General features: G+C 36.6%; 1 protein-coding gene and 3 pseudogenes across 1 annotated transcript; 2 read left to right on the forward strand and 2 right to left on the reverse strand.

The window, feature by feature from the left end:
• Positions 1-655: 655 nt before the first annotated feature.
• Positions 656-10,956, forward strand: LOC143572536 (uncharacterized; annotated as a pseudogene).
• Positions 10,957-11,289: 333 nt separating this feature from the next.
• LOC143572525 (serine carboxypeptidase-like 50 pseudogene) lies at positions 11,290-21,984 on the reverse strand (annotated as a pseudogene).
• Positions 11,353-12,519, reverse strand: LOC143572531 (serine carboxypeptidase-like 50 pseudogene; annotated as a pseudogene).
• Positions 21,985-48,410: 26,426 nt separating the features above from the next.
• Positions 48,411-49,394, forward strand: LOC143572532 (uncharacterized). The gene is made up of 3 exons (XM_077057672.1): positions 48,411-48,621; positions 48,725-48,893; positions 49,052-49,394. The coding sequence occupies exons 1-3, from the start codon at positions 48,411-48,413 to the stop codon at positions 49,392-49,394; spliced, it is 723 nt and encodes a 240-aa protein (XP_076913787.1).
• The last annotated feature ends 22,695 nt before the right edge of the window (positions 49,395-72,089 follow it).

Below are 72,089 nucleotides of genomic sequence, written 5' to 3' on the forward strand. Positions count from 1 at the left end.
AGTGAACTTAATTTGTCAAATCTAAAATAGGCTAAAAGCTAAAACATTAAAATACCAATTAAAATGCGTAAATTTCAAAATTGAACAAAAGAAGTTGATAATCGGCATGTTTAGGATAGATTAACGGGTTTTGATCATGTTAAAAACATAGATTTTGGACAATTTGATGTTTGGATATGAGAAGTCATGCACAACTTATACGCCGGATAAGTTATTATGACTTATACTGTGTATATGACATATACACTACATAAGTCATAAAAACTTATACAGTGTATAAGTCATATCAGACTTATACGCTGATGATTCAATTTTAAACATATACGTTAAACATATCCGGATTAAATACATATCCGTTGGACTTATACATTCTTGATACTTATACGGACACAAACATATGCATTCAATAAGAAACTTATACGGGATACATATTTCAGCTATTTTTTCTAATACTGGATCTTTAATGTTGTGTTTTCAAATGGTGAAACATTCTAAGAATACTGACCGTAAGCACAATATTGTGGCATATCTCAATGAGGGTGACAAAAACGTGAAAGAATTCAAGGTGATGATGTCGTTCCTCAAAAGATCTAGAATGTTCAAAGCCATCATTGTACACTAGGATCCCTATGAGCAGATTATAGAAGAATTTTGGATGAATGCTAGGGATTGTGGGAGTGAGATCAAGTCTAAGGTGCAGGGGAAAGAGATTGTAATATTTAAATGGCTGATTAGACGGATACTGGAGTTTGGTGATTCAGAGTCAGGTGCGGTTGCATTGCACGACAAGATGGTTAAAGGATGTTTGATGAGGATGAGGTATCAAGAAGAGGTGAATACAATTTCTTCCAGGAATACGGGAACGTCGAGGCCCTACAAATTCTTGGTGCATGTTGTTGTACGTTGCTTGGGTCATCGGAAAGAAGGATATGATGAGATATTAGACTATCAGACGAGCACATTGGCAGCTATATGTTTGAATCTGAAGTTTAATTTTTCAAAGATGAAGCTGGACAACATGAAGAATAACTTTGGGAAAGATGGTGGTTGCAGTATCCGAGGTTTATCCAGATGTTTATTGAAGATCTATTTCCAGAGGTTAAGAAGGAGGGTGAAATCTTATTCCTGGATCACACGACATGAAATTTGTATAATAAACTTACATCATATCGAGGAAAGTCGGAGGCATAAATTCCAAAGTTTAGAGGTTTATTTGGTCATTTGAAGTGGAGAGATACGTAGCTCCAGTTGATAATAAAATGGAGGAATGATAGAAGTGATTCAGACAGGGAGAATGAGGAATATAAAATGACTGTGTTTAAACCAATTGGGGGCTGTAAAAGATTTATTACAATTGAAAGTAGAGATGAGGATGAAGACGATGCCGGCAAGCACGAGGACGAATAGTAGCTTTAGGGTTTATGATGAACTCTAGTTGTTTACGTTTTATGTTTAGGATGCTCTAACAAACACATTATGTTCTAATTTTATGTTATGAAAGGCCCCCAACCCGGGTGCCCTACTTTCATGCTGGTTGGATTTACTCATTCACATAATTCGTAAAATTAGAGTTAATTAAAACATTTCGCGGAAATAAAAGTCTACCATTCGTACATAACAAAAACATCTTGTCTTAAACAGAAATAACATAAGTCTTAAACATAAAACATAAATGGCACAGGTGTCTTCTTCATAGCGATGCTAGTCTCCCTCTTATTGCCACGTGTCATCATCAAGCAACTTGTCTCATTCTACTTTCCTGCATGCATACTAAAAGTTAGCTACGCTGAGTGAGTTCTAGTTAATTAACATACATTACGTTCACTTACTTACTAATACACGTCCGAAGATATGTATTAATACTTACCTGTTCATCTATTACTCAAACATACATACATACATTTATACTTCTTACTGACCACATACCTCGGATACTATAAAGATCCGGTTACCACATACCTTGGATATTATAAGGGTCCAGTCCCTACATACCTCGGAATTAATAAGGATCCGGCGTCCTACATACCTTGGATATCGTCACAGTCCAGTTCCTACTTACCTTGGATATTATGAGGGTCCAGTGCCCTACATACCTCGGTTATTTTTAGGGCCCAGTGCCCTCTATCATACCATATAACTCTACCTTCGTTACATTTTCTGTCGACTTCCTTCAATCGTAATTAATATAACAACTACGTGCATACCAGTTAATCAATCCATAACATTCACATTCATATGCAAACATATATCTAATATACACTTACCATTTAGGGTAAGTGTATTATTCTAACACATCATAGTATGCACACAGCCCCGAAAACATAACACATAAAAGAGGCTATAACTCACCTGGATCCTGTTGCGTTCACCGTTAATAGTAATTCCTTTCTTCAACTATGCACGACTAACTGTTAATAACATACACATATTAATCTCTATTTTTGTTTCTTTACTTATTTTATGAAGTTAACGAGTTAACAATTAAGTTAACTGATCTGAACATATAACCTCCTTAACTCGTTCGTATTAGTTTAACATACTCACCTATTTTATTAATGAGTCGACTTGTTAGTTTGCATTCTCACGGATCTTTTATTATTATTATTATATGCATATATATATTATTATACTTATTTCTTTATTAGTAATGCACATTCTTAATGCATTTAAGAGTCAACACTTCTTTAAGCGAGTTCAGGTTGGCGTCGGGTTTAGGTTCGGCTCTTTGCTTGGTTTAAGTTCTCATAACCATATATTATTTTCTTATACATACATACATACATACATACATACATACACATATATATATATATATACTTTGTAAGTTCACTCCTGTTAATGAGTTTCTTTTTTAGCGAGTTAGTTGCTCGGTTTACCTTCTAATCACATCCTTCTATTTGAGACGGGTTACGGGTTCTAAGCGGGTCGGGTCTCGGGATCGGGTTTCGTTTATTCTTATCGTTTCCTTTATCATAATTTTTATTGTTATTATTATTATTATTATTATTATTATTATTATTATTATTATATAAATACCCCCCCATCTTCTTCTTCTTCTTCTTCTTCTCATGTTCACGGCCACCACCGCCACTTCCAGTTCCAGCAACCAAGGCCATGCCTTATCCTAAAACGGCTGTCCACACGGAACGACGATTCGCACCCAAGATGCTTCGCATGGGGTGCGATTTGAATCTCAGGAACGATTGCACGGATGAAGTCGTATCGGATTCGCACGGGATGCGAATCAAACATTTCACATGATGACTCCGTTCGCTTGCCACTGATTCGCATGGGATGCGAATCAAAGAGTTCGCATGATGACTCTATTCGCATGGGATGCGAATATTTCCCGGCAACCCTTCGCTCGACGTTCCAATCGCATAGTATGTTAATCAGTCGCACGGGTTCTGGTTATGTCTGGGTTCAGGTCTGGATCGGATGCGAATTTGGATGTGGTTTCATAAGGGTTCGGATACGAGACTCATTGAGTTGTTTATGGTTCAGATCTAGGCTCGGGTCTGCTGGTTCAAGTTTCTGGTTACGGAACTCCGGGTTTCGGTGAACCCGTTCACACCAAAATGTTATTTCTTGAATTTTTGTTAAATTACAAATTGATGTTATTGTTATTATCTTCATTAGATTTGTTGGTAGCTTGCTCCCCCGGTTCGTTTTATGTCAGTTTGCTTCAGCTCGATGAGTTCATTTTGATAATTGATCTAAGATGGAAACGAGATGTGAAAAAGGAAACAAATATTAATTATAAACATACCTTAAATATTGATAGCCCGATCTTGGACAAATGGAATTGGATTTTGGAATGTTTGGTGCAGGAGATTTTTATTTTGTGCATGTGTGTGTGTACCAATGATTGGAATGGTGATGACGGAATGATAAGGATGGAAATCTCGGGTTTTAAGGTTTGAATAGGCAAAGCCCAAAGGCTTTTAGGCCCAAATCATTCTCAAGTCCATTAATCCTTCTTAACCTGTTAGTGCATTTTCTTCATGGCATTATATGTCTCTCTCTCTCTGATCAACATGGTGTAGAGCCCCCTCACCAATTCAAGGTGCCAAACTCTAATTCAAGGTTAGTACTACCTCCATGGAAGTCTTTTTCACCATTAAAACCTTTTATTGAACTCTAGAGATGTCATAAATATGTTAGGGTTTGAGTTTTGATTAAAACAGTTGCTGACAGATTCGTATTCGTTTATTGTTTGGTCCGTAACTCAATGAAAATTGATTATTTTTTATCGATTCTTGTTTCCATGATATTATACTTTGAGTCTAGTTTCCAGAAAGGTATAATTTGTAATTTTTGGACGACATTTGAATGGTTTTTAGGATTTTATAAAAACGTGTGTCGAAGCTGATGCGGGGAGTCGGATTCTGGTCTGGCTTCCCGACATCATAACTCTTTTTTGACAAGTCCAAATTAGTTGGTTCCACTTCTGGAACTTCATATTTCGAGTTAGGATTACAACCCAATTGTAATCGTTTAATTTGGTTTGTTAATGATTTCTAAACAAATAAAACCATTTTGTTGCGCACTGAAATAGCTGCACGTACCTTTCTATGTTGGGGGAATTTTTATGATTTTTGTGTGCATTGGAAAAACATAATAAAAATACTTTTAGATACCTAATACATTTATGAAACTCTGGTAAAACTTTCATAATTTATTCATATGATTTTCCTATGTAATAAAATATATCTTTGTATGCTAAAATCTGCTCCTTATACTCGTTATTGATCAATTCGTTCGTTTTAGGCTTAACCGGTGGCTGTCCAATCGAGTACCTTTCGGGGATGTTTTAAGTGAAGTGTTTGCTCCGTCATCTTCCTAGGTATGTCATATATGTCCGAACTTTTAAATAAAACGAATATTTTTATTTTATATTTAACTTTGGGCGCCTTTTCCCTGTTTTGGGAATTTTGATATTTATTATTCCGCTGTTTATTACTCTGGGCTGATTTTAATAAAATGAACTTGTTTCGTTTTAAATTTTTGAGAATTTTTGGATATGATTACCAACTGTAGGATTCCCGGGTTTCGGGGTCTTATAGTAAATACATTTTCCCTTAAAACATTTCATAGCTTTTATCTAGCCATTTAAACTCATAAGCCTCTGTTTCAAAAACACATTCTTATACTTTCAGTTTTTGAGAAATAATCGGTTTCCAAAAATGCCCTTTCGTTATCTTTTTAACAAAAAATCACTTTTCGTCACCTAACGAGCTAGGACCTGTTATAATAAATAAAAATAGGTTGTTTTGACATCTCGTAGGTTTAAAAAGATGCTCATGGCTGCATTTTTGCTAACGGGCCCGGTTTTCGCTCTTTCGAGTCTTAGTTCGGTTTTAACAACGATGATTCGTGTAAAACAGTTCCGGGTCAGGTTATAACTCATCATAAGATCATATTTAGGGCTGTAAAAAGATATTATAATATCACTTAGGTTTCCGGGTTAGGTTCACAATTAAACGGGTTGCAAAAGTGACGGTTTAAAAGGTTTTTAGTATCCGGTTTTAGTATTATCTCTTGGAGCTATTTTTTATTATGTTTAATTAGTTAAATAAGTGTGTTTAACTTCTAGAAATTAGTTTAAATATACAGAAGTAAATAGGTCACTTTTCGGGTTTGTTTTCAAGCTACTTTACACTTAAACGAGTTACCGATTAGTCATAAATCCAGCCACGGTTTTGGGGCTGCTCTTAATATGATTTTTTTTATAGTTTCAAAATATATATATTCATTTTATAAACAGGTCCGGGCTTAGGTCAGCCCATTTTTCTTAAACAATTCGATTCTTGGCAAAACTATCGCTTTTGCTTAAAACAATGTTTCCTATTTAACCCCACAAATCCCAAAATAGTTTATTGATCAAAAATCCATTATTCACTATAAAACAAGTTTGAATCTATTCGAATGCATGTAAATGACTTATCTATTGTTTCATATTGATATTAGGTGCTCGGAACTTAAACAATGGCTTCGGTTCGGTTGGGCCCGTTAGCACCTTTATGTTATATTTTTAACAAAACTCATTTTTGGTTATCAAACAAGTTCGGGTTAGATTATATGTTTAAAATATATATGTGGGACTTTAATATGATATCATAACAGTACTTAGACTATAGGGTTCAGTTCTTGATCAAACGGGCCACTTAAGTGTCGTTTCCGGGTTTTTTAAGGCGCGGTTTTTATAATACAATTATAGCTTCATCAAAATACTTTTATACAAACAAAATAGGATACCTAGTTGCTGGAAAATATGTGATAAATTTCAGAGGTTCAATAGTTGCAAATGAGGTTAGTTTTCAAACTAGGTAACATGTAAAATATTAACTATTTGGCCATGATAGTGGCCACGGTTTGAAGGGATGCTGTAATACAAGTTTGACGCATTAATACTCTGGACTGTGTCTGCATTAAGATTGTATACATCCCTATTAGTTTGCGGTTCCGTTAGGCTACAAGGATTTAACCGATTTTTTAAGCTTTATTTTATTAATTAGTTATTAAGTTATGGGTTTGGCTGCTAACACACGGGTTCAAGGCTTGGATTTGTTAGCATGTGATGAGTATAAACAACGAATTGATACCTTGGACGTGCAAGAACAGACAACAAAGAAAAAGATCAAACGAGAGAGCAAGTTATAGATACCTGTGTTACTCGATTTCCTTCAGCTTCTGCTGGGCCGTTTGGATTTAATTACAGCAGCAAAACAACACCAAATCAGCAGCAAACTAAGCATAGATTTCAAAGGATTGAAAGTGCAAACAAGGTGCAATTAGATCGGATTTTATAGGGTTAAGGAAGCAAGATTCATTGCCTCACATGTTTGCATGAAGGATATTGACCCAAGGCCACAACCATACAAGTTCTAATTACATCAGCCCCCGAGGCCTCATATTTATCAAAACCATCCTTAGTTAATTCTGGGGACAGAGGATTCCCAAACTACACCCGAAAGTTGTTAATTGTATCGAATACGCGCATTAACGAGTTATTTATGTACTTAGAAATCAACTCAGCCCCGTGTGGACTAAATTAAGTATAATTACAGCCAACAAGTCCACACGACACTACACGAGTTGAATGGGTCGGCAATTTCACTTGTGCAACGCACAAACAACCAAATAAACGCGAATTTGCGTTGTACCGACCCATTTGTTATGTGGCCTACCTTTTATTTGATAAAAAAATGCGCCTTGTTGTCCTCTGCATATTGAATAGAGGCATTCTTCCAAAAGTTATTTAGGGTTTGTGGATACATGCAGGGTTAATCGTCAGGATGTTAAAGTAACTGCTGCCGGTGATTGTCATGTTGATGTTATAAAACTCTGGGTAGGATAGACTACAGGTGAGGTATGGTAACAAGTTGTGAGGATACTTGAATTGCAGGTTTCTAGGGTTTTATGCCATGATTATAGAGTTTAAAAAGATGATGAAGATGAAAAGCAAGGAAAACGAGTAAGTTGTTTGAGAAGACGAAGTGTGATATAGGTGACAAGACCTTGGATAGGTGCCTTGATGATGTGTAGGATCGAGTGTAATACTATCTCCTCTTTAATTAATGTGCATAGTCCATTAAAGACGAAAGCACACAATAAATCACTTTCAAATCTTCATATATTATCAAAATAGTTAAATTACAATGAGAATCTAACAGTATCAATATTGTAGTACAATGGAATCAACTCCCTCTAATGCATAAGTCTATCTACCTATTTATAGACATCACAAGACACTTATGCGGCACATAAGCTTATCCGGAGCGTAACTTATACGCCGCATAAGACTTATGCGTTGCATACTTATGCACTGCATATACATGCAAAACACATTCTAACTACTTCTAATGCATACAAGACCCCAGTGGTAGACGTTTAAGCACCAGCAAACTCCCCTTCGGATATTGCTAGGTCTTGATTCTCAAATCTTCATTCCTTAGCTCCAATTGCACGTTCACGATATTCTCTTCTCATATCTTCAAATGATCTTTTCTTCGAGCCTTCTTGACTGGTAGGAATGGAAACACCACAAGGCTTATATTGAAACTTTGACAACGAATCCCGTTCCATCCTTTCCTTATGTTCAGCTTCCTTCTTTTGCTCTTCCTTATCTTGTTCATCTCCCAGTTGCCTCTATTTACTCTCCCACACTCTACCTGAATGTATCTTGTAAAGAAAACAAACTTAAATGACTTGTTGATACTGTAGAGCTTGGTCCACATGCTTCTCGTTGTAAATATGAACTCTTACTTATCTCTAATGAATTCTTTTGATTAACTTGTTCATTTTATATACTAATTGAAGTTGCAATTCAAATATGATTTCAATTAAAGTGATAAGTAATCCATTCAAAGGATTAGATCAATAGTTTACTGTTTCATTGGACTGAATTGTGTTCAATTAGCTTAGATTACGAATTCTATGATCCTAACAGAATTACCTTAGCATTTTGTGAATTCGCACTAAGTTAATCAAAGGATCCCATTTGCAAGGATGGAAATACCTCTACCTACCGTGAATCCTACAAGCATTCTTTGGTAAGGAAGGCGTTCCCTCCACCTTATAAATGTCTTGGATAACATAAAAACATGTGTTTATACCTACAATTAACAATTCTTAACTCGTAATAACTATAAATCTTGCTAAGGTGCATAATTACAACCCTAGTCTTAACAGCTTTTGACCCGATTTTGTTGCATTCATAACTTATTCACAATAAATCCAAATGAGTTAAACACTGATTTTATGGCATAGTTCTCCAAAAGACGTATAGAAAAGTATATAGAGCATAGCAAACACCTTCGTTTGGACCTTCAAATATCTATACAACAATGTGCATATAAATACACTTTTGAAAGATGGATACTTTTCTTATATTTCGAGGATCCAAATAAGAAACTTTTCTAAACAAAAGTTTTTCACAACACAATAATTTTGTAATCTGTAAATTTTCATAACTTTTCTTTGATGTTAGAAATTTTTAATGAGTCTGAACTTCTATGTCAGAATCTGTCCAAATCAGGAAACAACATTACCAACATCTTTTATATTCAAACTTTCACCTATTGACATCTCGTTAAACCCTAACATTCTTGTAACATTCACCCGACCCTAAACTGATATCTCTTTTAGTGAGTCACTGATCTTCCCCTCAGCTCAGTCTTTTTGGTTCTTGAGAATAGTCGTCACCTTTTCAAGGACCAGAATAATTATCCTTGTCCAATGGTTCTACATCCATCCCTAAATGTTTTCTAGTACTTTTAACTTTCCCACCATTCTTGTAACTATCACCTGTAATCCACGCATGTAATCCACGCAGGTGTGTCCACATCCCCTGAGTGGACGAGGAAAGAAAGGATTAATCACAGCAACCCCTTAGATTCCAAATCCAGGAGTCAACTTTCACGTTTGAGCATTCGATACATGTATCAGTCCGTGGAAGAGTAAAAGGGTCATCACTATTGAGGATCTCCCCCTAATCTTAGATAGGTCATGTCGAGGTTCATCACAGTTCATTGTTAGGCTTACATGCTAGGCTACCCTTTTTATAGAGGCTCTGTGGACCACCTACCACTAGTCTTTGGCCAAAGGGTTTTATTGCGCAAAACATTGGGACGTAGGCACCCGTTGAGGGAACCCCAACAAATTCAGATGCAAATCCATGCACCTCATTAAGATCATATTGGCATACTCTCCCAAAAAAGAAAGATCAGAAACACCCCCCCCCATTGAAGAAGAGAATGAGGTACAACAAGGCCATTTCTCTCCACTATCCTTCTCACGGAGCCGTGCGTAGATGTTACCCCTCAAACAGCTCACAACCAGCAAGCGGTTAGCCTCCCTCTACAAAGAATGGAAGTGTGGGTGAATCGACATCAAATAGAGCAATTCACATTTTCTTTGAGCAACAATGTGAGATGAGCATCCCTTTCACAAAAACTTACAGACCCCCTATCATGTTCAGCACCTTGTGATCATCTCAAGTATCATTACAAACCCTCTCCTACCATTTTTATTTTCAAAAAAAATTCATGGATTATCAAGACGAGTGTGAATCCGGTAATCCAAGACAAATTAATCCAGGAGCTTATGCTCTCCTCTAGGGAGGGGTTTTTCTTGAGAGAGATAAGTCGAGCGTAGCCACCAGCTAGACCGATTATCGGACTCGAAGGAAATTTATGTTAAAAGAAAATAAACTCATTTCTCTGCTTAGGTTCAACAAATTATAGTGCAAAACGCTACACTTCTTCCTATTTCAGCAACTATATTCAAATTATGGGCAAAACGACCAATATAAAACAAAGAGCTAACTAACATAGATGCGTCACGATTATTTATATACATAGTGCATGTGAATCACATCTTAAACATTGGCATTGAACCCATCAAATAAGAAAGTATACAAGAATTATAATAAAACAATGAAAATCATAAAGATCAACATGTGTGATAGTTTCTTGAACTAGCAATATGCAAGACTACCACAACAGTTTCGAAGATCATGAGATACTCTCCCAAAAAAGAAAGATCAGACACCCCCCCCCAATTGAAGAAGAGAATGAGGTATAAAAAGGCTATTCTCTCCACTATCCTTCTCATGGAGCCGTGCGTAGATGTTACCGCACATACAGCTCACAACCAACAAGCGGTTAGCCTCCCTCTACAAAGAATGGAAGTGTGGGTGAATCGACATCAAATAGAGCAATTCGCATTTTCTTTGAACAACAATGAGAGAAGAGCATCCCTTTCACAAAAACTTACAGACCCCCTATCCTGTTCAGCACCTTGTGATAATCTCAAGAATCATTACAAACCCTCTCCTACCATTTTTATTTTCAAAAAAAATTCATGGATTATCAAGACGAGTGTGAATCAGGTAATCCAAGACAAATTAATCCAGGAGCTTATGCTCTCCTCTAGGGAGGGGTTTTTCTTTAGAGAGATAAGTCGAGCGTAGCCACCATCTAGACCGATTATCGGACTCGAAGGAAATTTATGTTAAAAGAAAATAAACTCATTTCTCTGCTTAGGTTCAACAAATTATAGTACAAAACGCTACACTTCTTCCTATTTCAGCAACTATATTCAAATTATGGGCAAAACGACCAATATAAAACAAAGGGCTAACTAACATAGATGTGTCACGGTTATTTATATACATAGTGCATGTGAATCACATCTTAAACATTGGCATTGAACCCATCTAATAAGAAAGTATACAAGAATCATAATAAAACAATGAAAACCATAAAGATCAACATGTGTGATAGTTTCTTGAACTAGCAATATGCAAGACTACTACAACAATTTCAAAGATCATGAGATAGACTTTAATTAAACATTCTTACTACCAAACAATCCTCTATCAAGAACCCAATCCTCAATCATGGCTTGCGAGTTAACCGCCTGATCAGTTGGCACAAAATGGCCCGCACCCAACACCACCACATGGCTCAAATTATCCGACTTCTGCACATAACCAGCAAGCACATTATTCACACTCCAAACACTCCGTTCGGCTTCCAAAAACTTATCAAGCCCCTCCCACTTCATCTTCCTCACCCAAGACTGAACCGACATAACACCGTCTCTCAAATCACACTGACCTTGATACAACAGTAGCTTGGTATTCTTAACAATATATTCCACCATGTACCTAACACCCTTCATCACATCCGCATGCAATGCTGCCCGAACCACATCACTACATTCCTCAAAAGCCATCGATTCGTTAACTCCCAACGCCTTTTTAACCTCGGGGTCTTTCAAAAACTCTTCAACCCAATCAGAATGATAAGGAATCTGCCTCCTAAAATCATACAAAGTCGCTAAACCCGTCACCATTCCAAGAAAGTTCCAGACTTTGATTCTTGCATCTGTAGCTTCACTCCAATTACCATCATTAGTCAACTTTATAGCCTCAAGTTGAAGTTTTCCATTTGGGTTTTTTGGTTCTCATTTTTCCATTTGCCTACTTGAATAGCCTGACCGGTCAACCCGTTTCCAACAGCTAACCCAAAACAAATTTACCCGTTCTGACACGGGTAAACTCGGGTTTCTTTTAAGAATATAGTACCCGATTGCTGGAACATATTTTCCAGCGTAACTCTCACCCGTGATGTAAATAGGGCGAGAGTTAAACAACGGGTCTAAAGCGATAAACTTTCTTATCGTGATAAATAGATGTTTTGCTACAGTTTTTTGGTCCCGTGGAATCTCTTCGGGTGTGGAAGCAATACTAAAACCAGTTCCAATCGGGTTATCAAGAAACAACAAGCCGAATATCCTGTTCCGAGAGCCGGGATTGGGTTCAAGTGTTAAAGAAGCCATAACTCGCCACGGCCCGAGTTCGTAGAAGTTTCCGGTCATGGAGGAGCAGCCAGGGCCTTCTAGAAGCCAGATGACAAGTGGGGTGTTAGAGAGTGAAGTGTTGGTGGTGTTTTAGGCTTCATAAAAGGCGTAGAAGATGGTGGAACCGGGGTGAGGAGGCCCGTGTTGCATGTTTATGACCCGGCGGGTCAAATATATTACTTGGGGAAGACCCGGGGTGAGGAGGCCCTCCGTTCTATAAACCGTGGTCGGGTCAAATATATTACTTGGGGAAGACCCGGGGTGAGGAGGCTCGTATCACGTGTTTGGTATGTTAAACCGCGACCGAGTCAAATATATTACTTGGGGATGACCCAGGGTGAGGAGGCTCGTGTTGCATGATTTTGTTTTATTAAACTATGACCGAGTCAAATATATTACTTGGGGATGACCCGGGGTGAGGAGGCTCGTGTTGCATGATTTTAACGGTTTTGTTAAACCGTGACTAGGTCAAATATATTACTCGGGGAAGACCCGGGGTGAGGAGGCCCGTGCTGCGTGAAAAGATGTTTAATGTTTTATTTACTTATGATTTGGTTAAGAAAAGCTATTTATGATTTTATGGACTCATGATTTTCCCCTACATTCCATACTCATGGAATTTAAATTTTTAATGAATGTCGTTTATGAAAACTTGAACTCACTCAGCTCAAGCTGACTTTGTATGTATGTTAGATTGACTTTCAGGTTAAGAAGTGGATGCTACCGCTTGGACGTGCTGGATGCTACTCGGGAGGTTGAAGGCATTTCTAGTCGAGGATTTCAAATAAAAGTGATATTTTATTTATATTTGATTTTTGGACACTTGTACCCGTATTTGGGATTTTTAAATACTTACACTTTTTCCTTTGTTATTTACTCTGAACTTGTTTTGAATAAAACGAATCGTTTGGTTTTAAATTTTTGTGAATTTGTGGACGTGATTACCAACTGTAGGATTCCCGGGATTCGAGGTCTTACACACACCCTTACCTCTTGTAATATCTTCAAGAAATTATGTCCACAGGTTGTACTACCTATTTCTCAAAGAAATACTTCACAGTGGCAGCCACAAGCTTGCTTCATGGGAGTAGATAACAACACATCAAACCCTCCTTGGTTATTTGATAGCGAAGCATCCCATCATATTACCAATGACTTCAATGCTTTATCCATTCACACCCCATATAACGGTGCCGAGGAATTAGTCATCGGAGATGGTTCGTCTCTTACTATTACTCATGTTGGTTTGGTTACTCTTCATTTTTCTAATACTTCTTTTGTTCTAAATAATGTTCTTTGCATTCCCACCCTATCCCGTAACATTATTTCCATTTCTCGATTATGTATTGATAACAATATACTAATTCAATTCTTTTCTATGAATTTTGTTATCATGACTGCCAAACCACATTTCTCTCCTTCACGGAACAAGTAGCCATGGCATCTATAAACTCCGTCCCACCAAGCCACCTCATGTCTTCTCATTGCAATTCAATAAAGATTTCCTTTTGCATCACTGCTTAGGACATCATCAATTTAAAGTTTTAAAATATTTGTCATCTTTTGTTCCTTCAATTAAGACTTTTCATGATTCTTGTAATGTTTGTTGCATTAATAAAAGTCATAAACTTCCCTTTCATACCTCTTCTCTCACCTCTAATGCCCCTTTAGAATTGATATTTTCCGATGTGTGGTCTTCACCCGCCCATTCATATGACGGCCTTAAATATTACATAATATTTGTTGACCACTTCACCAAGTATATTTGGATTTATCCTTTAAAATACAAATCGGATTCTCTAACCACATTCACTCATTTCCAAAAACTCATGGAAAATTTTTTTAAAGAAAAATCAAACGGCTTTTTTCTGATAATGGAGGTGAGTACATCAAGCTATCACCTCACCTTGCTTCTTGTGACTTAACTCACCTTATTTCCCCACCTCACACACCCGAACACAACGGATATGCCGAATGCTGACATCGACAAATAGTCGAAAGGGTCTTGCTTTACTTTCCCAAGACAAAATTCCTTTAAAATTTTGGCCATTTGCTTTCACTACCGCCACCTACTTAATCAACCGATTACCCACTACTACACTTCAAAATGACTCTCCCTTCTTTCGCCTATTCCAATAGCTTCTAAACTATGAAAAACTTCGCAGTTTTGGTTGTCTATCATATCCATTGCAATGACCCTACACAGCCCACAAACTTCAACCATGATCAAAACCGAGCATTTTTGTGGGCTACTCATCCTCTCAAAGTGCATATCACCTCCTTGATCCGCTCACCAACAAAGTGTACATCTCCCAACATGTACATTTTTTTAACATCAATTTCCTTTTGAACAACTTACTCAAACCACTACTCCAAATTTATTTACACTAGAATCATGAATTCCTCTCACCATCACTCACATACAACCACCAAACCCACCAAATTCTACCAACCATATAACTCCTACTCCTTTGCCTACTTCCAACTCATTCTCTCAACCAACTAATTCCAACTTTTCCAATTCCACCATTCCCGATATTCCCCTCAATCACCAACCACCCACTATACGAACCCAACATAAACCGAACCCTAAATATCATAATTCAGACTTTATTCTCTACAACACAACCACTCAACCTTTTCTTGAACCCTCCACTATCACCCAAGCACTTAAACACTTGTCATGGCGCAAGGACATGCAAAGTATGACGCACTCATGCATAATAAAACTTGGACTCTTGTTCCCCCCAACTTTGTTCCTAATTTAGTCGGACGTAAATGGGTTTACCGAACTAAATTTAAACCTGATGGCTCCGTTGATCGACTAAAAGCACGTCTTGTTACTAAGGATTTCCATCAACGGTCCGGCTTGGAGTGGACTATAAAGAAACATTTAGTCCGGTAGTCAAACCCACTACCCTTCGTCTTACTCTTGCTTTAGCCAATTCTTAAAATTGGTATCTTCGTCAACTCGACATCAACAATGCTTTCCTCCAAGGCACACTTACCGAAACAGTGTATATGTCTCAACCACCCGGATTTATCGACCCTATCCTTTCCTAACCATGTTCGCAAACTCAACAAAGCTACTTACGGTCTTCGACAGGCTTAACGAGCTTGGTATGAGGAACTAAAGTCTTTCCTTATCTCAGCTCATTTTAAACGTATAATTTCATACTCATCTCTCTTTGTCCACCGCTCTACCGCCTCACCCATCTATGTTCTAGTATACATTGATGATATTATTATCACCAGTCCTAACTCATCGGTGGTAAATACATTCATCACTTCCCTTTCCACTCGCTTCTCACTCAAAGATTTGGGTAACCTCTCTTACTTTCTCAGGGTTGAGGTATTACCACACTCGCATGGTCTTTTTCTTTCTCAAGCTAGGTACATTCTTGACATCCTCACTCGAGCCAACATGATGGATAGTAAACCCACATCTACACCGATGACTACCTCGGTTCCGCTAGCTAAAGGGGAAGGTGCATCTATATCATCTCCCACAGATTATCGTACATTTGTCAGAGCCTTACAATATCTCTCTCTTACTCGACCGGATGTTGCATTTACGGTTAACAAACTATCACAACAACGGAACAACATTGGTCTGCCATAAAGCGTTTACTTCAGTATTTGCATGGCACTATTCACCATGGGTTACTCATTAAACGCAACTCCCCATTACACTTACATGCATTCACTGATGCCGATTGGGATGGTGACAAACAGACTTATCGCAGCACAACCGGTTACGTAGTATACCTCGGCTCTAACCCGGTCTCTTGGAGTTCCAAAAGACAACCCACGTTGGCTCGCTCTTCAACCGAAGCCGAGTTTCACACAATTGCATCCACTACCGCTGAGTTATAATGGCTCATATCTCTCATGTTGGAACTTGGATATCTGTCCATAGTCACACCTACTACTTATGACAATCTAAGTGCTACACACTATTCCGCTAACCCAGTTTTTCATTCTCAAATGAAGCATCCAGCACTCAATTTTCACTTTGTACATGAAAAGGTTCAAGCACGGAATCTACAGGTCACTCACATTGCTGGTGATGACCAACTTGCTGATGCTCTCACGAAGCCTCTACTTAAGCACCGGCATCATCTTCTTTTATCCAAGATTGGTCTTCTTCCTAGAACGTCCATCTTGCGGGGCATGTTAGACAATTAACTCATTCCCGCTCAAACATTCAAAGTTGAATTGTAATTATAGATAGTATATGGCTGTCAATATTCATGTCAATCATTACCTTGTTTATAGACTTGTATTTAGAAAATCTCTTTGTATATATTCTGGAACTTTATCAATGAAATACACAGTTAATACAATCTCTTATATTGTGTTGGTTTCGTAATTTGTATTTGTAGCTTCGGCATCCTATTACCAAAGCTCCATTGTTTGTTGCAACAATGTTAGCACTGTTTATATTTCTAGAAAACCCATACAACATTAACTAACCAAACATATCAAAATGGGCATTCACTTTTTCTGAGAAAAGGTTGCATGAGGCCATATTAAAGTTCTCTATATCCCTTCACGGTACCAAATTGTGGATATCTTCATCAAAGGACTTCCACATGTTCCGTTTGACGATCTTCGATCTAGTCATAGTATATCACAATCACCTCTAAATATATGTATATATTATATTAGTCTATCTATAATTAGTTTGTTGAGATATTATTCAATTGTAGTTTGCATTATAAATATGTTTCAATGTTAATGAAATTGGTAAGTAATATATAATGTCTTTTAATGATGTAATGCTAAGCTCGAATAGATAGGAATTAGGCTCACAAGTTTTGTTACAAATGATAAAATAAAGATACTCTCTTTATTCATTAGAAACTAATAATACTATATTATACATACAAAAGGAGTAAGTATAAATAAATAAAACTTACTTGGATACAAAATAATCCAACATACTATCTTCAACAATAGGTGTTGCTTTATTATTATTTTTTTTAATTTTTTTTACAACAACATTTAGGGTATATTTGGCAAAATTAGTTGGTAGCTGTAACTGGAAGCTGGTGGCTTGAAGCTGGTAGCTGTAGAGTTTTAGATATATTTAGATGTTTGATAGAGTAGTTGGAACTTTTAACAAAATGTATAAAATGACCAAAATGGGCATAACTAAAAAAAATAATATTAAATGTACTTATTTTGGAATGTTATTTAAGTAATTAAAATACTAAAAGTTTGTAGTTTTTTCTAAACGCTACTGGTGGGAGCTTTAAGCTTTTCATCATCATCTAAAAGCTTCAAGCTTCTTCAACCAAACAAGACTTTTTCTTAAAAGCTTGAAGCTTGAAGCCTCTAAAAGCTCCATGCCAAACATACTTTTAAACAAAATAAATCTGTTAACTTCGGTTGAGGAGTGGTGTTTAATATGAGTCGCTTTAAACATATTTTACGTCTCTTCTTAGACGAATGTGTCTGTCTCCTAGTGTATAATAACCGAAACAACATGTGTACTGTCGGAGACTGCTCTCACATTCAAGGAGTCACCGGGTAAGATGATGTTCTAGATTAAGATGATGTTCTAGATTTTTGAGGGAAGAAAAAAAAGAAGATAGTGATGGAAGAAATTGTGAGAGTTTCCTCTCTAGCGGTGAGTCTCATTTGTCTATATTTGTGTTTTAGAAAATGAATCATACGTTCTTTTAGTATTCCTACTAAGGCTTTATAAATAATTATTTTATTTAAATACAATAATGACAATTTTATGAAGGAATTTCTTGAAAAAAATTCTCAAAAAAGTCCATCTCAAGAGAGAAACCATATTTGGTCCAAAAATTTTGAAGCTTCAAAAATTTTTTTTCCATAACTCACGAAGCCGTGACATTTAGGTTCGTGTCAATGGTTTTCGATAGGCAATAAAATTATGTCACATGTCTAATGTCTGACACGAGCCATGAGATTTCAAACTAAATCCGTCGGATCCGTGAAGTTTGTTATCAAAACCGACTCCTTGAAAACAATCGTCTCATTGATATTTCAGATTGCTTTTGTCTCTTCCGTGAGTTTTTAAAAAAGTTTGAATGTCCGAATACACTCTATCATTGATCTAAAAAAAACGCTAACGAAGGAGACGAAAGCAATCTAAATCATCATGGAGACGTTTTTTTTTAAGAGACGGTTTTGATTTTAAAATTCATAGATCCGATGGATTTAGTTTGAAATCTCAAGGCTTGTGTCAGACATTGGACATGTGGCATTATTTATTGGCTAGTGAAATCCATCGACACAAACTCAAATATCACGGCTCCGTGAGTTTGAGTGGTACTTTTTGAAATTTTTCAAAATTTTTTGGTTAAATTTGGTTTCTCCCTCTACAATAGAACTAGGGAATTTCTATATAATTAATTATTCATTTTATTTATGACTTATTAATGTCATTTTAAATAACATAATGAACCTAATGAAAGAAACTAGTGCTTTACATGTTGTGTCAGAGCAATTGAGATCTGTCTTTTTTTACCCGTAGTGTTATGGCAATGTATTAACGTGGATTTGGTTGGATTTGATATGGGTTAAGTTGGTTGAGATACCGACACTACATTATAAAAAAAATTAATCTGTTAACGTTAAAAAAAGTATCGACACTTGTATAACTTAAAATTAACATATTAAAAACTTCGTGACGGTAACAATAACTGGTAGTTGCAACAGTGAGTCAACGCGAGTCGGTCGGAATTGGTTAGATTCGTTACGGTACCGGAACTAATTAAACCTTAAAAATAAAGTTAAGTCACCACATTTAAAATTTAAAAAAAATATATATATGTCAGCACTCGTATACTATAAAAAAAATTAACATACTTAAAATAAAATTTTATTCGGTCAGTAAAGCTAGGGTGTTGGTAAAACTCGTGCGTTGTGGCAACGAATTAAGGCATATTTGGTTGATAAGGGTTACGTTAGTAATGGTTCCAGAGTTAAGCCCAAAAAATAATTCGTCAAATTAGTATATAAAAACTTAAAACCCGAGCGTTGGTTAAATCTAGGTGTTGGTAAAACCCGAGCGTTCAAACTCGGGTATTGGTAAAATTTAGGTGTTGGTAAAACCCAAGCGTTAGACGGTGAGTAGACGTGATTTCGGCCAGTATCTGTTACGTATTAAGCTTGTCACAGTGTAAACAACGTTGGTAAAACGCAAGTGTTAAAATCCAAAAAGTAATTTCGTTAAATTAACATATAAAAAATAAAAAATTTAACACGACATTTATTCGATCCGTAAAACCTGAGCGTTGTGGTCCCGGTTGTTGTTGCGGTAAGTCGACGCGAATTTGATCAGTTTCGGTTGAGTAGGTTACGGTACCGGAACCAAAAAAAGAGGTCGGTACCCAGGAGTTTGTAAAACCTGAGCGTGGTCTGTCCCTGTCAATGAATCGATAAAACTCGGGCGTTGGTAAGTTAAAACATTGTCGACTTCGGGCGTTTCGGTCGATTTTGGCCTTTTGGGTACTTGTGTTATACTAAAAAAACATAAAAACCCCATGGCCCAATTGACTTTCGCCACTTGATCCAATAGAACACGTATCATATTCAAGTTTAATCCTTAAAAGTAAAAAGAAAAAAAAACATTCATGACATGTTTAATGAGTCAAAAGTAAAGTCCTTTTGATTTTAGAAAAAAAAAAGTTTGTTCGCAGTAGTCCTAAAGATGCATTAAACACAGTATGCATTGCAATCACTCAAATTCGAGGGTCGATGTCACTTTCATCTTAGTTCCGATTGGACACTGTGTGTTTCATTGCGAAGCTCTCACACAATAGAACACAAAACCGAAAATAACTACTTATTGGCTATTCAGAAGGGGGTTGCGACGCAGCTTGTTGCCCGTTTGTCTGCCACTTTATTGTAATCGTTTTGATTTTAATGAGAATTACTTATTGGCTAAAAAAAAAAATAATAACTAGCTACCAATTGTGCAAAACCAATAGTGCAAAACGCTTCACTTCTTCCTAATTTCAGCAACTACACGGATCAAATTATGAGCTAAACAACCAACTTACAACAAAGTGCTAACATAGATCCTTTACGTTTATTTATATATACAGTGGTTGTGAACCACATCTTAAGCATTGGCATTGAACCCATCAAATAAGTATACAACTGAATCATAATACAGCAATGGCAATCATAAAGATCAACGTGTGTGATAGCTTCTTGAACTAGCAATATGCAAGACTACTACAACAGTTTCAAAGATCATGAGATAGACTTTGAACATTCTTATTACCAAACAATCCTCTATCAAGAACCCAATCCTCAATCATGGCTTGCGAGTTAACCGCCTGATCAGTTGGCACAAAATGGCCCGCACCCAACACCACCACATGGCTCAAATTATCCGACCTCTGCACATAACCAGCAAGCACATTATTCACACTCCAAACACTCCGTTCGGCTTCCAAAAACTTATCAAGCCCCTCCCACTTCATCTTCCTCACCCAAGACTCAACCGACACAACACCGTCTCTCAAATCACACTGACCTTGATACAACAATAACTTAGTATTCTTAACAACATACTCCACCATGTACCTAACACTCTTCATCACATCCGCGTGCAATGCATCCCCAACTACATCACTACATTCCTCAAAAGCCATCGATTCGTTAACTCCTAATGCCTTTTTAACCTCGGGGTCTTTCAAAAACTCTTCAACCCAATCAGAATGATAAGGAATCTGCCTCCTAAAATCATACAAAGTCGCTAAACCCGTCACCATTCCAAGAAAGTTCCAGACTTTGATTCTTGCATCTGTAGCTTCACTCCAATTACCATCATTAGTTAACTTTATAGCCTCAAGTTGAAGTTTTTCCATTTGGGTTTTCTGTTTCTCATTTATTAAACCAAGATTGTAATTATGCAAAGCATGAGTGCCTACTTGAATTGCCGGATCGGTCAACCCGTTTCCAATAGCTAACCCAAACAAATTTACCCGTTCTGACACAGGTAAACTCGGGTTTCTTTTAAGAATATAGTACCCGATTGCTGGAACATATTTTCCAGCGTAACTCTCACCGGTGATGTAAATAGGGCGAGAATTAAACAACGGGTCTAAAGCGATAAACTTTCTTATCGCGATAAACAGATGTTTCGCTATGGTATTTTGGTCCCGTGGAATCTCTTCGGGTGTGGAAGCAATACTAAAACCGGTTCCAATCGGGTTATCAAGAAACAACAAGCCGAATATCCGGTTCCAAGAGCCGGGATTGGGTTCAAGTGTTAAAGAAGCCGTAACTCGCCACGGGCCGAGTTCGTAGAAGTTTCCGGTCATGGAGGAGCAGCCAGGGCCTCCTTGAAGCCAGATGACAAGTGGGGTGTTAGAGAGTGAAGTGTTGGTGGTGTTTTGGGCTTCATAAAAGGCGTAGAAGATGGCGGAACCGGTGGTGGAATTGACAGTGAGGTAGCCGGATTTGGTGGGTTGAGCTTGTTTAGGGAGTGCGGAGGGTGAAGATAAGTGGAAGAGGAGGGTGAGAGTGAGGATGAGTAGCGGTTTGATGGGCGTTGACTCCATGGAAGTGAGGTGTTTTGAGTTCATGCTGATCGGTTTGTTGTTTCGTAATGATGCTGGCTGCAAAAGTAAAAATAGATTTTAGTAGGATGAATAGCACGTATGTTAGAGCATTCTCCACATGTTTATATCATATAGAATAGTTGTGAGTAAAGGAGATAGAGAAACTTTTGTTGATAAGCAAATTTCGAGAAACACTGTTTATCTTCTATAACTTTTAAATGTTATTTAATTTGGTTGTGCGTGGGGTAGAGAGAAAAAGTAATGATAAAAATATTAAAATATATTATTTAATTGTAAATGATAAAGAAAATATAGTGTTTTTTAGTGTAATTATAGAGATTGAGATAAAAATGCTGCTGGGAATGCTCTCAGCCCATTCCCTATATTTTTGTGAGGGGGATTTGTAAATTATATGGTATGATTATGAGTGGTTGTGAGTAGAGGAGAGAGAAAATGTTATAGAGGAAAGTTAAATTTTGGGATTCACTGTTCATACCGTATAATTTTTTAATATTTTCTAAAAGTGTTTGTGAGTGGAGGAAAGAGAAAAGATAATGATAAATGTATAAAAAGTATTATTTAATTAAACAGGAGAGAGAAAAAATAGTGATTTTTAGTGTAATAATATGATATATAAGGATATAGGGTAGGGAATGGGTTGTGAATGCTCTTAGTGGGGAAACTAATAGAGACGAGTATATTAAAGGAAAATTAGTATGAACAGGTGTCTTAAGGGAAAACTAGTAGAGATGGGTATATTAAGGGGCTAAACTAGTTGGGATGGGTATATTAGGTGGAACTAGTTGGAATGGGTATATAAGAAGGAAGGAGGGGGTGGGGTAAACTAACAGGGATGGATTAATTAGGGGGAAACTAGTAGGAAAGAGTATGATAGACTTTTGTTTTTTTGTCCATGTGTCTTCATTTAAGTGGTTATCGCCTGGTTATGTTTCCTACTCGTCTAGACTAGGTTTAAGTGCGTATTTCAGGAATATCTTGCAAAGTGTGTGTAAACTCGAAAATAGATTCTGAAATGTGTATTTTGGAAATTTTCCCTTTACGATAACTATCTAATTGAAGAGTAATATATCTCAAAACATTTGTGACGGTGTTTTATTTTTCTTTTTTACTTTTTTTTTTTAATTTTTGTGGATAGCTTTTATTGCAACTAGTTATTAGGAGACTTCGAATGGCTTACCATCTGCATACTCGTAGCCAACATAGTCAATAATTGAATCCTTCATAAAGAAGTAAACGAATAGACACTTGTAGCCAACATAGTTCGGTTTCAGTCTCGAAGGAATCAATCAGCAATCGAAAATATTATGCACTTGTTTAGTCTTGAACTCAATTAAACGTAGCTTTCTCAAAATGTATTATCATCTCAATTGCAGTAATTTATCAAGAAACCCTTGAAACTATAGGAGGATACCAATCAAAATAAACTCATTGAAATTTTTATATCCCCCTTTTCTTAATAAATTTGGCAAGGTCTTGAACAATCTTCAAAAATCTCGAATAAGATCGTATAAACAGTCTTGTTCTCCCCTTCAACCAGTAGATACGCGTGAAAATTCGGCCTGAAAATATTGTTGCCAAAATGTATAAGAAGAATGCCCCCCTTATTCGGAATATCCCAGAAAAATTTTGTTTAAGAAAATATTTCTGAAATCTTTTTTTTATTTCGGAAACACCCATTTTCCATGTGGTAAGCGAAAACACCCCTCATTTGCCAAGAAAATTTGTCATTCACTTAAAACTATCTCCATATGCCTAATCAAGGTCTTCATACGCTTGAATATGTATTCACCACACAATAAACGATTGAGGTTCATACGCTGATCGCACAACGTATGACCAATCTCATAAGTGAATGGCAGGAAACACCAAACGAATGACTAAGATCCTCATCGAATGGTCAGTTATTAATGAAAGCAAGTTCATGAAGGTTGTTTAGAGCGGTTACTAGCATTTTAAGCGAATGGGCTGTGTTTGATGTCTGATTCATTGATCTGTTGAACATTTAGGTCATTTCAAGTGTTTTAAGGACTGAATTGTTCGTATAGTTAGGGTTCGGAGTTTAATTGGTTCATTCGTGTGACATTCGCCATTTTTTATTTTTATTTGTATTTGTATTTGTATTCATTATGCCTACCTGTTTTGTCATTTCAATGTATTCTTGTTTGTCGTTCATCATTAATACAATATTCATAATGATTTAAGGTTATCTTTTGTTCATTTTCTATTCATTTTGATCAATTAATGAAACTCCAAGGTTTAAAGTTTTATTAAATTTAAACAATTTGAAAACTATCCAAGTATTATAACTTTATTCCATTGTTAACATATTTCAAAGTTAAGGGATTGAATTGTATTAATATTTTAATTTCTATTTTAAAATAATTGAAACTGCAAGGACCATTTGTGTAACTTAATTTAAATAATAATAATATAATATAAAACCCAACCCTCTTCACCCTCCCTCCCGTGCGTTTACCTGGCGTTAGATTCCAACGATCTAAAACAGTTTCCGACAACCATTTAACATCATTAAACTCGCGTATTAACTCAATTAAAGACTCGTACAACCTTAAACCATAAAGGCGAATTTGTAATCATCGTAAATGACACGTTATAACAACCAATAATGGGTAATTTAAACTCGGAATCGCCGGATATATTTTAAAAATGCAATAACGAACAATTAACTCCATACGCTCCAATTGAGCCTATATAAAGCATCTAATTCATCATCTAAACTTGCTACTACCTTCAATTTCATCTAAAATACCTCTGAATTCTCTTACGATCGTCCAAGTTAGGATTCCGGCCAAACTCCGTTCACCATCAATCCATAACATTTCTAGGTAATCAACATATGCATTATGATCATTTTAGCCACATAATAAAACCCCTAACGTAAATTAACCGTACATGGAACCAATTTACAAAATTTGAAATCTAGGGTTTGAATTATAAAAATGAACATGGTTATTAGTTTAAGTAATTTTGTTTCTGTTATGTTATCAAATATCAAGCCTGGTCCAACTGGTTAGTTCTCCTAGGTGTTGTCTTACAGACCCGGGTTCAAACCCGAGTCTACCGTTTTTGTTCTTTTATTTTTTTAAAATCACTTTTCTTTTATTATTAACCGAATTAATTTGTTAAAAATTATTATAAATTAAACAAAATTATTTTAAATTAACTAAAATTAATTATTAACTAATTTTACCAATTTTCATCTAAAAACCTACTTTTCATACCCGTTAAGTTTTCGCGAAAACCATTAGTATTGTATTTGTTTCTATTTCGTTAATATTTATAATATGTTAAAATAAATGTATTCGGGAATAAAATTATATCGTTAAAATCAGTGTTCCATAAATAATAAAATCCTCATATTAGTGATAAATAAATTAGTCAAATAATATTAAAATAATATTAAAACGTTGAATTACCATTAAAATGCCATAGAATAATTAAATATATATTAAAATAATGCATAATCTCTAAAACTTAATTATTTAACTTGTATAATTCCGTTAGTTAGATTTTAATTATGTATTTTTAATTATAGTTCGTGAGGTTCGATCGCTTCATTTTCTTTAGCGCGCTTTCGGCTTTTGTTTCTATTTCATCTTCAATTTCAAATGTGAGTTTCTCACACCCCCTTTTTAACGCTTTTACACTTTGGGAGTAGCATATATATCCTACCAAAACAATTGCTTAAGTATTCGTATATTCAAACTACACTTCATATCATGGACTTGTGTGTTACTTGATTATTTGCTCAAATCTCACTTGCATGTGGTAGCCTCAATAAGTATGATCATACGCTCCCCCTTTGTACTCAGGACCATTTTATTATGAGTGGAAAAAGACCTCATTATCTGAGTTCGTTGGTTGTTATCAACTGGTATGGGCCTTACTTGCGTGATTATTACACATGTCACGTGGAATTGTATGATTTTATTATATATATATATATGTGTGTGTGTGTGTGTGTGTGTGTGTGTGTGTGTGCTACAGGGATAGTCATTAGAGGATGCTGTTTTCGAGAAGACACTAGTACTTAGGTTATATTAATAAATAGACAAGTTGTTTAATTTTCTTATATTACCATGTATTTCTTGTTTATGAACTTGTGTACTTGACGTTTAAATAAATTAATGATAATACTGTCACTTAATATTGTCACATGTGTTTTGAGCAATCTGTACGCCACACTTAGGCATTTTCCCTTTAAGCCGGGGTGTTACAATTCGTTTGAAGTTACTGGATAATTAACATCGTGTATGATCGAATTCAATTCGTCAAGTTGTAAGTGAATGATTATTTGATCAATTGGATCAAAATGGTTAAATTCGATTGGTTTGGATTTCAATTCAGTAATGGCGGGAGTGAACAGTGCTTATAGTTGATGAAATTTGACTTGACTAGCTCAAAATTAAACTTTTCTTTGGACGATGAATTGATGTTTGAAGATGTGTTGGTTAATCATTTGATGAATGGATAGTGAGTTGGTTGTTTTGGTTGATTTTGTTAGGGATTAGATGGTTAAAGATAAGAAAATGGTGATTAGTTCATACGTTGGTTTTATGAGTTCATTCGCTAGAGTTATGAGTTCATACACTTGATCAAAAGTTTAATGTAACCGTCGTAACTACCTATTCGCTTGATCTGTCTCTGATAACTGTTCATTATTTGCTTCCGAGATAGTTCATTTGCTTTCAAAATAGTTCATACGATGCTATTGTTTATCCGTTGCCATGCGTTGACCATTCCCCTGTCTCATTCGCTGATTATGGCTTATTCAATCGCTTGATTCTGTCACACCCTGACCAATGGCGGAACATGCCGAGGCATAACGTATTGATTGAACAGTAGCTCAATAGACACTAATTAAAGCGACAATAGTTATTTAATTTAATTAACATTAAACACGTACACAATTATAATAACTGAATCATATTCATAATTTGAATAAATATCCTAAGACCAACTAACCATCTTCGATCTTGATTACATCAAATACTTGAACCTGTAGCATGTATAAAAATAAAGTTTGTCAACACGAATGTTAGTGAGAATACATAAGTTTGAGTTTATATATATATATATATATATATATATATATATATATATATATATATATATATATATATATATATATATATATATATATATATATATATGGAGAGGATCAAGAGAAAACCCACCTTTAGAGAGAAAACTTAAACACTCATAAAGAATTATTTTTAATTAAAAAAAATATATTTTCAAAATTCTGTGTTAGCCATTATTCTTATATTTTCTTATATTTCACTCGAAAAATATAAAAAAAATAAAAAAAACCGTTGTAATGCACAAACGTATTACTGTGCGATACCGTTGTATTACACATGTGTATTACTATGTATTTTTGAGTTTAATAGTGTTTTATTGCATATATTCAATATTTGTGTATTGTATATGTGTAGTAGTGTTGTGTTATATGGAAAAAAAAAAAAATAATAAAATAAAAGTCGATGTGGTGCACATGTGCGTTAATGTTATATTACACATATGTACTAATGTGTATTCGATGTGTGTATTAGTCTTATATTGCATATATACAATAGTGTGTATCAAATATGTGCAATAGTGTTGTATTCTATGCAATACAAACACTTTTGCATATATGCAATGCACACTATTACATATGCGCACTATACCGACGAGGTTACCGACAAGGTTTTTTTTTTTAACCAATAACAATATATAAGAACAATGGAAAAAAAAGAAACTTCAAAAAAAAAGTTTTTAAAAAGTTCAAAATAGTTTTTTAGAAGTTTTTAGTAGTTTTTAAGTTTTCTTTTTAAGAGGAGTTTTCACTAGAACCACCCCAATATATATATATATATAATATATGTATATAGGGTAAGGATCCTAAGAAAACCATTGGCAAATTGAGAACTTTGAGAACCATTTTGGACCACTAAAAAAACTCTCGAAAAAAATATTAAAAAAATTATAAAACAAACAAAACCGAAAATTTTAAAAAAGTATAAAAACCAAAATTCTTATATTTCATTCCGGTTTCATTAAATAAAAAAAACCGAAATTTTTTTTCTTTTTATATATATATAGGATAAGGATCCTAAGAGAACCCTTGACAAATTGAGAACTTTGAGAACTATTTTGGACCACTAAAAAGAACCCCTAAAAAAATATTTAAAAATTAAAAAAAAAAACAAAAATTTTTGAAAAGTAAAAAAAACCAAAATTATTATATTTCATTCCGATTTCATTAAAAAAAACCGATTTTTTTTGAATTCGTATTATACCTATACACATATGTATACTTTCATTTAATCTCTAGTTACGTAATATACACGTATGTACATTATCATTTACCTTAAATTATACATATGTGTATAGGAAAAAACATGTGTGTACATATTATACATATATGTATAATAAAAAAACTGATTTTTTTTTCTTTTTAATTCGTATTATAGCTATACACATATGTATACTTTCATTTAATCTCTAGTTATGTAATGTACACATATGTACATTATCATTTACCTTAAATTATACATATGTGTATAGAAAAAAAACATGTGTGTACATATATGTACATATTATACATATATGTATATGTATAATTTAGCTAAACCGAGAATTTTTTTTACTTTTTTTTAGAAACCGGGATGATAAATAAGAACTTTAGTTTTTTTAATTTTTTAATTTTTGTGTTTTTTTTATGATTTTTTTTAATTTTGGGTTTTTTTGTGGTCCAAAATGGTTCTCATAGTTCTCAATTCCCAAAAAGTTCTCACATGATCCTGATCCTATATATATATGTATGTATGTATGTATGTATAATCACAGTTCATATGTCAATTATGAGCATTACAATTTTTATGAAAATGTAAACAACTAAATAGATGTGGACCCGTTCCTATTGATACGAAATCGTTGTACTTGGGTAAATGTATATCATACTAGATGAGAATAGATGAGGATGAGATACCAAAGACCAAACCTAAAATAAACGTTTAATAATATAAAGCATAATCATAGAGCATGCAACGAACACATATAAGCATATATTGAATTGTGTTTTGAATAGATAAGGCAATAAAACATGAGTAAAAGTGAATAAGGTATACATGCTACCCCCAAAATGTAAAAGGTAGAAAACCGGGATATGCAAACTCACCTGGATAAAGGAAAGCAGTGAACAGAAGATGGTACGGTTAAGGTGAACTAGTTAGTTCCACGAGAGGTATCAACTATTTATCTTAATTTAAAGGTATGTAAGAAATAAATATATAATCGAAAATAAATGCACTAGACACGATGGAATGGGTTTATGACGGATTCGGGATTGATAAAGTGTTTAAAAGAAAATATATTTTATATTAACTTTATTTGAAATGGAAACAAAAACAGTTGCATATATATATATATATATATGTATAATATTTACAAGTTTCTCTCTTTTTTTATAATAAAAGCCAATATTATAAGTATACCTTTACTTATTTAAATATTTCATCACTTATGTAAAACGTGAGCACTTGTTTGAAAGACTAGTGGTGAACGTTTGGTTAGACGAGTAAGAATTATATATATATATATATATATATATATATATATATATATCTTTTAAATTTGCATTAGGATTTTAGATTGAGAAAATATAAATTTATGAATATAATAATATATACATATTTATATACACGTACGAAAATGTTAATTGGTAATTTATTTTGCAAGTTTAATGGGGTTTGTGTAGGTTCCCAGCCGGATCTACACGGAATATCTCGTTCTACGTAGGTGCGGAATCCCTACGTAAGACGATACGAGCGTAGAAGACGATACACGTTAAACACAATCAAACACACGTTACAATAAACAAAGAACACGTTGTATTGCAACTAGAAACACGTGATACACCGATCACTGATTACACGAATTCTAAAACAACTTCTTCAAACAAGCCGTAACCTATCCGTATTTATCATATGACAACTTCGCCTAACATGTTTAGGCGAAGTTGTCACTAACTTCGCTTGTTCAACAAGTTCGCCCATATCAGGCGAACTTGTGAGACAACTTCGCTTAAATCCAAATACAAAACATACTAACTCGATTACAGACACTATATACTGAACTACTGACATCATGTACCAACAGACTCCCCCTTGGCAGTAGCTTCATATCTCTATCTTCAAACACGTGTCTCGTAATCCCAAAACTCTTGTATCTTCCATCTTCAAGCATGAACGCCTTCTCGTACACAAACTGAAACTACTCTTTGATATTTCTTTGCTTCTTCTTTCCAAGCAGGAATGTAAAATATCTTTTTCTCGTTCAGCACCTGCAGATCAGCTTGAGACAAATTCACTAAATGCATAGGATCATATACTCTCATCAGCTCTTGTTCATCTTCATCTTCCATTACTGCTTCAGCTGTTTCACAATCAACGTACCACCATTTCATATCTTTGAGCACATCCTTGGGCATTTGTTTCATCGGCACTTCTTTTAGACACCGGATCGGCTTATACTTCATTATCATCCAAGGCTTGCCATCTGCTCTCATTCCTCTATCTTTGTCTTCAACGAGCTTTCCTTTCTGTGGTTTCAACAGCTCGAACTTTTTCTCCTTTATGCTTTCCTTCCAGACTATCTTCCCAATGATCCTAGCCATGTTATCATCACTCCTGTTTATCAACCCCAACCTGGCTAAGTCCTTCACTTCACACTCAGGCAACGTATTCAACGATCTCAAAAACCTCTTGAAATACTGAACCCCATCATACCGTTTAATCACAAAAAGCCTCAACTGCTCATCATATAACCAGCATATAATCCCCTTTTTCGATTTAGCATAACCCCTGATGTTGTAATTTTCTTGAACATAGTAGGGACTGCCGGTTTCTTAGTCTTTACGAACCACTGAGCGTAGCCTTCTTTCCATCTTGGCTGCTCCTCCCATTCCGTCTCATCGCCTCCCATATCTGACTTATCAACTTCCGGAATCTCGTGCTCAACGTTCTCCTCCACAATCTCTCCTTCTTCAATCTCACTATCAATGACAATCTCAGCCCCAATCTTCTCAATCTCTTCAACCGGTAACACATCGTCGTCACCTACAATATCATCATCCATCATCTCCTCAGCATCCACAACCACCACATCATCACCCCCTGAACCGCCAGCTGCACTCGTTGACTCCCCCTGAGATGTGGAAGTCCCAAGAGCTTGTTCAGTTCTTGGCAACTCTCCACCTGCACCTTTCGATGCATTGGGATCATCGTCTCGATCGTTGCTCTTTTTTGTCCTCAGCTCGTCACCCTTACAGCTCGTCTCCCCCTGAGATGCCAAGAACTGTTTCAAGGCATCAATTATTTTACCATGCTCGATCAGGAGGGACGACTGAATCTGATTCTCCGCAACGAGGCGCTGAATAGCATGGGTCTGGATAAGATTTACTCTTGATTGTTCTGCCACGACCCTTTCAAGCGCTGCTATTCTTTCCGAGTCGGATAGGGTTGCATCGAAATCAAACCTCAGATGTGATATGTCTTGAGCGTACGGAGGAGGGATTCCCAATGTAACCGTCACCTCAGAAACAGGTGGAAACGTAACCGCAGGTGGTATCGTAACCGACAACCCTGCAGTAGCAACAACTGTCGACTCAACAAACCTTGCTACGACCTCCGATGAAGTAAGAGTTGTAGGTGGAAAGGACACAATCTCCGGAGCCGAGAGCTGGAATGTAGTGGGTGGTATGCCAAACGAAGATGAGGTAGTCACCACGGGAACATCCGTGGCGCTTGGCCCTGTAACTAGCAATGGTGTAGGGACTATAGTCATACCAGACAGTGCGGGTGGAGTGAAACGAACCACCCTTGAGCTCTCACCAGCTCCCGAACCTGCACCTGCCCTTTCCCTTCTCGATCTACGGACCAACTGATGTAAATCTTCCTCAAAGTCCAATCACAGTCATCATTGTCTCTCTTCCTCTTCCCATGAATCCTTTCTTGTGTAACTAAAATCCGTCTAGCTTCAGCCACATCATCATCTGAAGAATCAGAATCAGCCTCCGTCGTAGCTGCCATAGCAACATTCACACTAGTAACCCGTGCAACCGAGACTTGCACCTCTTCCTCAGGATCAACACGTTCCATATCGAAGAAACCTTGACCGCCAAAAGCAGCTTCAAGGTCTACAGTTTCCTCCGGTGCCACAACAGGAGCAGCAGGTAAAGGTTGTTGTACCTCAAGTGGTGGTTGAGGTGCTCCAGCCTGTTGTGGTGCCGGATCCCGAAACTCATCCCCACGAGCTGGGACATACTCTGGATTGATCAAGTACCCAAATAATGGAGTATGTCGAGGACGGAGCTCAGGTTTGCTCCTCGCACTTGATGATCTGCACTGAGCGAAGATCCTCTTGCTTACACTCTCCACATATCTAATCGGGCGGCGCTGAGGTAACGTGGGAGCAACGTGATTCAAGATCATTTGCAGGAATCTTGGATACATCAGAAATCTCTCACACGCCACCGCTCGTCTTTGACGGTCTATCTCGTAGAACACCATCTGACTAAAGCTATAACGCTTATTTAAGTCAGTGATGTCATTGCCGACTGCATGGTCGCACCCATTCCATCTGTACCAGCCTTTCTCCCTGACATACACACGATCATTACGTGCATAAGAAATCGCCATTGGTCTAACAAGAATCCCTTTCGTCTTTGAGTATCTCCCAATGGACCAGAATATCCCATTCTCAGAAAAGCACCATCTCTGAATGGAGCCACGAAGTCTGTAGGATCGTCTCTCGTTTCATCCCCAAACTGCAAAGCCACCCTGATCTGCTCAGATGAGAACTGCACTATTTGATTGTTAACCGTTGCACGCATAACCGGGGGCTCGACTCGACAGTCATATTCCACTGTCTGCCAGAAATCTTCTATGTTTGGCAAAGAGATAGGCAGTGTTGTAGTAATAGCGTGGAAGATACGCGAGCGGATAAGAAACGTGATGATTTCGCGGAAATCATCAACACCGCTCGTATTCGGGTCCAGAGTAATGTACATGTTATGCCCCGGGAAAAACTGCCGATTGTTCTCTCCTCCTTCGTCACCTCCAGCACCACCTGCTCCAGCAACAACTGCCATTTCTGCAACAAAAACAGTCTAAGTTAGAGAATCGTAAAGTCAAATCACAAGTTCGCCTATTACCATGAGCGAAGTTATGATTTATCCTGTAAAGGCGAAGTTATGGGTGGGGCGAAGTTGGGAACAACTTCGCCTTAACTTTAAGTTCGCCTGATAACAGTTAATATAAAAATTAAAAGGGCCAGGCGAAGTTAATGATAACTTCGCCTAACCACAACTTCGCCTCATATACTGTTACATAATTAAATATCAGGCGAAGTTAAACCTTAGGCGAAGTTAAGGATAACTTCGCCTAAACTGTAACTTCGCCTGAATATGAATCGGCAACAGTTTAGACGTTCAAACGAAGTGATTTTGGTCAATTTGGAGATTGCGGACTCAACCAAAACATGTTTTTGAGACGATCTAGACGATCAAGTTGATTACGACCACGTGAAAATAAGTTTGAAAAGCGGGTGTTGAGGTTTCGAATGAACGGTGTCAGTAACTGATCAAAACGACCTTTGATTAACGCCATTGTCAGTGATTATACGATATGATGACACTACACACCTTTAAATCGGATTAGAAACTGAGAAAAACAACAAGATGTGATTCGAGATATAACTTCGCCTAGGTTACTGGAAGATAAGTTCGCCGGTTTTAGAAAATAATAATGAGTTTGAACAAAAAAAATTTCTTTATATAGGGTCAAGGTTATACAGGCGAAGTTAGGGTTAACTTCGCCTCTTCCCTCAACTTCGCTCAATATGAAACTTCACCAAACAGACCCTTATAAATTGAACATTATGCCATTAACCTTTAAAACTTCCTTTAAAGAGTTAACTGATCCGATCAAGAACCAAGTAACCAGGTATAAAATCATACAACTACATAAGTAGAATAAATTTTAAAAATAAAGTACACGGGATCAAATTTCAGTCTCGACAGGGACTACCAAGTTTTAGAAAAGATCCGAACAGGAATCATACTAATTAAGTGACTGTCACACAGATCCATGTTCAGCTGTATTATGACATAAAGAAACAGGTTGTAAGCAGGTAAATAACTTAAAATGGTTTTCATCGCTTCTGTGATACGGGTTAGGCTCAATTTAGCTCAAAATATAAATGGGCAACACATCAGAGATTATGATGTCTCCTATCTATTCTCAAAGCGTATTTGGCTTTCCCCAAGTCACCCCGAGTTGACCTCGACCCGTAGTGTCTGATTAAATTGTAAGTACACGTCGATCTGTAGAGTCTTCTTCCCGTTCTCTTTCTTGCATCTTGATTGAGAAGTATTAACATTATAAGCTCTAGAATGTCTTAGTAACACATAATAATTTTTTTTTTTAATAATAAGATTTACACAGCTTCAAGTAAACTACTGCAAGTCCCGAATTTGGATCACTGCAGTTTCTTGACACACCATCTTCTCGGGAATCAGAACACTCACGGGCTCGTGTATGACTGGGTAATCGCTTTTCTGCCTATCATTCGGAAAGATATATATGGAGACATGCACAACTCTTAAGGAGTTTCCACGTAAAATCGAGGAGATTTAGTTAGTATCACTTCTATTTTAACGCACCATAAAAAGCTACCATGACATACAATGACTGTTCTAAAGTCTTTTAGGCCTAATAACTTCACTAGTTAAGCGCACAGAATCAGTTTGTCTATCACTTTCCAAGGTTGGATCAATTTTCTTTTAAACATAGTAAAGAAACTTCTTACGAAGTAGTAGACTTGAAAAATTATTTCATCTCCCAAAAAAAAATTTCAACTTCTATCGCCCCGATCAAGTCGAAGTCTTCAGGTAAACGGCTATCCTGAAGATCCAATGGATCAGCTGGACCGACCACATACGAGTATGTGTCCTTCTAACTAAGTATGAACGACTAATTTTCAGCGAAAGAATAAAAACACATTATAAACCGCCCCGGTCACTTTCAGTCATCTGGTTAATGGCTATCCTCATACTCTACAGGTAGAAATAAGTACCAAACATATCCGAAGATATGTCCTTCAAACTGAAGCAACCGACATAATTCTAAGCGATAGTGACGTTTTTTTTTGTTTTTTTTTTGTTTTTTTTACAAGTAAAAAACGAAAAACACGGTTACTCGGGATTGATCATCCCATTTAGCTCAACAAGGTTTTGAAAACGAGTTTTGTCAAACGCTTTAGTAAACAAATCAGCGAAATTATCTAACGAATCAACCTTTTCGAGCACTATCAATTTCTTCTCAGCACAATCCCGTATAAAATGATGACGGATGTCAATGTGTTTAGTTTTGCTATGCTTAACGGGATTGTTAGTTACTGAGATAGCAGCAGTGTTATCTATGAAAATAGGAGTATGAGTGAAATTCAGACCGTAATCGCGCAATTGCTGTTGTTTCCAAAGAACCTGGGAGCAGCAGTTCCATGCTGCCATGTATTCTGCTTCACAGGTAGAAATGGCGACTGAGGTTTGCTTCTTGCACTGCCATGACACTAATCTGCCTCCAAGAAACTGACATCCACCTGTTGTTGACTTCCGATTCTGATTGCATCCTCCATAATCAGAATCCGTGTAGGCGACTAACTCCAAGTCTCCTCCTTTCGTGTACCACAACCCTAGCTTAGGCTTGCCTTTGAGATACCGCAATATCCTCTTCACACCCTTCAAGTGAGATTCCTTTGGGTTTGCCTGAAAGCGAGCACAAAGACAAACTGCAAACATAATATCAGGTCTAGATGCAGTTAAGTACATTAAAGAACCTATGATTGCCCGATATTGGGTGGGGTCCACGTCTGCATCACTGTCTGAATCAGCACCCAGTTTATGGTTGACGAAAATTGGAGTATCAAATGGAGTGCTATCCTCCATCTTGAAGCGTTTGAGAACGTCTTGGACATATTTAGTCTGATGAATGAACATCCCATCTTTCTTCTGATCAACCTGCAGTCCTAAAAAGAAAGTTAGTTCACCCATAGCATTCATTTCAAACCTCTTTTTCATGACGGCTTCAAATTCCTGACACATGGCGACTTTTGATGCAGCAAAGATGATGTCGTCCACGTAGACTTGAACCAGAAGAAAGTCTCTTCCATTTCTCTTAACGAACAGTGTGCTATCGATCTTTCCCCTTTCAAATTCATTCTCAAGCAAGTAATCGGATAGAGTTGCGTACCAGGCACGAGGGGCCTGATGTAGCCCATATAGCGCTTTACTTAGCTTGTACACGTGATCAGGAAAGTCTGGGTCAGGAAAACCCGGAGGTTGCTCAACGTACACAACCTCATCGACTTTACCGTTAAGAAACGCACTTTTCACGTCTAACTGGAACACCTTCATCTCCTTGTGTGCAGCAAATGCCAAAAACAATCGAATCGATTCCAATCTCGCCACAGGAGCAAACACTTCATTGTAGTCGATCCCCTCTTGCTGATTAAAACCTTTTACAACCAGCCTTGCCTTGTTCCTTATGATTATTCCTTTCTCATCTCTCTTACATTTGAAAACCCATTTGGTGCCAATCGCATGTACATTCTTCGGTTTTGCAACCAAATTCCATACCTCCATCTTCTTGAACTGGGCTAACTCTTCTTGCATGGCTTCGACCCACGAGCTGTCCTTGAGAGCCATTTGATAGTTCTTTGGTTCAATCTGGCTGATGAAGCAGGTGTACAAGCATTCGTTAATGATGCCTGTATCTTTAATGCTTGTGTAAACACAAGTGTTCTCATTCAAGCTTCGTCTTGTTTGTACACCGTCAGACAGATCACCTATCACGTTCTCCAAAGGGTGATTTTTGTGAACACTCGTAGTCGGAACCGAACTGACTTGCAGATTGTCTTCCCGGTTCGAAGGTCGCTCATCAATGGGTGATTGTTGTTGAGAATGAAACGGATTGAAGAATTCCTCTTCTGTAGAGGCAGCAGGGGTATCGACAGCATTTGACGAGGAAGGTTGACATCCATCGTACTACGGTAGTTGCACAAAATTTTCTTCCTCATCATAAAGCATCTTCGTAGCAATTCTCTCATCAACTTCTGCACAATCCAAGTAAGGCAAATTAAAAGATTTAAAAAGCCTATCATAGTCGAAAGCCCCAGCGGGTCCCGTGCTTGGTTTTGGTGATTTGTAACTTGTGATGTCAGTGTTACACACCACCTCAACCTTGCTGGTCGATAGATTAAAGACTCGTTTGTTGGGGTCCCAACAACATATCCGACTAAAATACCTTCGTCGGCTATCTCACCAAATTTTGAGTTCGTCTTTAATATCGAACACGGGGACCCGAATGGTTCGAGACCACTCAAGTTAGGCTTTCTACCATGCATAAGTTCATAACATGTTTTATTCAATCTTTTAACAGTTAAAACTCTATTAAGGATATAACAGGCTGTAGCAACAGCTTCAGCCCAGAACACCACAGGAAGTTTAGAATCAGCCAGCATGGTTCTGGCTCCTTCAATTAGCGTTCTGTTCTTCCTCTCAGCCACCCCATTTTGTTGCGGAGTATACGGAGCGCTGTACTGGTGGTCTATCCCTTTCTGTAAGCAGAATATCTCCATCTGATAGTTTTTGAACTTTGTCACATTGTCAGTCCTGATGTATTTAACCTTCTTCCCCATAATATTCTCAACCTTGGTAATCAAATTCATTACCAACTGAACCGTTTCATCCTTTGTCTTCAGGAAATATACCCAAGAATATCGAGAGAAATCATCAGTTATCACCAAGCAGTATGATGTTCCACCTAGGCTTTTTACATTCACGGGACCGAAGAGATCCATGTGAAGTAGGTCTAGGGTACTGACTATTGAATTAACCTTCTTGGTGTGATGAGATTTCTTGTGTTGCTTTCCCTTTTTGCACGATAAGCATTGGTCTTCAAAGTTGAAATTTTTCAAGGGAACACCCAGCACCAGCCCATTCTTGACAACGTAGTTCATTTTTCGAAGATGAATATGCCCCATTCTTCGATGCCATAACTCGGACTCCGATTCAGTTGCTTTTGACAGAAGACATGATTCTTCTGTTGCCATCTCAGTCGACCTCATGTCCATAACATATGTATTCTTTTCCATTGGAGCCTTCATTACTATCCATTCCTCTGGTATCTTGAAACCAGGATACAGTACGATCGCTTCATTTTTGGTAAAGTGCACAGTGTAATCTTTGTCACAGATCTGAGATACACTCAGCAGATTATGCTTCAGCTCTTCAACGAAATTCACTTTTTCTAACTTCATTTTACCATTAGTCACCGTCCCAATTCCAGTAATTCTTCCACCACTCTCTCCAGCAAAACTTACTCTACCTCCCTGAACAGGTTTCCATTCGTGTAACAAATTCTTGTTACCCGTCATGTGCCGGGAACAGCCGCTATCCACAACCCATAGATTGTTTGCAGCCCTGTTCAACTGTTCCTGCACGATTAAAGCAAAGGATTAAAATCTGGGGACCCAAGACCTATTGGTCTTGGGTTGATTAAATCTGTTAAAAGGCATCCCGTACTTTGGCTGTCCAAAGTTAGTATTAGAATGATTTCTGTAAGTCCTAAAAGGATACCTTCTAGTAGATTGACTCTGAGGCCATCCAAACCTTCGTGAATTAAATGAATTATTACTAATGATTTGGTTGTTAACAGGGAAAAACTGAGATCGACTTCTTTGAAAACCTGGATTAGTCCAATATCTGAACTTTGATGAGTTTTCATTTTTACCATTATAGTAATTACTGTTAGTTCTACTCTCAGTTTTCGAAGGCCTCATACCTCTGAATCTCTGATTCAGAGTACAATCAGCAATCAGGTGTCCTATTTGATTGCATCTGAAACAGCTCCTGTGTTCAACTTTCGTCTCAACAGTTGTTTTAGATGTTGAGGTTGCATTACTGCCCGTTTGTCTAACATATGGTGGGACATACGGGTTTAGTGGAGAATTCTTTTCAGTTGGTTTATGTTCCTCTCCACGTTTTAGTAACACGGCCTCTTCTTTTGTCTCACTAGACTCAGATGTCTTGTCCGAATTTGATGAGACAGGACTAGGAACAGAAATCTTAACATTAGAAATAGGCTTACTTGTTTCGCTTTTACTAACTTCTAGATCTTTAATCGTAACCTTAACAGGAACTGTCTGACCAATTTCAACATCAACAGATTTCTGATTACTAGGATCATAAGTATAGTTATGATTATAAGGAGGTGGAACTTCAGAATATCCAATTCCTCCCCTTTTAACTGGGGAACGTTGATCACTTACGAGGTGATCAAGTATTGCGGAGGAATTTCTAAATTGCTCAAGCTTTCTGTTTAGTTCCACCACTTTCACCTGGTAATCAGCTATCTGTTTATCCCTTTCAGCAATTAGTTTGGTTTTCTCTTCTAACACTTCATAGCTAAGATCAATTACCTGTATTTTTTCAGCTAGACTGGCTTTAAGACTTCTGATATCTTTCTCACTAGCTTTTATTTTTACCGTGTAATTTTTTTCTCTAGTTTTAGTGTAATAATGATCTTCTTTTAATGTTCTAAATTAAGCATCCAAACTAACAAACTGATCAGTTATTGTTTTCAGCTGTTCAGACAGATTTTCACATTTTGTACAAGGGAGTTTAGAACTTACCTCAGAGAGCTGATCTGTCACATTTGCCATATAAGCTTGATCTTCTCTTGTCTTTCTGTTTTTTTCTTCAGTTTCGATGTTAACCAAGTTGGCCTGTTCGAACACTTCCTCAACTTGCAGATTCCAATTGTATTCCCCGTTCTGTCTGGATATCATTGCCCTATTCTCGTTACTTCCCCCATTCGGTTGTGTTGGCCTGTTCTGACTACGTTCTACACGTTCATTTGTGCATTCTTTAGCAAAGTGTCCATTCTGTTGACAGTTATAACACCGAACCTTTGACTTATCAAAACCTGGTCTTTCACCAACGAATTTTCTACCAGTCTTCTTCATAAACCTTTTTACTCTTCTTACTATCATTGCCATCTGCCACTGCAGATCCATCTCCTCCAGATCATCAGCATCGATCTGATCATAGTCTTCGTCTAAAGTTGCAGGATCAACGATTTTACCTTTAATGTAATTTTCGTAAGAAGCAATGAAAGAGGCATAGAGAGCAAATTGCTGTTCAGCAGATTTAACACTCATGGGCATCTGAGAGTAGTTGTTGTTCGGAACGCTTGAAGAAAAACTACCCTTTGTTGTTTTAGGTTTAGAAGTGTTTGATCCACCAGCTACGAAACACACATCACCATCCATGTTGAGAGTTACATGACCATCATGATTGAGTTAGAGCTCGAGTCTCCCTTTGAGTAGTAAGCAGACGATTCTGACTTCGAACTTGAACTTGAATTAACTTTCTCACCATACATTCCCGGATCCTGAACCTGATCAGTTGGTGTCTCTTTTCGAACCATGTTAAGTTCAAAAGTTCGTAGTTTGTTGACTGCTGTTTCCAAGTCAATGTTGGCAAACTCTTTATCTTCTCTCATCAAGACAGTGTACATCTCCCATTTCGGTGGGAGAGCATCAAGGAGTTTTTCTACGATCTCCTCTTCTTTGTAAACAATGGTATAATTGCTGAGTTCGGTCATCAGGTGATAATATCTTGTGATGATATCATCAAGTGATTCATTCTTCAAGTACTTGAACACCGAGAATTGGGTTTTGAGTAGCTTAATCTTGGATGCACGTATCCCCACATTACCTTCAAATCGGTTTTCAAGCGCTTCCCATAGCTCTCTAGCGGTTTTATATTTCCTGAAGGTGTGAAGAATCTCTTGTGGAAGAGCCATTGTTATCGCAGCATGAGCTTTGCTTTCAGCCTCATACATCTTCTTTTCTTCCTCTTCCATCTTATTGTATTTCTTAATTTGTTCACGACCCTCATACAAAGCCGTTGGTGGAATGTATCCATCTTGAATGCATACCCACATCTTAGCATCTTGATATTTAACATACTGCTCAAACCGATCTTTCCAAGCCACGAAATCGGTACCCTTAAGCATTTTCGGTGCCTTAGTAGCTGAACCTGCTTCCACCTCCATTTTCACCAGTTCCGTAATATTTATAGAAGTCAACTTTGGAAGAAATACAAACGAGCACTCAAAGAAACCAAAAATAAAAATTTTATTCTGAACAGTACTGTAGGCGAAGTTGTAGATAACTTCGCTTAAGTCTTAACTTCGCTTGAATTCTTAACTTCGCTCCTTTTTAAATTCGCCTGTAGATAACTTCGCTTAAGATAAGCGAACTTGTGAGGTAGGCGAAGTTGTTAATAACTTCGCTTAACCTTATATCTTCGCCTAAACCCTACAAACAGTAGCGGCAACTTCGTCTGATGAACAATTGTTTTTGCAGGTTTGATTTTGACGTTTTGCGAGGTAAACGAAGGTGTAATGGGTTGTTTTTTGATGGTGGGAGGTGAGTAAGACACAAAAACTCGGTATATTAACGTAAACTCGTCCCGCGAATAGTCGAACGGAACGATTTCTACACCCGTGTGATAATCCCGAACCACACAATCACGAGCAAACGCTCTGATACCAATTGTAGGTTCCCAGCCGGATCTACACGGAATATCTCGTTCTACGTAGGTGCGGAATCCCTACGTAAGACGATACAAGCGTAGAAGACGATACACGTTAAACACAATCAAACACACGTTACAATAAACAAAGAACACGTTGTATTGCAACTAGAAACACGTGATACACCGATCACTGATTACACGAATTCTAAAACAACTTCTTTAAACAAGCCGTAACCTATCCGTATTTATCATACGACAACTTCGCCTAACATGTTTAGGCGAAGTTGTCACTGACTTCGCTTGTTCAACAAGTTCGCCCATATCAGGCGAACTTGTGAGACAACTTCGCTTAAATCCAAATACAAAACATACTAACTCGATTACAGACACTATATACTGAACTACTGACATCATGTACCAACAGTTTGATTTGATAAATGAGTGCAAAAAGGTTATTAGTTTTTTTTAATATCTTAGCTAAATTAATTATGAGAAATTAAAAAAATCAAGAAACAATTAAATAGAAATAAATATAAAAAAAGAAACACAAAACCAGACCCGGGGACTCGAACCAGCGCCCCAGGCCGGTTCATGAGCTTTAACAAGTATGCACAAGCTCTAATAGTTGAGAGTGCTTGGGTAAACAGTGGAGCATAAGGTAAAGTCCGGGGTTGGGTAAGAGGTGAGGTGAATGGTTTTATCATGGGTTGGTTGATTTCACAACATGTGGTAAAGAGATGACCAAAACGACTGCAATGAGTGCATTGACGACACTTAAGGTTAGGCGAATGGTGGAATTTACACGTATCACTTAAAGGGTGGGTCCTGTGTAGGCCTTCTTGGTGGGTTGGGCTTGCTAGTGGGCCAAGACATAGTTTTGGGAATATGCCTTTCTTTTTTTTAGCCTTAACTTGGAGTATTGATAAAATTGATAATTAGAGGAAATAGTGAAACTTAAACGGTGGGTTGAGATGCACATGAATCATCATGAGCTTGTCCTAAAAAATGAGAAAAGAAATCATTCATAACAAAAATCAAAAACTGAAATAAAAAAAAAATCATCGTTGAAATATCCATGTATCACCATGGCTTAATTTTTCCAACAACAGATTTAAAATTGATTGAAATCGAGATAAGAGCGTTGAGATGAATGGTTGGAGTATCCATGTATCACCATGGCTTTTCCCAACAACTCTTTCTACTAAAGCATCATAAGGAAGAACCGAGTTTAGCCACGTATCACCGTGAATTTGGTTATGATTTAAGGATGTGATCTTCACATGACCACGATTGATACAATGAGGGTAGTAGATTCGTGAAGGTTTGGTGTGATACGCTTTGGCTTAACAAGTTTCACACTCACACCTCACCCTCCAGGAAGGCAACCAGGCCTCACGGCTGATCAAGATTTGTGCGCATTGCACTTCCTTAGGCTCGCAAGCCTTGGTGTCAAGGGATCGTTGTACAGGTGTGTCCCACTTACAGTTACTACGTATCCGTTACACGAATCATCCTCAAGTTGAGGGGTGTAAAAATGGTGGGAATTCTTAAGGAATTTCCCAATTTTAAAATAATAACTATGGTTTTGAAAATAATTTTGAGAGTGAGGCGTAGCCTCAGAATTATGTGTGCTTTTTGTACAAGAGTAATATTAAATCATTAAATAATATTTAAGCTACCGCAATCACTCATATAAATTATGGTGCAAACACGTAAAGGCATATCACGTATAGGGACCCTAAGCATACTACTAGGTAATCTAACCACCTATCTTATAGCATTCGGCTCTGATACCAATCTGTCACTCCCCGACCAAAGGCGGAACATATCGGGGCGTAACGTATTGATTGGACAGTAACTCAAAAGACACTAATTAAAGCGACGATAATTATTTAATTTCATTAACATTAAACAAGTACACAATTACAATAATTGAATCATATTCATAATTTGAATAAATATCTTAAGGCCAACTAACCATCTTCGATCTTGATTACATCAAATACTTGTACCTGTAGCATTTATAAAAATAAAGTTTGTCAACACGAATGTTGGTGAAAATACATAAGTTTGAGTTTATATATATATATATATATATATATATATATATATATATATATATATATATATATAATCACAGTTCATATATCAATTATGAGCATTAAAATTCCTATGAAAATATAAACAACTAAATAGATGTGGACCCGTTTCTATTGATACGAAATCAATATACTTGGGTAAATGTAGGATCATAATTGATGAGAATAGATGAGGATGAGATACTAACCACCAAACATAAAATAAACATTTAATCACATAAAGCATAATCATAGAGCATGCAATGAACACACATAAAGATATCTTGAATTTTGTTATGAATAGATGAGGTAATAAAAACATGAGTAAAATTGAATAAGGTATACATGCTACCCCTAAAATGTAAAATGTAGAAAACGGAGATATGTAAACTCACCTGGATAAAGGAAAGCGGTGAACACAAGATGGTACGATTAAGGTGAACTAGTTAGTTTCACGAGAAGTGTCAACAGTTTATCCTAATTTAAAGGTATAAAAGAAATAAATATCTAATTGAAAATAAATGCACTTAACACGATGGAATGGGTTTATGACGGATTTGGAATTGATAAAGCGTTTAAAAGAAAATATGTGTGTGTGTGGTGTAATATTTACAATTTTCTCTTTTTTTTTATACAATAAAATCCAATATTATAAGTATACCTTTACCTATTTAAATATTTCATCAGTTATCTAATACGCAAACACTTGTTTGAAAGACAAGTGGTGATCGTTTGTTTAAACGAGTAAAAATTATATATATAAGCAGGCGTCGAGCAGCGAGAAGTCGACGAGATAAACAATTGTGACATTTGAGCCAAAACAAGGTACACCTCAGTATGTATTTACCGATTAAGCAAATAAACGCTTTTTGCGTAGCAAACGAACGATTAACCGAACGGGTCGGGTTATGACCCAGATATCCCGGGGGGGGGGGGGGCATCTATAAGTGATATACATTTAATATAGGCTAAAATATTAGTAATATGGCTTTAGTTCGATAGCAAACAAGTTAAACGAAAACATGCTCGTTTAACTACCCGCTATAGATTTAAACGCGAAAGATAGTTACAAACCAAGCATTGTATCATCCGTTAAGCCGAAAAAGACTTACCAAACACTTATTTGAAATGTTTTAAACTATCCGTGAAAATATTTTTGATTTTTACAAACATATAGTATGTTTTTATAAATTTACACAAAACTAGCCGAAAAACACTCGTTTTCGCACTGTTTGACGCACCCGATAAGTTTTTCGTGCCAAAAACCGAACCCAAAATAAATTTGGGGTCGGGATTTTACGTAAGGGCATGAGAATCGAGACAAATGAACAAGAGGGGGGACCCATGGACCCCATCTTTGGGGCGGCCGCAATAGAGGAAACCCCCCCCCCCTAAGTTTTCCTTTAAATATTATTAAGTATAAGATATTTTTTCAACATCATTTTTGGGAAAATCTGGACACAACCTGCTCTCCATCAAAAACCAGCAAGAAACTAGGTAAAAATATCATTATTAATCGATTTTCGGTTCGTTTAAACTTGATTAATACCATATAAACATAGTTTGATTGCCAAAAATCATCCCTAACCATGTAAAAATCCTAAAAATGGTCTATAAATATGTTTTGATCATACACATGGTAAGGAACCTGGTTTGATAGTTTTTTTTGGCCATGAACACGGATTAAAGGGTTGAAACGGCATTTTTACGTTTCAAAAGTTCGTTTTTGTGCACTAGCCGAAACCCTAAGTCAAGGGCTGTTATGTTGATGAAAAATTGTTTGGTTTGTGATATAGGACTTGTATCTAGCCTACATAGGAGCACAAGAGCTTGAAAAGTTGATTAGAAAGGCGGAAACGAACCAAAACCGCTAAGGTAATGCCGAAACACTCGTTTACGGACTGTTTATGTTAAGGTTATGATGTGCATATTTTTAGGTCTTCAAATTTTTCAGACATCAGGGACCATATCATTGAGTCCCTGTTCAAATTTGGTAATTTTTCGACCATCCGAGAATATTTGGCGAATTTATTACCGAATTGGGACGTTTATTTGGGAAAAATAGTTAAAATGCTTGACAAATTATGAAATTTTATGGGGAACTCAGATTTGGTATATTTTTATCACATATAAAATTTGGGATCATTTGGAAAAGTTTAAGGGTGTTTTGTGCATATGCGTTCGTACGAATTTTAATAGCCGAATTTGGGCCGAAAAGAATATTGAACAAGCTTATTGCATTCTGGAATTGATACAGGTTGTTTTGGAACATGATTTGAGTATTCAGGAATTTTTGTGGAATTTTTGGAAATGGTTTTGGATAAACGGACGATTTTCAGACGAAATATATCTGATAAAATAAATTTTTACAAATTAATAATCAGTAAACAATTCCAGAAATATTTTTATAAAAATCTGCATATTTTAATTGATATGTGGCTAAATTTTCATAATTTACTGATTAACGGTTAATTAATTATGCTAATTTGAAGATTAAACAAACTCAGTTTTTATAAAGAGTGGCAAGTTCGCGATTAACGAACCTGCGGTCAAAACACCAAAAGTGATCAAAAATCATATTTTTGGATTAATTAAGTAAAAACAAACCTTTTTATGAGAAACTTGAACAATCTGGATAGATTATGCACGTTTCTTCTCAAATCAAACTAAATAAACGGAAACGGGCCCCGTAGCTAATCCGGGACCCCAATATGTGATCTTTCTTTATAACTTAATCATTTTATTAACCAACACATTTACCCAAGCTTATTTCCCCATAACTGTTTTCAGAACGCGTAAACGAACAACTTGGCCCAGCTGGGAAAACGGGAAACTGAGCCAAGTTCGGTTTTAAGTATTAGACATTGAACAACATCACAACCTAAGCCTATTGCCACTTTCTGGGCGTTCCATCTATACCCAGATTAGTTATACAGCCTAGTTTAGTGTTGAGATTATAATAATATTAAAATATTAATATTATTATAATATTGATTATAGGAACTAGTGATAGCAAACCGAACAAACCGTGAGCTGACACAGTGCTGAGTATCTACTAAACAGTGAGTTTCATGAACCCACTCTTTAAATAGTTTTACGAACTTTTGAGGTTAAAAGCATGTTTGATTATGTATACATATCTGAAATTTGTAATGATGTGAATTATCTAAGTGCTAACATACGAACCTCCCCACGATCACAGTGATTAACTTCCAGCCGGTGGCTTGTGAATAGTACTATTGGTTTGACAAACCCAAACGGAATCGGCCTGGTTACCGTGTCACATAGCGCCGTTTTCACATGACCATATTTATATATACAGACTATGTAGTGTTAGACATAGCTACCGGGGCCTGGTGTGGGCAGAAGGGGAGCCACAGTGGTTGATTGAGCGTGGGAAATGGATGCGCACAGCACATACAGTCAAGGCTTCACTATAGCTTAGCATAATTACATCATTTACATACATACATACTTATATCATGATTACAAGTGTTAACTTGTGAATATTCATAACTGTTTTCTTGAAACTCGTGAAACTCCCCAACTCCAGTAGTTGACTCGTTTTAAACTGCTTTTCAGGATTACCAAAGTCAGAATAGAGTGACATCGTGCTATCTACTGTGGAACATGCTCGATGCTATGTGAATAGATGCAAGGTTATTAGCACGAATAGAATAGCTTAACGAACGTATTTCGTTGTAACACCTAGTTTTAACACAAAGATATATCAATGTAATATAATGTAAATTAGTTTGTAATGTTTCTTTATAAACAATGTTGTTGATACCAGAGGTGTCTGTTGCATTCCCGTTTTACGCTTCCGCATTGTGCTAGTCGGGGTGTGACAACAATTTCTTGACTGTCGGTAGTTATCTGCTTCTGAGGCCGCATGGCGTATTTTTGGATATGATGTTCATTACAGAATGCCTTATGTTACCCGACTGCCTTTCCATCTTCAAGGACAAGAACATGTAGTTTATGGTGCGGACGATGATCTTGATAATGTCTTGGAAAAAGCTGAAAGTGTCTCCTCTTCCATGTTTAATGGTTGGATGGAGTGCAACCAAAATCATGCTAAAGCGCGTAAATTGACTTATGTTGAATTCCCTACTGAATTTGTTTGGCATCAAATACCTCGTCATTGGGAACCAAGGAAGTCGGGATTTTCCATAGGTAGAACTCATGCCGTGTCTCCTGCTGCTGGAGAAGCGTACTTCTTACGAATTCTTTTGAATAGAGTTAAAGGTCCAAAATCCTTTGAAGAAATTCGCACCGTTAACAGTCGCGTTCAACCTTCGTTTAGAGACGCTTGCTACGCTCTTGGATTATTAGAAGATGATCAAGAATACATTGAGGCAATTGAAGAGGCAAGCTATTCATCGTTGGGTCACGCACTGCGCATGTTGTTCACTACAATGTTGTCAACTGATAGCCTAGACCAGAACATGTCTGGATAAATACTTGGAAATGGCTTTCTGATGGCATTCTTTACAACCAATGACGTCTTTAATGTCACCATGTATCAATATATTTCAAGTGCGTTTTACAATCCGTATATTTATATATATATATATAGTCATTAACATTACCCAATTTTTTGTTTCAACTTTCACAGAGTTATCGTTAACTGAAGATCAAATCAAGCAGCTCACTCTATTTGAGATTGAAAAAATCTTGCTGCGCAACAACTCAAGCTTAAGAAAATATATGACCATGCCTTTCCCTGATGACGAGTATATATCTATTGCATCTAATAGTTTGATTCACGAAGAGTTGTCATACGATCATAACTTGCTAAAAGTAGAGTTCCAAACTCTATTTGATTCAATTACTCATGAGCAGAAAAATATTTTTGATCGTATAATGATGGTTGTTCAGCAGAATAAAGGGGGCGTGTTCTTCGTATATGGTTATGGTGGAACAGGTAAAAATGTACTTATGGAAGACCTTGTCAACTGCCATAAGATCAAAAGGCGAAATGGTCCTAACTGTTGCTTCAAGTGGAATTGCTTCGTTATTGTTAACAGGAGGTCGCACAGCACATTCCAGGATTCATGTTCCTATAAATCTGAATGAGGATTCTACTTGCTACATGGATCCAGGAACAGACAAGGCACAATTATTAGAAAAAACCAGATTAATAATCTGGGACGAAGCTCCAATGGCTAACAAACATGGCTTCCAGGCTCTTGACAGGTCTTTAAAAGTTGTCTTATCTTCTAATTTGCTATTTGGCGGAAAAGTTGTTGTATTTGGTGGAGACTTTCGACAAATCCTACCTGTAGTTCAAAAAGGCACTAGACAAGACATAGTAAACGCTCTCTATGTTCTTCTTACATTTGGAGTGAATGCAGTGTCTTGAGATTAACAAAAAACCTAAGGTTAACTAAGGGTAGGCCATCATCTGATGTTGAAGAAACCAAATTATTTGCAAAATGGCTTTTAGATATAGGTGAAGGTAATGTTGGAGGTCCTAATGATGGTGTTGCAACGATAGATATACCTGACGATCTACTTATAAAAGATCCTGTTGATCCTCTATCTAAACTTTTTGACTTTGTATATCCTGATATACTACAGAATTACGAGAACCAACATTACTTTCAGGATAGAGCCATACTTGCACCAACAAACGAAATTGTTGATGAGATTAATGACAATTTGCTCAAGTTTTTTCCAGGTGATGAAGTCGAGTAATTAAGTTCAGATACAATATGTAGTCCAGAATATATCAATGACGTGGTTGATGCAGCTTTATACTCGCCTGAACTGCTTAATGGTCTAAGAATATCCGGACTACCAAACCACAAGCTTATGCTAAAAGTTAGTGTTCCTGTTACGCTCCTTAGAAATCTTAACTAGAAAAAAGGCTTATGTAACGGTACTCGACTACAAATTATATCTTTGGGTACTCGTGTAGTTGAAGCAAAAATTATTTCTGGAACTACATTGGACATACAGTTTTGATCCATAGATCACCACTGACTCCAACAGACAACAAAATAGCATATAAATTTCAAAGACGACAGTTTCCCCTTGCAGTATGTTTTGCGATAACCATAACAAAACCCAAGGTCAATCATTATCTAGGGTTGATTTGTACTTGAAAGAACCGTGTTCTCATATGGACAACTATACGTCGCCTTGTCAAGAGTTATAAGCAGGTTTGGGCTCAAAATTCTGATTCTTGATAAACAAGGTAATCTAACCAATACAATCACAAATGTAGTGTACAAGGAAATTTTTTGTTACTTATAAACTCATTGCGTAATGTTTTGCTTTGTAATTCCTGTAATTTTAATGAAAGTTGTAATTGTATAAACAATATATGATAATTGTGTTATTGATTGTATTTTGTTTTGCGTTTAAATATTGTAATTTTCATTAATTCCCCGTGTAATACACGGGTCTCAGACTAGTATATAATTATATATAAATATATATATATAGATATAGTTATCTTTTAAATTTGCATTAGGATTTTAGATTGAGAAAATATAAATCTATGAATATAATAATATATACATATCTATATGTATGTACGGAAATGTTAATTGGTAATTTATTTTGCAAGTTTAACAGGGTTTGATTCGATAAACGAGTACAAAAAAGGTTATTAGTTTTTTTAATATGTTAGCTAAATTAATTATGAGAATTTAAAATAAATCAAGAAACAATTAAATAGAAAGAAATATAAAAAGGAAACACAAAACCGAGCCTAGGGACTCAAAACCGCGCCCCAAGCCGGTTCACGAGCTTTAACAAGTATGCACCAGTCAACTAGGCTAGTGACTGACTTGGTTATTGAATGAAAATGCATATAATTATTATACATAGTTTCAAATTAATCCCAAATCCTCATAAACCCTAAATCAAGAAAGCTTCAATTGAAGATTAATTCCCCTTTGTCAATAGAAATTGACAAAGGGCTTTTGATACTCACTTCAATCCGATCCAGAACCACAAAACAATTACCTTAAATGGGTATGAAAAGAAGACGATCAATGGATTAGGGTTCCGACTAAGAACTTGGATTCAAAAGCTACACTGTTGAGTTTCTGGAGAACAATTGGGTTAGGGTTTGCTTCACGCTGCTATGAGGATGGTGTGTGCCCGTTTAATTGCATTTTAATCGAGTATTTATAGGGTAAAGAGGTCCAACTTAGTCTGCAGTTTAAGTTAATGAAATTGATTCGAATTCGTTAAGGTTTTGGTTTTCAAATTTCAAAGTTTCCATGTAATTTGATGGAGTGTCGATGGAGGATCAATCCAGGATATCAAATTCCTGTTTTCAAGGCTTAATTTGAGGAATAAAATGCGAAGGGGGGAGGAGTGTGGTCGCCGACGGGAAAGGGAGAAGGAGGGAATAGGTTTGGAAAATATTTTTTGCAATTTAGTCCCTAGTCTTGAGAGATAGGTACACAAGAGGTAAAAAAATGATAGTTTAAGGGGTATGTTATGCAGATTCCTTGAATTATTATCAGTAAATAAATAATTACATATACTTAAATGAAAGCGAGATTTTTTTTATTTAATAACGAGCATTCGAACAATTAAAGAAACAAAAAAAATAATAAATAAACGGGTCGAGTTTTGGGTTAAAAGAATAATGAATGTTACAGATTCATTCGTTGAACCATCCACCTGTCATTTGCTGATCATATCCATTGCTATTCGTTGATCACTATCTTGTCATTCGCTGAATAATCAGTTGCTTGATTAACAAGTTCATCAAATTGTCTAGTTTAATCCCTAAAGTTCTTTCCTTGACTGTTTAAACCAAAAATTCACAAAAAATCGGACTATTATGCTCTTGTGTCTCAAAATGCTATGATGCCAATTGAGAACCCGTTGACTTCCTCAGCAGGATCAATTGCGATTACACGATACGAACTAATTGATCAACGAGACAGTAATAGAACGAATTCGAGTCGAATGATTACTCGTTTATTGATAACCAAATGATTACAAGATTATTCATGCATGCATACATGCATACAATTTAGCTCGATCCTCCTAGATGTGCACCTATAGGTGTCCAATCATTTTAGAGAGAATCCGGCAATATAACTTTACTCGTTTAAGGAAATGTGCCAGGAGTTCTATGCGCATTCTTTAAGAATGGCCTAGTTATAGGCACACACCCCATATGCCGACCATACAGGCGTATGGGCCATTCAAATCAGCGAATGGCTTACCATACACTCCCACTATGAGCGTATGGGCTCTCTAGTAAACGAATGAGCCATCATATGCCGAAAACCAGGTGTATATGCTCATAAACTAGGGGAATGGGCTTCCATATGCCAACTCCTAAGCATATGGCACGTTGTCTAGGTGTATGGACTCCATATGCTTACATTCCAAGCGTATAGGCTATATTTTTAACAACTAGTAATAACTAAACTACCCCTAGCCTATTCGATCATCTACGAACAACATATACTATAATAAGAATTATGTCGGATATAGCTCCTCGTCCATCGGACCGAAATAATACGATGGCACGTGGCGAGATTTTATAGGTCAAAGAGATTTGTCGGATGGCAGACGTAAACCATTGGCGGCTAAGGAAGAAACATTGCTAGCGACGTTTTATGTGGCTATTTTAGGGATTTTGTGAAAAATATGACTATTATTAGAAACCACTTGGTTAAAATGGTTATTTTGGAGATTTTCCCAATTGTTTATATGCATTTTTATAAACGTTTCCTAAGTTTATAAAAACTAACAGCCTAACTTGACTAAGTTGTTAATTAATATTTAATTAATTAGTTTTGTGATTTCTTCATCTTCATATTGATGTAGGGATCTTCATCTTACACTTGGATTTGTTAATTTCTCTAACTTTGATCTAAGTGTGCAATCTTGATCAAGAACTTTGTTACTTAATTGTGATTAATGATAATCAATCAAGTGTTAAGGGACATGTTTGTGCCATATAACATCAAGGATAAACTAATACTCTTTTATGTTAGATTGGATTAATTAAGTTATTAGCAAAATATTAAGGTTGATTAAAGCTTAAGCAATTGTTTTTCCAACACCTACTGCACTCAACCCTTTGCAAGACATATTTAGACAAAAACCATAGTATTGGCACAATCCCATGCTCATTGGTTTAGAGATTTTTTAAGTTATTTTATCATAACTTATTTTTTAATAACACAATATATATATATATATATATATATGTGTGTGTGTGTGTGTGTGTGTGTGTGTTACACAAGTTGAATAAAGAAAATATTAAATATATGAATGCTTTTCTACCTTTGTAAGTTGTAAGTTTATATTGCGAATGGATGAAAAGCAACCTAAAAGAAACGAGAAAACGTAGGTTGTGTTTGAATAATTATAAATATTGGTGGTGGGTAGTTACGTATTTATTAGGTATATGGATAAAATACACAAAAATCAGTAATGAGAAACTCAAGTGTTTACATAAACGAAATCAACTACAACAAACTCGTTTCCTAATTGGCCTTCCGCCTTCCGTTATTTAATCTTATTTTATCTTCTTATCTTATTAAGTAGCTAAATGGAGTATCATAAATGGAGAAATGACAATAAGTGATGTTCGATATCACTTCGGTGCGTGAAGTATCGAAAGAAACCCCTCGGAAAAGTCCCGGGCCTCGAAAGCTCTCCTTCTTATCTATTTTCAATATAAAGAGATTCGAATGATTTGGTGTTTTCTCAACTTCACTATTTCTTTTATGAAAATATGATTCGAAATCAAAAATTCCAAGTGAAATCCCCTGGTATATGAAAGAGTTTTTTTCTCAAACTAATAATTCCGTCTATTTATCTATCTCTTGACTCAAAATAGGCCTCTATTATAGAATCAGTCGGGGCCCAAGAGGCGGTCGTTTAGATGATCTACATCTCAGGGTCAGGCGCCGCTGAGCACAATGAACTATCCATGTATGCGAATCATCCAAGGCACATTAGCATTTGTTTGTACTGGGGTTTGAAACCCAACTTCTCCTCAGGGGTACAGATGGGGTGACTCAGGTTAGATTGAATGTAAGAAAAATCAACAATTTGATGCTTAGCCCAAGTGTCATATTTTGTTATTTACTAAAATCTCCCTTTGGAGGGAAGGATAGATTGTTAGTGTAGATGAAGTAGAGAATATGCCTAAATAGATTAAAGAGGCCCATTTAACATGGCTTAGGGAGGGATTTTTACTAATCTAACAAAGAAATTATTTACTCTATCCGACTAATTCCAGATTATGGATCAATTTGTATTGATTGATTGCTTCCATTTAAAATCAAAAAAGAAATATGATTGAGTACCTTTCATTCTTTAGTGCATAAACATTAAAATCATGGGTACTTAATCTTACTTGCTCATTAAATCAGTAATTCAAAGTGAGTTACATAGCCCTTTTATGCATTTTTATACATTTTGCGGTGAACATGTTACAATATACAATTTTACATTATAACATGCTCACAAATTTATAGACATGTCTTTGCGTGCTATCTTTATGCTTCTTGTCTTAAACCTACTTTGGTTGAGCTACAATTTTGTGCATCATATAATCATTAACTTGTTACCAAGCCAACTATAGTAGATTATAGCGCTATATATGTGGCAAACCCACCTAGATACGTTGACCCTTCCGATGGGGTGCTCGGATAATTGAAACAATAATAGTAACATAGGTTAACCTGTGGGGTTTCTAGTTTAAACAACAATTAACTCATGGAGTTGAACTTGCAGCAATCCATCCTATTTGATGGCACGGACGATTGGACCGGCAACATTTTTCCAAGTTCAACCTGTGGGGTTAGGCCTTTAATCCCAATGTGTGGTTATCACAAGTATGCTTTAGAAAACGCTATGACATGTGAAGTGTTTTAATAAACTTATATGCAGTGTGTGTGTGTGTGTTTTTTCACCAATTATTTTTAATTGATACTTAATTTTCAACATGTTCCATGTATTCAAGTATTAGCTTTTATTCAAGATATTCACATATAAGACTTTAGGACCTAGTTAACATTAAATTAGTACTACTTGTTATTTGTCATTTTGTTAAACAATCTACCTCTACTTGTAAACAATTGCTAATTGATATATTGGAACTTTAGTTGATCATGTGATATTGAACAAACTCATCGTGCCCCAACGTATTTCGTCGTCGATTGGGGTGTGACATCACTCCCTGTTTTCTACAATTGGTATCAGAGCAAGTTGCTCTAAAGTTTTTCAAAAAATTACTTTCAAAACTTTGAGTTAGATCCATGGCTCAAAACTATGTAAAGGAGAACTCTATGTCTAGACCATCTTTTCTTGAAAATGAAAGTTTTTTTTTATTGAAAACAAATATTTGAAACTTTTGTTAAAGCCAAATATGAGATCCTTGGAAAATGACTGAAAATGGAGATCTTGTTCCTACCAAGGATAATGAAACTTCCATGTTGAAAGTTTCTAAAACTAAGGGAGAGTGGACATGTGAGGATAAGAAAATGATTTTAAAGAATTCTAAAGCTAAATCAATTACTTTCAGTGCTTTGTCTAAAAATGAATATGAAAGAGTTTTAATATGTAAAACCACTAACGAAGTTTGATAAACTCTTGTCATAACTCACAATTTGAATTACTTGTACACCAATATGAGCAATTAAATGTTGGTTTTAATTGGTGAACATGAAAAGATTGATGAAGGTTATGCTAAATATTATTGTACTAGTCTCAAATCTGTTGGTACTGTTTATATAATCTGAACAAAAAGTCAGATTTCTATGTTCTAGCACGGGCTTGCACGGCCTTGCACAGGCTCGTACTGGCGGAAGTCCCAGGAAGCACGGCCTTGCACTGGCTGGGTTTTGTCCACAAAACGCCTTCTTTTCATGTTTTCTTTGTCGGGCGGTCGCCCGGACCTGCAAATTCACAAATAACTCAAATAAGTACCAAAAACAATGAACTTGTATGGAGTTCGGCATAAATATGAGGATAATTCAATACAATAAGATGTACACTTTGTGTTACATCAGCTTATAATTGAGAATCTTAAAGTACATGAAGTGAAAGTGAAAGTGATGATGAGGAACCCAAAGTCAACAACGAGACATATGCAATGGCAATAGGAGAAAATGAGGTACTTTCTACACTACTTACTATATTGATAGTGATGCACGGTATAATATGTTGATTTGAAATTCCAATATGATGGCTTATTGATCTTAGTTCTAATTTTGTAAAGGCTAACATGTTGATGCTGAGAAAGTCAAAGTTGATGAAAACTCGAAACCTTAAACTTTACCCAAGACCATTGAAAAACCATGTGTTGTGAAAACTTTTTCACATCTAAACAAGGTCTAGGGTATGAAAAAAAATAAAAAGATTCCCAAAGAAATCTCCAAAATAATCTAAATAGTTTTCTATGTCAAACAACCATTACACAAAGAAGAACAACCAAGCAAATAATCAAATGTCTTACAATGATTTTCATAAAATGGAAAAGAGATATTTTTATGATTATTATGAAGCATATTATTGTGATTGTGTTTAATTCGGAACAAAGTGTGTTCCCTTGGTAAACTATATCTTTATATATCAGAAGTACAAGTAGAACCTACACCGAAAAGATATATAGCAATTGTACCTTACTTTCCAACAAATGAAGATGTGTTTGGAAGTTCTCAATCTACTAAGTGTATGTGAATTGAAGATGGAGATGTTGAAAAGAATAATTCTGCTGAAGAGGGCAAGACAATTTCAGGTCTACTTCACTTAAATGTTAATTTTAATTTGTCAAAAAGTCTATATTAATTTTGATTCATTATTGATTGTCACCATGGTTGAGAAGAAGACATTGACGCGGCACATGAAATTGATTTTTTACTTTATGTTTGTGTGTGTAGAAGTTGACGATCTTGTGTTTATCTAGGCGATAATTTACCGTCGGGTTGTCAAAATGCCAATCTACTTTTTCCAGATCAAGCGTTGACACCGAATTTTGGGGTGTTGCAAATGTGCTGACAGAATTATGTATTAGACAATTAACTCATTCCCGCTCAAACATTCAAAGTTGAATTGTAATTATAGATAGTGTATGGCTGTCAATATTCATGTCAATCATTACCTTGTTTATAGACTTGTATTTAGGAAATCTCTTTGTATATATTCTGGAACTTTATCAATGAAATACACAGTTAATACAATCTCTTATATGGTGTCATCCAGGGTCCCATCTAAACCCTAAAATTCCTTCAGCCATAGCTCACCAATTCACCTATCTCTGCCTGCAATGTCTACCAACAGCAGTCAATCAAGCCCCATCTCCTCCTCTATCTCGATCATGCCTCTCTCTACACCATCCCTCACACTTGTTAACTTCCCTTCCACCCTAAAACTAACTTCCACCAATTACCTTGGTTGGAAAACTCATATTGAAGCCCTTCTCCATGGCTTAGATCTTTATAAGTTTATTGATGGATCTCATCCTGCTCCCACCAACCCCATTACCTAAGTCGGCGACTCAACTCCACACGCCGATTATTAGGCCTGGTTTCGTCAAGATCAGTTACTCTTCGGGGCACTTGTCGGTACTCTTTCCCCGCCGAATGTTTCTCTTGTCACTAATGCTTCTTCATCCCTCGAAGCTTGGCAAATCCTCTCCAAAACCTATGCTTCCCCATCTCATGGTCACATAAAACAACTCCAATACCGATTAAAACAGTGTACTAAAAGACCGGATCAGTCTGTTACTGTGTATATGCAAACCATTAAAGTCATCGATGATGAACTTTCTATTCTCGGTAAACCGATGGACACCAAGGACGTTACCGATGTTATCCTTGACGGGCTAGATCAAACTGCCTATAAGTCTGTCATTAACGGCGTTCATGCTCGTGACACACCCATATCCTTTCATGAGGCTTCATGAAAAAATGATAAATGAAGAATTATCTCTATCCGACACCACTACTCCTGCTACTAATCTACATCAGCTTGCTGCTGTATTTGCTACCCACACCCGAACCTCTTCCACCAAACGAAACCATTTAAAACAATGGTACTCCCGAAACAACAATAACCCGACGGACTTCTACCGACTCCTAACTCTGTTGCTTCACCTCGTCCATTTCTAAGCGAATGCTAATGTTGTGGCACAAAAGGCCACACCCTTACCTCTTGTAATATCTTCAAGAAATTATGTCCACAGGTTGTACTACCTATTTCTCAAAGAAATACTTCACAGTGGCAGCCACAAGCTTGCTTCGTGGGAGTAGATAACAACACATCAAACCCTCCTTGGTTATTTGATAGCGGAGCATCCCATCATATTACCAATGACTTCAATGCTTTATCCATTCACACCCCATATAACGGTGCCGAGGAATTAGTCATCGGATATGGTTCGTCTCTTACTATTACTCATGTTGGTTTGGTTACTCTTCATTTTTCTAATACTTCTTTTGTTCTAAATAATGTTCTTTGCATTCCTACCCTATCCCGTAACATTATTTCCATTTCTCGATTATGTATTGATAACAATATACTAATTCAATTCTTTTCTATGAATTTTGTTATCAAGGACTGCCAAACCACATTTCTCTCCTTCACGGAAGAAGTAGCCATGGCATCTATAAACTCCGTCCCACCAAGCCACCTCATGTCTTCTCATTGCAATTCAATAAAGATTTCCTTTTTCATCACCGCTTAGGACATCCTCATTTTAAAGTTTTAAAATATTTGTCATCTTGTGTTCCTTCAATTAAGACTTTTCATGATGAGAATACTCGATGCCAAGACGATGACTAAGCAAGGCATAGGCTTGTTTAAGGGTCAAATCAAACCGACACATACATGGCATAAAATAAGAGTACTTGAGGGTTGTTATTTGGCTTAGGGTTAGGGTGAGGAATTTTTGGGAAAAGTGGCTAAACGGCTAGAAAATCCGGAATGAAGCTAGCTATAAAACAAAATCTAACTAACTAAACCAAATGGTTTAAACGAGCCGAGAGCTAATCAAACTAAAATTGCTCTTTGAAATCACGTTTCACCTAATAAATGATGAACTAACTTCTTATTTTTTTTTCTCCTTTTTTTTTTCTTATAAGGAATTTTTTTTTTTTGCAAGACTTATAAACTTTACATACAAACTTTTCACTTTGGGAGATAGCATTGTGCTTCTAAAGTTCCCAAGCGAATAAAATACAACACAAATGAAATATAAAAATAAACTAACTTAGCCGAACCGAATTCCTAACCAAAAATGGGTGAAAAATAAAAGGCTATATGGCTAAGTGGCGATAAAAATAGGGCGAAATATAAAAACACGGGAAAAGGCTAAACATGGGCTACTAAGCGGATAATGTGGGTAAGGAAAATATAAGTGAAAAATGGCTAGACATGGGGTTTATCCTAAAGTCCTCAATGGTTTATGCCATGTATATGTATACGGTTTTGAAATGCAATCCCAAAAACAAGTTCTACCTTACAATAATCACCCGGCTCACTCAATTGCCCGCAAAAACATGAGATAAATAACGATGAGGCCAACTCACAGAAACGGGCGAAATGGGTAACTTTTGCCAGGTAAGAATGTGAATCTGTTTGTCATGCTTAAAGGTATGTCTTTTTAAAGATTTTCGGCTTGAATGTCTTAAAGATTTGTGCTTTGACAAAACAATTAAAGTTGAATTAAAATTGCTTAGTGGTTATTATTTGCTACAAAAATTTTTCTTATGAGTTTTGCAAAAAAATTTAAGTTTGGACAAACAAAATTCATAAAATTCCCTTCCCACACTTGAATTGTGCAACGCCCTCGTTGTACAACAAGAAAACTATAAAAGTAAAATGCATAAGAGAGAGAACAGAAAACTCCCCTGATCGTGTCCAGAAATCTACCAAATGTGTGCCTCCAAAACTCCGACAATGCGTGAAAGCATCCAAACCCAAAGAAACCATAACATGCCACTGACATACTAACAAACACATTATAAACCCATCATATTTAATAAAAACATCCAACAAACATAATCCCAAAACCAACACAATCCAAACCATCAAAATATAGTTTGCAACAAAACAAAATAATAAAAGAAACACACCAATGGGTTGCACCAACGAGGGAAAACGGTGCAACCCTACATACTACCATAGCCGAACACACTTGAAAGTCCTAAACGTGCTAGATTTTGCAACAGTCGATAGCTAGACTCAACCCCTCAATTTAACTATCCTTGGGGCAGAAAATGTAATTCTTTTATAAACGGGTGGCTCTATGATATTGAAAATTATTATACGACCCGTTTAGATAAAAAGTATTTTAGAAAAAATCAATAAAAGGGTCATGCCACCAACACTTAAATTTACCCGGACCAAACCTGATACAATTTATATAGTGAAGAACGCGATCATCTCGGCATTTTGTTAAACTTTTGATGTTTTCATATGACCATTGACACGCCTTGAACTTTGGTTGGCCCGGCTTTATCCATGCCATCTCTAGTGGTGTTTTTGATTTGGGTGGCAATCCACCATCATGCTCATCCATGGGCGGACATTCTTTGGTGCAAGGAAGTGAATCGGATGTCACCATAGTCATTGGTTTGTTGGTGAACCCATTCACTTGTAACTTTTCTTCTTGGTGCGGCTCTTTCATGACTTCAACGGTTGGTTTTCCAAATAATAAGGCTTCCAATTCATTAAGATCACCAACCGGATCGAACTCTTCTTCATTCACTTCCATGAGTGGTATACCTAACAACTCATCCCCAAACTCGTCTTCCCACGATGGAACAATATGAACCGGAGGTGGGACTTTTGCGGTACTTTGTGGGCTTGAGAATTGCACTTTGTCCATTATGGTCCCCGGTTCTTGAATTTGCTCCAACACAACAATGGATAAGGGTTTTGGTGCTTTAATTTCATCCTCATCATCCCAATATATGTTGTGATTCGTGTAGCAAGGCAAACTCTCCCGTCGATAGTTAGCACAAAGTTCATTGATCACAATACTTTGGGCCTCTATTCTACGGAGTTGTTCCTCAGATTCACGAGTATGGTATCCCAACATCTTGTATCCCCTTGTCGAGCATCACGTCCCAACATTTCATGCTTTTTTCCCAATACTCTAGAAATCTCGGGCTAAGCTCGAGTTGGGAAGGTGGTGTGTTGGGACCCTCAAATGGTTGTGAATAAGGGTAAGGTTCTTCATTTAAATATATGGGGCACCCACTTGAATAATAACAATCATGTGTGTGATGGGGTTCTCCACATATCTCGCACCAAACCTCCATGTGATAATTCCCGTTATCATAATGGTATCCTTCACAATAATCTCCATAGTAGTGCTGCTCATAGGAATTACTGCAAGTAACACTCAAACAAAAGAATCACAGGCACCACATATACATGAAATAAAAATGAACTAAATAATGAATAAACCAAAAATATATAAAAAATAACACACATAAACAAAGTGGCTACCAAAAAAAATAACTAAACAAGTAAAAGACACTAAAAACTGAAATAAAAATAAATAAAAATAAGATGAATAAAAATGAAATAAAGTTAAATAAAGTAGATCGAAAATATAAACAAAGCTAAATCAAAGACTCGAATCGTTCTCAAAAAATCACCGTACCCCCGGTAACGGCGCCAAAAACTTGACGTGTGTGAATATATATATAAATTTGGATAAAAGTTCCACACAAATCGGATTTTAAAAATAGATTTTCACCTACAACTAAACCACACACGAAAGGCAAGTGTACCTATCGTTTGTAATAAAGTGTCGGCAAGAACCGAGTGTCAATCCATGGATACGGTAATTTTCTAGTACTAAATCTTTGTGAATGACCAACCGAACAAAGAAATCTTAATTTGAATTTTGAATTAATTAAACTAGCATACAATGAAAACAAAGCAAGTAAAAATACAAGAAACGATCAATCCAACAAAACTAACTAGACATGCATCCACTCCACCAATGTGATAAAATAGCAATGATACGGTAAACATCATGAATCTAAACATAAACACTAGATTACAATCAAGCAACCTAATACTAATAAATAATCATCATAATGGGTTTCAATCAAGAATTAAACATAGACTAACTTGTTTGTCAAAACAACAAAGTCTTATAATCAAAGGAAAGCTGGTATGAACAACATTCTAACCACCTAAGATTACACTAAATTAGCTAAAATCATGAATTAAACATCAACTTATGAAACTTTAACTAGCAAGTCATCACCAAGTCAAGAATCATAACAACACTCATCAATTTTCCAATATCAAGTGTAGGTTTTCATGCTCATCAATAATATTATAACCAAACTAATCTTTACTTGTCATTCCTAACTTAGCAATGTAAACAAAGAAAACATGAACAATCAAAGTTTACAAACAAACATCTAGAACATAGTTTTCCAACATGAATGCCTAAACATTTGTAAGACTAACAAGGTATGCAATTCTAACAAGCATGAACACCATCAATATCAACTCATAACTTCAACATTTCCTTGAAAGAAAACCAAATTACCATAACCATACATAGATAAAAATCACAATAGTAAAAGCTTCAACAATGTCTAGATAGTAAATGTTTTTAGCCCATAAGGCTTAATACAACTACAATCAATCTAGAAATAAGCTTACAAAACATGCTCTTTAGCATAGAAATGCAAACCAAAATCAAGAAAGGATTGAAGGATGGAATGATGAATCTTATGTTGGTGGAAGCCTCCAAGAATCCCCTAAAAATGCTACACTTGGTTGAGAGAAAATCCCCAAGACTCCACACCCAAAATGAGGATAATGGATGTGTATATATACTGTCTAGACGTCTGGCACGGGCTTGCTCGGTCGTGCCTCAATGTGAAAAGTCAACCCCTTGCTTTAATCTGACCAAAAAGTCAGATTTCTCTGTTCTGGCACGGGCTTGCACAGGCTAGTACTGGCGGAATTCCTGGGAAGAACGGCCTTGCACTGGCTTACACTGGCTGGCACTGGCTGGTTTATGTCCACGAAACGCCCTCTTTTCATGTTTTCTTTGTCGGGCGGTCGCCCGGACCTGCAAATTCACAAATAACTCAAATAAGTACCAAAAACAATGAACTTGCATGGAGTTCGGCATAAGTATGAGGATAATTTAATAAAATAAGATGTACACTTTGTGTTATATCAGCTTATAATTGAGAATCTTAAAGTACATGAAGTGAAAGTGAAAATGATGGAGTGAAAGTGATGATGAGGAACCCAAAGTCAACAACGAGACATATGCAATGGCAATAGGAAAAAATGAGGTACTTTCTACTCTACTTACTATATTGATAGTGATGCAAGGTATAATATGTTGATTTGAAATTCTAATATGATGGCTTATTGATCTTAGTTCTAATTTTGTAAAGGCTAACATGTTGATGTTGAGAAAGTCAAAGTTGATGAAAACTCGAAACCTTAAACTTTACCCAAGACCATTGAAAAACCATGTGTTGTGAAAAATTTTTCACATCTAAACAAGGTCTAGGGTATGAAAAAAAAAAGATTCCCAAGAAATCTCCAAAATAATCTAAATAGTTTTCTATGTCAAACAACCATTACATAAAGAAGAACAACCAAGCAAATAATCAAATGTCTTACAATGATTTTCATAAAATGGAAAAGAGATATTTTTATGATTATTATGAAGCATATTATTGTGATTGTGTTTAATTTGGAACAAAGTGTGTTCCCTTGGTAAACTATATCTTTATATGTCAGAAGTACAAGTAGAACCTACACCAAAAAGATATATAGCAATTGTACCTTACTTTCCAACAAATGAAGATGTGTTTGGAAGTTCTCAATCTACTAAGTGTTTGTGAATTGAAGATGGAGATGTTGAAATGAATAATTCTGCTGAAGAGGGCAAGACAATTTCAGGTCTACTTCACTTAAATGTTAATTTTAATTTGTCAAAAAGTCTATATTAATTCTGATTCATTATTGATTGTCACCATGGTTGAGAAGAAGACATTGACGCGGCGCATGAAATTGATTTTTTACTTTATGTTTGTGTGTGTAGAAGTTGACGATCTTGTGTTTATCTAGGCGATAATTTACCGCCGGGTTGTCAAAATGCCAATCTACTTTTTCCATATCAAGCGTTGACACCAAATTTTGGGTGTTGCAAATGTGCTGACAGAATTATGTATTAGACAATTAACTCATTCCCGCTCAAACATTCAAAGTTGAATTGTAATTATAGATAGTATATGGCTGTCAATATTCATGTCAATCATTACCTTGTTTATAGACTTGTATTTAGGAAATCTCTTTGTATATATTCTGGAACTTTATCAATGAAATACACAGTTAATACAATCTCTTATATGCTATCATCCAGGGTCCCATCTAAACCCTAAAATTCCTTCAGCCGCAGCTCACCAATTCACCTATCTCTGCCTGCAATGTCTACCAACAGCAGTCAATCAAGCCCCATCTCCTCCTCTATCTTGATCATGCCTCTCTCTACACCATCCCTCATACTTGTTAACTTCCCTTCCACCCTAAAACTAACTTCCACCAATTACCTTGGTTGGAAAACTCATATTGAAGCCCTTCTCCATGGCTTAGATCTTTGTAAGTTTATTGATGGATCTCATCCTGCTCCCACCAACCCCATTACCTCAGTCGGCGACTCAACTCCACACGCCGATTATTAGGACTGGTTTTGTCAAGATTAGTTACTCTTCGGGGCACTTGTCGGTACTCTTTGCCCGCCGAATGTTTCTCTTCTCACTAATGCTTCTTCATCCCTCGAAGCTTCGCAAATCCTCTCCAAAACCTATGCTTCTCCATCTCGTGGTCACATAAAACAACTCCAATACCGATTAAAATAGTGTACTAAAAGACCGGATCAGTCTGTTACTGTGTATATGCAAACCATTAAAGTCATCGATGATGAACTTGCTATTCTCGGTAAATCGATGGACACCAAGGACGTTACCGATGTTATCCTTGATGGGCTAGATCAAACTGCCTATAAGTCTATCATTAACGGCGTTCATGCTCGTGACACGCCCATATCCTTTCATAAGGCTTCATGAAAAAATGATAAATGAAGAATTATCTCTATCCGACACCACTACTCCTGCTACTAATCTACATCAGCCTGCTACTGTATTTGCTGCCCACACCCAAACCTCTTCCACCAAACGAAACCATTTAAAACAATGGTACTCCCGAAACAACAATAACTCGGCGGATTTCTACCGACTTCTAACTCTGTTGCTTCACCTCGTCCATTTCTAGGCAAATGCTAATGTTGTGGCACAAAAGGCCACACTGTAACGCTCGTTAATTTCCGACAAAAGGTTTAATCTTCTAGTGTTATGTACACCTTTCGAGCTTGACCCGGCATTCTCCCCGGGAGCTCCTTGCAACCCTCGTAAACGTTTCTCACTTAACTTTTTTTACAAATTCGATCTTTAGTAAAGTGGAGGGGCTAGGATGTATTATTATTATATTATTATACAAAAAAAAAATAAAACCCTAAACCCCTAACCCATCACCGATCGGCGCCCCCCCCTCTCTTCTTTATTTTCGTGCAAGACCAGCCCATCTCCGGCCATCCAAAGTTCAATTCTAGGTCGGTATTATATGTCTACAACTCTTTTTCACCTTAATTGATCATATTAACACGCTTATTGGTCGTTAGGATTGAGTTTTGATTATAACAATTTCTGACTGATTCGTACTCGTTTATTGTAGGGCCTGTAACTTGATGATAATCCATTGTTATTGATCTATTCTCCTTTCCATTATATTCTACTTTGAGTCTAGTTTCCAGAAAGGTATAGTACATAATTTTTGTACGAGATTTGAATACTTTTTATAATTTTATAAGATCGAGTGTCAAAGCTGATACGGGATGACGGATTCTGGTCTGTCTTCCCGACATCATAACTCTTTTTCAACAAGTCAAAATTGGTTGGTTCCACTTCTGAAAGTTAATATTTTAAGTTAGGAACCAAAGCCAATTGGAATAGTTTAATTTGGCGGGGTAATGATTTTTATAAAAATAAAACCATTTTATTGCGCACTGAAATAGCTGCACATACCTTTCTGTGTTGGAGGAATTTTTATGATTTTTTTGTGTATTGGAAAAATATAATAAAAATATTTTTAGATACCCAAGACATTTATACGACTCTGGTAAAAATTTCATAATTTATTCCTATGATTTTCCTATGTAAGAAAATACACTTTTGCATGCTAAAATCTGCTCCTTTTTCTCGACATTGATCAATTCTTTCGGTTTAGGACTTAACCGCTGGCTGACCAATTGAGGTCCTTTCGGGGATGTTTCGGCTAAGGTTTTTGCACCACAAACTTCCTGGGTATGTCACTTACAACATACTAAAATTGCATGGTCATTGGAATTGGTTAGGTCGGCCAATTGTTAGTAGTTTGAAAACTAGGATTCGGGTGACTAGTTTGTGAGTTGTTGTGATTAACGCGTTGTTTGAGGGAATTGACAACCAATTCAAATGTTGTAGACTCGGCATAATATGTTGGCTGTGAAAAACTGAATTTTTGAGTATTTGGGGTGAATTGGTTGTCGGTTACTTGGACGGGTCGGTACGGCGCAAATTCGCGTTTATTGGTAATTTGTGCACCGTGCTTGAGAATTACCGACCCATCCAACTCGTGTAGCGTCGTGTGGACTTGTTGGCTGTGATTTTACTAAATTTGGTCCACACGGGGCCGATTCAGTATCTAAGTGCATAAACAACCCGTTAACGCGCGTATTCGATAAAGTCAACAACTTTTGGGGGTAAATTGGGAATCCTTTGTCCCCGGAATTAACTAAGGGTGGTTTTGGTAAATACATGGCCTCGGGGGCTGATGTAACTGGATTGGTAATGTCAAGGCTTTAGGTCAATCAAATCATGTCAAAACGTCTCTTAGGATAAGCGAGTCGATACGTTTAGTTAGTAATCTTTGTGTGTAATCCGACAGGCTTGTAAACTGTGGATTGGCTTTGAAGTTCTCATACCTATTGTTATTTGATTGGCTCGTTTCAGGTGAGTTCATGATGCCCTTTTTAATCTTTTTACGTTTTGGTCTAGCATACACACCTTATTATGATTTTAACCGATTTTAATTCGTTTAAACTATTGGTTTGGCAATGTATGATCTTGTTTGTGGTTGTGCCTTTATGAAGACATGTGTAAATTATATTTTATGCCTTAGGATATTTTAGACTCGTTTAAGGTCATATATCCCTTAAGGTTATACATTTTACTTGGGCTCTAACCCTCGAGGTTGCTATTAGGCTTAGTATTGAATGCCTAGATTATCCATTATTTATGGATTGTATGTGGTGATATTGTTGGTTGGATGTTTGAATTAGATGTTTGTATATGTGTATGTGAATGTGTATGTGATGGTAAACTGTGACCGGGTCAAATATATTACTCGGGGAGGACCCGGAGTGAGGAGGCCCGTGTTGCATGTTTATGACCCGGCGGGTCAAATATATTACTTGGGGAAGACCCGGGGTGAGGAGGCCCTCCGTTCTATAAACCGTGGTCGGGTCAAATATATTACTTGGGGAAGACCCGGGGTGAGGAGGCTCGTATCACGTGTTTGGTATGTTAAACCGCGACCGAGTCAAATATATTACTTGGGGATGACCCAGGGTGAGGAGGCTCGTGTTGCATGATTTTGTTTTATTAAACTATGACTGAGTCAAATATATTACTTGGGGATGACCCGGGGTGAGGAGGCTCGTGTTGCATGATTTTAACGGTTTTGTTAAACCGTGACTAGGTCCAATATATTACTCGGGGAAGACCCGGGGTGAGGAGGCCCGTGCTGCGTGAAAAGATGTTTAATGTTTTATTTACTTATGATTTGGTTAAGAAAGCTATTTATGATTTTATGGACTCATGATTTTCCCCTACATTCCATACTCATGGAATTTAAATTTTTAATGAATGTCGTTTATGAAAACTTGAACTCACTCAGCTCAAGCTGACTTTGTATGTATGTTAGATTGACTTTCAGGTTAAGAAGTGGATGCTACCGCTTGGACGTGCTGGATGCTACTCGGGAGGTTGAAGGCATTTCTAGTCGAGGATTTCAAATAAAAGAGATATTTTATTTATATTTGATTTTTGGACACTTGTACCCGTATTTGGGATTTTTAAATACTTACACTTTTTCCTTTGTTATTTACTCTGAACTTGTTTTGAATAAAACGAATCGTTTGGTTTTAAATTTTTGTGAATTTGTGGACGTGATTACCAACTGTAGGATTCCCGGGATTCGAGGTCTTACACACACCCTTACCTCTTGTAATATCTTCAAGAAATTATGTCCACAGGTTGTACTACCTATTTCTCAAAGAAATACTTCACAGTGGCAGCCACAAGCTTGCTTCATGGGAGTAGATAACAACACATCAAACCCTCCTTGGTTATTTGATAGCGAAGCATCCCATCATATTACCAATGACTTCAATGCTTTATCCATTCACACCCCATATAACGGTGCCGAGGAATTAGTCATCGGAGATGGTTCGTCTCTTACTATTACTCATGTTGGTTTGGTTACTCTTCATTTTTCTAATACTTCTTTTGTTCTAAATAATGTTCTTTGCATTCCCACCCTATCCCGTAACATTATTTCCATTTCTCGATTATGTATTGATAACAATATACTAATTCAATTCTTTTCTATGAATTTTGTTATCATGACTGCCAAACCACATTTCTCTCCTTCACGGAACAAGTAGCCATGGCATCTATAAACTCCGTCCCACCAAGCCACCTCATGTCTTCTCATTGCAATTCAATAAAGATTTCCTTTTGCATCACCGCTTAGGACATCATCAATTTAAAGTTTTAAAATATTTGTCATCTTTTGTTCCTTCAATTAAGACTTTTCATGATTCTTGTAATGTTTGTTGCATTAATAAAAGTCATAAACTTCCCTTTCATACCTCTTCTCTCACCTCTAATGCCCCTTTAGAATTGATATTTTCCGATGTGTGGTCTTCACCTGCCCATTCATATGACGGCCTTAAATATTACATAATATTTGTTGACCACTTCACCAAGTATATTTGGATTTATCCTTTAAAATACAAATCGGATTCTCTAACCACATTCACTCATTTCCAAAAACTCATGGAAAATTTTTTCAAAGAAAAATCAAACGGCTTTTTTCTGATAATGGAGGTGAGTACATCAAGCTATCACCTCACCTTGCTTCTTGTGACTTAACTCACCTTATTTCCCCACCTCACACACCCGAACACAACGGATATGCCGAATGCTGACAACGACAAATAGTCGAAAGGGTCTTGCTTTACTTTCCCAAGACAAAATGCCTTTAAAATTTTGGCCATTTGCTTTCACTACCGCCACCTACTTAATCAACCGATTACCCACTACTACACTTCAAAATGACTCTCCCTTCTTTCGCCTATTCCAATAGCTTCTAAACTATGAAAAACTTCGCAGTTTTGGTTGTCTATCATATCCATTGCAATGACCCTACACAGCCCACAAACTTCAACCATGATCAAAACCGAGCATTTTTGTGGGCTACTCATCCTCTCAAAGTGCATATCACCTCCTTGATCCGCTCACCAACAAAGTGTACATCTCCCAACATGTACATTTTTTTAACATCAATTTCCTTTTGAACAACTTAATCAAACCACTACTCCAAATTTATTTACAATAGAATCATGAATTCCTCTCACCATCACTCACATACAACCACCAAACCCACCAAATTCTACCAACCATATAACTCCTACCCCTTAGCCTACTTCCAACTCATTCTCTCAACCAAATAATTCCAACTTTTCCAATTCCACCATTCCCGATATTCCCCTCAATCACCAACCACCCACTACACGAACCCAACATAAACCGAACCCTAAATATCATAATTCAGACTTTATTCTCTACAACACAACCACTCAACCTTTTCTTGAACCCTCCACTATCACCCAAGCACTTAAACACTTGTCATGGCGCAAGGCCATGCAAAGTGAGTATGACGCACTCATGCATAATAAAACTTGGACTCTTGTTCCCCCCAACTTTGTTCCTAATTTAGTCGGACGTAAATGGGTTTACCGAACTAAATTTAAACCTGATGGCTCCGTTGATCGACTAAAAGCACGTCTTTTTACTAAGGATTTCCATCAACGGTGCGGCTTGGAGTGGACTATAAAGAAACATTTAGTCCGGTAGTCAAACCCACTACCCTTCGTCTTACTCTTGCTTTAGCCAATTCTTAAAATTGGTATCTTCGTCAACTCGACATCAACAATGCTTTCCTCCAAGGCACACTTACCGAAACAGTGTATATGTCTCAACCACCCGGATTTATCGACCCTATCCTTTCCTAACCATGTTCGCAAACTCAACAAAGCTACTTACGGTCTTCGACAGGCTTAACGAGCTTGGTATGAGGAACTAAAGTCTTTCCTTATCTCAGCTCATTTTAAACGTATAATTTCATACTCATCTCTCTTTGTCCACCGCTCTACCGCCTCACCCATCTATGTTCTAGTATACATTGATGATATTATTATCACCAGTCCTAACTCATCGGTGGTAAATACATTCATCACTTCCCTTTCCACTCGCTTCTCACTCAATGATTTGGGTAACCTCTCTTACTTTCTCAGGGTTGAGGTATTACCACACTCGCATGGTCTTTTTCTTTCTCAAGCTAGGTACATTCTTGACATCCTCACTCGAGCCAACATGATGGATAGTAAACCCACATCTACACCGATGACTACCTCGGTTCCGCTAGCTAAAGGGGAAGGTGCATCTATATCATCTCCCACAGATTATCGTACACTTGTCAGAGCCTTACAATATCTCTCTCTTTCTCGACCGGATGTTGCATTTACGGTTAACAAACTATCACAATTTATGCAAACATCAACGGAACAACATTGGTCTGCCATAAAGCGTTTACTTCGGTATTTGCATGGCACTATTCACCATGGGTTACTCATTAAACGCAACTCCCCATTACACTTACATGCATTCACTGATGCCGATTGGGATGGTGACAAACAGACTTATCGCAGCACAACCGGTTACGTAGTATACCTCGGCTCTAACCCGGTCTCTTGGAGTTCCAAAAGACAACCCACGTTGGCTCGCTCTTCAACCGAAGCCGAGTTTCACACAATTGCATCCACTACCGCTGAGTTATAATGGCTCATATCTCTCATGTTGGAACTTGGATATCTGTCCATAGTCACACCTACTACTTATGACAATCTAAGTGCTACACACTATTCCGCTAACCCAGTTTTTCATTCTCGAATGAAGCATCCAGCACTCAATTTTCACTTTGTACGTGAAAAGGTTCAAGCACGGAATCTACAGGTCACTCACATTGCTGGTGATGACCAACTTGCTGATGCTCTCACGAAGCCTCTACTTAAGCACCGGCATCATCTTCTTTTTTCCAAGATTGGTCTTCTTCCTAGAACGTCCATCTTGCGGGGCATGTTAGACAATTAACTCATTCCCGCTCAAACATTCAAAGTTGAATTGTAATTATAGATAGTATATGGCTGTCAATATTCATGTCAATCATTACCTTGTTTATAGACTTGTATTTAGAAAATCTCTTTGTATATATTCTGGAACTTTATCAATGAAATACATAGTTAATACAATCTCTTATATTGTGTTGGTTTCGTAATTTGTATTTGTAGCTTCGGCATCCTATTACCAAAGCTCCATTGTTTGTTGCAACAATGTTAGCACTGTTTATATTTCTAGAAAACCCATACAACATTAACTAACCAAACATATCAAAATGGGCATTCACTTTTTCTGAGAAAAGGTTGCATGAGGCCATATTAAAGTTCTCTATATCCCTTCACGGTACCAAATTGTGGATATCTTCATCAAAGGACTTCCACATGTTCCGTTTGACGATCTTCGATCTAGTCATAGTATATCACAATCACCTCTAAATATATGTATATATTATATTAGTCTATCTATAAATAGTTTGTTGAGATATTATTCAATTGTAGTTTGCATTATAAATATGTTTCAATGTTAATGAAATTGGTAAGTAATATATAATGTCTTTTAATGATGTAATGCTAAGCTCGAATAGATAGGAATTAGGCTCACAATTTTTGTTACAAATGATAAAATAAAGATACTCTCTTTATTCATTAGAAACTAATAATACTATATTATACATACAAAAGGAGTAAGTATAAATAAATAAAACTTACTTGGATACAAAATAATCCAACATACTATCTTCAACAATAGGTGTTGTTGCTTTATTATTATATTTTTTTAATTTTTTTTACTACAACATTTAGGGTATGTTCGGCAAAATTAGTTGGTTGCTGTAACT

The sequence above is a fragment of the Bidens hawaiensis genome, unplaced genomic scaffold (assembly GCF_021521415.1).
Source record: "Bidens hawaiensis isolate Kalapana, Puna unplaced genomic scaffold, B.hawaiensis_p1.1 tig00025962_1, whole genome shotgun sequence".
Classification (NCBI taxonomy): domain Eukaryota; kingdom Viridiplantae; phylum Streptophyta; class Magnoliopsida; order Asterales; family Asteraceae; genus Bidens; species Bidens hawaiensis.

Excerpts from the sequence above, each read along its gene's own strand:
- LOC143572532 (XM_077057672.1), top strand. The coding sequence starts at position 48,411 with ATGCCTTTCCCTGATGACGAGTATATATCTATTGCATCTAATAGTTTG. Across the intron at positions 48,622-48,724 it reads ATATGGTTATGGTGGAACAG|GAGGTCGCACAGCACATTCC; the intron begins GTAAAAATGTAC and ends TATTGTTAACAG. Across the intron at positions 48,894-49,051 it reads GGCTTCCAGGCTCTTGACAG|TGTCTTGAGATTAACAAAAA; the intron begins GTCTTTAAAAGT and ends GAGTGAATGCAG.